A 72,089-nucleotide genomic window follows, 5' to 3' on the forward strand; every position below is an offset into this window, starting at 1 on the left:
GGTGTATGAACATAGTGAGCAAGTGGTGTGTGGTCATACCTGCTAGGATTGTCTGTTTCCAGCCGGCTTGTGTCATGCCACTTTTGTCTGTAGGAGGCGCTGCCTTTGTTGTAGTTTACAGACTCAAAATCTTGGTGTGCGGGAGGAATGTTCCTTGTGGGTTCACCTTGTGTAGAATTCTCTTGCTTGTAAATTTGCGGTTTGTTGTTCACATGTGGTTTCACTGTACAGCGTGTTAGACTTTTTTCAATGATACATTCTGTTTGCATACCTTTTGCATATTCCGATGTGCGTTGCAGTGGATCTTGGGATCCTAGCTCTGAGTCAAGTACATTGATGGTGCCTTTTATATCAGGGCGATCTGCAGTCTCCAAGAAGTCTGCTTCAGCAATGGCAGCTGCGGCTTCCTTTTCTGCAGCAAGCTTTTCCATATTTGCCTCTAAGCGTAATTTCTCTACTGTCATTTCTGCCTCCTGACGTGATTTCTCTGCCTCCAATCGTGATTTCTCTATTGTCATTTCTGCCTCCTGATGTGATTTCTCTATTTTCAATTGCATTTCTTGCTCTGCAAAGTTGGAGCGTACATTCGCGGCTACAGCTTTTGCGCGGGAAATGATGGCTGCGTTGGTGACAAATGAAGATTTTGAGGAACCACAGGTGCTAAGGGGAGAGATATACTGCACCTCTTGCTTCTAGCATGTAATATCTTAAATGGAGGCCGCAGCTACCCATGGTGCTTTGGTGAATAAACTACAGAGGCTCTGAGAGTTCAATTTAAGTTAATACCAAGCTGACCACTAGATGGAGTTTACACAAAATACATACATATATAAATACATAACTGCTGAAGGCATAACACCTGTACTCTTCCCTGTCATATGCAGGCACAAACCTCTGCCCTGCATTGACTTGAGCACCTGCATACCTGTGCCCATCCCTAACTTGTGCACTGTATTGAATAGAAAGGAATTCCAGTTATAAGAATTAACAAATAATATATTTGTGGGGAATAAGACCTAAGCATAACTGCAGTGTAAACATTGTATATCAAATGGATCCATTGAGCTATTCTGTAAACTAAGGTATAAAATGTGAAGATAGAAGAACTGATGCTTGTTTATTTGGTGGCTCTGTCCACCTGTGTGTTAAAAGATAACAACATCTCCTTTAGGGGAAGCTGAGCAGCTTCAAAGACCTCCAGGGGTGATCTTACGTCCTATTGTAGGATGGAGTTTTGACACCTGAGAAGAGTTCTAGGAACCGCTCAGCATGTTGTCTTAAACATAGGTGATGGCTTGCTATATTTTATATAGACAAATATAAGTCAGTTTCAAAATGCAACTTTTAATCAATAAAATAGCGATCATCATCACCATTAATTTATATAGCGCAACTAATTCCGCTGTACAGAGAACTCACTCACATCAGTCCCTGCCCCAATAGGGCTTTCAGTCTAAATTCCCGAACACACACACAAAGACAGACAGACAGACTACGGTCAATTTGTTAGCAGCCAATTAACCTACCAGTATGTTTTTGGAGTGTGGGAGGAAACCGGAGCACGCAGAGGAAACCCACACAAACACAGGGAGAACATACAAACTCCTCACAGATAAGGTCATGGTCTGAAAGGCAGAGGTGCTAACCACTACACCACCGATCAACTGCATATTTAGAAATCGCATGATGAAGAGTAGCACATACGTCGAATAAAGCTTTCTGTCACTCCGGGAAATCTGGGGAAATTAGTATCAGCTCACATACTACACAGGACCTATAGATGTTTGGTATCTGGAGACTTGTAAATTTATACTGGATTTATTAATATTAAAATTGGGTCTGTGTGACACTCCCCAGGAAAGTTATTTTAGCATTGGGTATGAAACAGAGATGTAAATAGTGTTTGTGTACCTGGTACCCCCGCCCTCTGATGCCCAACCCCCGGAGTAGAAGAAAGTTGGAAAAGTGTCTTTAAAACAATGAGAACACTTTCAAGAAATTGTCAGTCTTTTGAGAAATCAATCAACATTGATTATCTGTCCATCTTCCAAGCCAATTTTCCCTTGGTGCAGATTATACAACTCACATGAAAGTTTAAATTCTGAACCTTTCTCCTTTTATTTCACATGTTTTGCATATGTATGCCATGTCATCTTAATTGTTTTTATAACCTGTAATCATTGAACTTTTTTATATATTGAATCTAAAAATTCAATAAGTGCTGTCATTATTGCTATAAACGAATTCATGGCCTTTTATGAAGAAGATTGCTTGACCATGGTATCTCTTTAAATGCTTATTTGTGAATTGCTAATACATTAGTGTACCAAACCTAGTGTGTGCCTCCATGTACATTTGTGTCACAGAGCCTTGCTTGAGGTGTTAAGTATTAACCCTTTGATTGATTGTGTGTGTAGCAAGGAGCACAGTATACCATTGTGGGAAGTGTAACTCTTTTAGCTATCAAACGCAGAGTGTGCGCAATTGGGTAATTGAGTCACAAGTTTACTACAGGCCTTATACATAGCTGGTGGCAGTGCAGAGATTTGTGGAATTGTGAGCCTGTGTTGGGGAGGGACCAGCTAAATCTGTAACCTAAGAGAGAGGTGTGTGCGAGATTTAGGCTGGAATCCTCTGTGTTCTCTTACAGTAAGCTTCCAAGTCATGAGTACGCAGAGGGCGGTTTGTGACATGCAAATTTAGTCAGGAGTGGTTTACTGATGAAATTGCAGTGATTTAATCTACAACTGATTTGTTATATGATAAAATCATAAATCAGGGATTGGCTACAGACAGCTATCCTTGACATGCACAAATAAACCTATGCTCTCCCCTGAGTTGTGCACCTACACACCTCTGCACACCACTGACTTGTGCACCCACATATCTGTGCCCTAACCTGAGTTAAGCACCCACATACCTGTGCCCTTCCCTGTCTTGTGTGCCCACACATCTCTGCACTAGCCTGTATCCACACACCTATGCCCTGGCCTAAATTGTGCACACACAAACATGTTCCCTGCCCTGACTTCTGAAATCCATATACTTGTGCCCTCCCCAAACTTGTGCACCCACACACCTGTGCCCTCCCAAGAACTGTGCACCCATACATCTGTGCCCTTCCCTTATATGTGCACCCATGCAATTGTGCCTCAGTTGACTTGTGCACCAATATACCTGTGCGGTGCCATGACTTTTGCTCATATAAACCTGTGCCCTTTCCAGATTTGTGCACCCACACACCTGTCCCCACCCCTGACTTGTGCACCCTCCTACCTGTGCCATCCTCTGGCTTGTGCACACACAGATCTGTGTCCAGCCCTTGGCACCTAAACACAATGCCTTCTTCTGACTTGTGCACCTTCCCTCTTGTGCCCTCCCCTGACTTGTGCACACATACATGGGTTCACTCCCCTGACTTGTGCACACATACATTTGTGCCCTCCCAAGAACTGTGCACCCACACACCTTTGCCAACCCTGACTTGTGCAGCCACAAACTTGTGCTCTCCCCTTTCCTGAAATGCTCAGACACACACCCGTGCCCCATCTGACTTTTGCAGCCACAAACTTGTGCCCTCTCCTGTTTTGAATTGTGCACCCATGCACCTATGCCCACTCTAGATTTGTGCACACACAATCCTGTGTCCTCCCCTTTCTTGCGCACCCACATACCTGTGCCCTGTCCTGAACTGTGCACCTGCACACCAGTATCCATCTCTGACTTGCGCAGTGACACACTTGTGCCCTCCCCCAAACTTGTCCATCCACACACCTCTGCCCTACCCTGATCTTTCCACCAGGAAGCCTGTGAACTTCTCTGATTTTAGCTCACATAAACCTGTGACCTCGCCAGATTTGTGCACCCAAATACCTGTGCCATTACCTGTATTGTGCACCCACACACTGTCCTAGCCTTACTTGTCTATCTACACACATGTACACTAGCCTGAATTGTGAACTATTGAAACAAAATAATAGTTTTTTTATTTTGACAAGGGGCCTTATAAATAACTATAAGATTAATGGGGCACTATATATTATCAATATATATTACAACTATACCTACCGGGGCCACATGAATATTATTAATATCATACTTGCCAACCTTATGTTGGCCGGGTCCGGGAGTTCCTGAAGGGCAGGAGGAGTGTATGGGTGGAGGGGGCGGGATTTCACAATTTGCGTCATTTTGAACCTGCACCCGGAGATGTAATGCCTGTTTTGGGTCTTAAAGACCCCAAACAAGCATTAAATCACTGGTGGCGGGGCCAATATGACACACTTCACTAAGGCGACGCCCCATTCGCTAGTACATTTCGGCTCAAATTTTATTTAAGTGGGCAGATGGGCCAGATGCGGGAGAATCGCCAGCACTCCTGGGAATCCGTGAGACCTACCCGAAATTCAGGAGTCTCACGGACATTCCAGGAGAGTTGGCATGTATGATTAATATACCTACTATTGGCATTACATATTCTAACTTTAGCTACTAAGAGCACTCTATATTATTACTATACCTAATGGAGGCTCTGCAAATTATTACTATAGCTAACAGGGGTAATATTATTTATTTATTTAACAAGGAGTCAACTGCATGTCCTAGTGCATGCTAACATTTTTAGGGCCATATAAGCAGTCATTGCATTTCAAAATATTTGTCCTGACTAAGGGTACCAGGAGATGACAAACAAACACATGGGGGTAAATTACTAAAGTACGGTTTAATCTTATGGGTCCAAATTCATTTTTGAATAATACTATTGAATTGCGTGAAGGGGGTAACACTTATTATTTCATGATGGGGATATCATTTGCACTGCACACTTTTGGCACTACAAGTGGCAACGTGCACCTTTGCACTAATAAATACTAGCACTTGCAGTGCCACAAGTGTGCAGTATACAAGGTGCCACTCTCATCTAATGATAAGTGTTGCCCTTTCTTATAATTATATATTACTGATCCCTTAATATTTTCATAAAATAATTTTGCTCTCTTTATTTATTCATAAAACAAGTTAACCCGTGCATGATACTCATGCATTCTAGTCAAATCAAGCTACTTAAGGTGTTAAAAAGGTTCTTGTCATCTTCAACGCCACACACACACTCCGATAGGCTTTTATATATTAGATAATGCTAAGAATTTAGTAGGTCAGTGTAGTATATAACTCCGTCCAGCAGGTGGGGCTGCAGCTTGAGCACTCTGTCACCCGGTAGTTTTTTCCACACAAACACACACACACACACACACACACACACACACACACACTAACACACGCCGCTAGGCTTTTATATATTAGATAATATAGCCCCATTTATAAACTTATAATTTTACTCCCATAAGATCATTATGAATTATTTTTGTCCCTTAAATCAATAAATAATATTGGCCTCATTATTAATATGTATATTGGGCCCGCTTTTATGTCCTGAATGGCCACATAGCTCAACCGGTGACCATTCAAAATAAAATGCGGGTTAGCCAAAACCGAGTGCGGTTTTGACTAAACAGGATGAGGTTTTGGTGTTTGCAAACTGCCACGTATCGCATGAGGTTTGAGTTTTCAGCCTCCAAAATCGTTCAGAAGTAAAGTTCTCGCCTTGGAGCAGAAAACTGCAAGAGATATGTGGCGGTTTGTAAACCGCACAGAAAACAAACTTTAATAAATTTATTACCCCATGATGTCTTATCATTCTCATGATTTTTTTAGGATTTAAAAGAAGACTAAACCACAAAGTATTTTAGAATAAATACAGAAAGGTTTAAATTAATGAAAGTGGGGGTAGTAATCAGGACTTTTTAATTTTGACCTTTCGAATTGCACATCATCTGTAGTATCCTCTAGCCCACAAATATAGGGGCAGATTGATTTTCTGGGTGTTTCCAATGACGCAAAGGGGGAGATCACTTACGCAAAGGAGCATTGCTGGTTCACTTTTTTGCAGTTATGTAAAGCTACAATATCTTATGGAATTTTGGGGCATTATAGTTTTGAAGTACAGTTCCAAGTTACATTCATGTTACTCTTTATATGTTACAAAGGGTTATAGCACTTCCAATGTCTTAAACTAGTCCTGCATGTTAATCCAACAATACCAAGTTTATTCTCAGCTTTAACATTTTCAGCAGTGAAGACAGGAAACGTTGGGCACGGGCACCCAATGCTCTACCAAATCTATGATTTGAGACATGTGCATCAGCAGGAATCAAAGTTTATTCAAGAAATAATAAGGCAGAAAAAACAAAATAAAAAATAGTGACAATACAGTCCAAGAGCCAACATTATCTGTGATACACAAGCCCAATAGAGCCTGTGAATGAGACCATTCTTGGTTTCCGTGATCACATACATTTTGCAATGGTCGTAAAGTATTAGGTTACAGCACAATAACTTTTTACTGGTGGGTGCTGGAAATATCTGCTGGGGTTTAATTAAATATTATAAACATACATTACGTCACCAACAAGGTGAGAAAAAAAATACAGTGAAACAAGTGAAATTCTGTTTCCAATTGTTAGTCTTATATCAAAAATGTTTCGGAACATCCTTAAATCAAAGCATTTATAAACCCAAGATAAATCCCTTGTCAATCAAGGACAAAGTGTGTATTATAGATTGCTATAGTAGACATGTCTAAAACACCCATATGGAATCATAAAAATAATCCATCTCAATAAGGCATCCTAGGTAAAGAGCTCACATTATTCCCGTTAAATTGTTTTTGTTTTTTAACAGCATGTATTTAAACCTGGAGCATCTTTACTATGCTAGAGAGACCTAAAATACTTATTCTCTTAAAATAAAAACCAGTAGAACACATTTATCGGAATACATAACATATTGCTGGTGCTCACCCTATGACCCATTGAAATAATCACTTGCTATATACCTTAATTGTCTAAAAATAAAGAAAGGCTACAAGAAAAGTAACATATCTAAGAAAAGAAAAGTATATAATAATTCTATTGGTTCACACTTGGTCTTCTTATATCTGCAGCGTGATGTAGATAGTTATTAGCATTTGGATTCATGGGCGTGCTCAGTTGTGTGATGTATCATTTTGTGGTGAGATCCTGGTAATAAAAAATGCAAAATGAACATACAATTTACTTTTTTGTAGTAACAAGGAAAACAAAACAATATTTGTGTCTCTTGGAAATACTTCTTGATAAAATATTTTAGACTGTAAGTTCCAATAGAACAGACACTGATGTGAGTGAGTAAGCGCTGCGGAATTAGTGGCTCTATATCAATAGCTGATGATAAAAATGCATCTGATTTTATTTCACCATTTTTTACTCATATTAAGAAATAAACATGGTATATAAATATATATTTGAATTGAACTGTCACAGTCAAAGACAGAGAAATGCTACATAGGGGTAGATTCATCTAGATTTCTGAAAAATAAAAATTGTGTATATTTGAGAATATGATAGCTAGAATCTGATTGATTGTTATATAGCAACACCTATACTTTTCCTTTTAGGAAAATTTGATATATCTACCCCATAAAGAAATTAAGTGGTTAGCACTTCTGCCTTACAGCACTGGGGTCATGAGTTCAATTCCCATCCATGGCCTTAACTGTGAGGATTTGTTTGTTCTGGCTGTGTTTGCGTGGTTTTCCTCCTGGTGCTCTGGTTTTCCCCCACACTCCAAAAACATACTGGTAGGTTAATTGGCTGCTAACAAATTGACCCTAGTCTGTGTCTGTGTTTGTGTATGTATGTTAGGGAATTAAGACTGTGAGCGCTGCGGAATTAGTGGCGCTATATAAATAAATGGTGATGATGAAGGGACTGATGTGAGTGGGGGAGCTCTGCGCAATTAGTGGTGCTATATCAATAGCTGATGATGATAATGTATGTGATTTTATTTGACCATATTTTACACATAATAAGAAATAAACCTGGACTATATATTGCACTGTCACAGTCAAAGACAGAGAAATGCTACATAGGGGTAGATTCATATAAATTTCTAAAAAATAAAAATGGAGTATATTTGAGAATATGAGAGAAAGAATCTGATTGGTTGCTATGGGCAACACCTCCACATTTCCTTTTTGGAAGGTTTGATGAACCTATACAATAGCATTTTAAAGTAAAAGAAATTAGAAATTAGAAAGTCCACTTATCCACTCACCATGTTTTCCACTTGACATGTGATTGTCTGCCAAACTGCGAAACAAATCAGACCATTAGTCTATTGAAGAAATACATTATTCTATCAGTCTATTGGTTATGTAGTGCACTACATAGTGAAAAACCTTTTGTGTATATCTTAAAGTATTGTACAAGGAGACAATCAGCTGAGCGGGTAAGAGCTGTAAGTGTCCTAGTTAGTCAGCTACAGGGCACCTAAAGGAGAGGAGCCACTATCAGTGTTGTGCTACACAGAGGGGCCATAAAAGGTGAGATATAAAAACAATAACATTAACAGAAGGGACACAGAGGAGAGGAGGAGTAGAAAGGGGTAGAAGGAAAGAAATAATTAACAGAGAAAACAAGAAAACTAGACCAAAATGGGTTGAGAGAGACAGATATTAAAATAAGAGAGATCGAGGGAGAGAGAGAGAGATCAATGTAAAGATAGAAAGAGACTTTAAGAAGATAGGAGACATAAAAAGACATCACCCGAATAAAGGAAACAAAAGGAATATATCATAGAAAGATTACATTCTTACCAAATAGATAGGAGAGCAGGTTGAGAAGGTAAGAGAGGGAAAAACTGACATAATATGAAAAGAAACATGTATACCTGATAGGAGCAAAATGTAGAACAGACTGACAGGCAGTGGGAGGTAAGAGTCAGTCAGTAAATTTAGATGTCAGACTAATAACATAGAAAAGTGGTCAGAATCAGTAGACAAACTGCAACAGCAGAGCATGATGCTGCCAAGACAAATAAAAGGAATATTGCTGAAGACCAATCCAACATCTATAAAATGGGAACCTAAGCTGCCAATCCAAAAGCATACACCAACTGAATCATCTGGATCATAACACCACTTTTCCCACTGATTTGATTTAAATGGAAGTTGCATACTCCACTCCCTAAAATTGTCTCCCTTGAATCCCTCCCTATTATTTTTCTGACCACATTGAGGCTTCCTTGATGTGCTGCAGCCCTTCCTGGCACTGGCTGAGGGCTCTGAGACATGGAGGAGAAGACCCATCCAGTGGAGCACATCAGTCATCACAAGTGCCATGAAGAGATAGAGGCATGACAGCTCAGGTGTGCTGCTTGCAGGGAGTGCTACCATTTTCAGACTATACTCAGGTGCCAGTGCAGGTCAAGTATGTCCCATGTCAGGGCTACATTTCCAGCATGGGTCCTTGGCAGTAGAGACTTATGATTAAAAGACAGCAACTGAAAACACTGCGAAAGCTTGTGTCATTGAGGGGACAGGAGAATTTAAAATAATGTTCAATCCATAAATTAAACAGTTTGTCCACCCTCCCAGTATAAAGTCAGGTAGTTGTATTTAACAGTGATGGGGGATTTGTCTGGAAGGGAGTACATAATAGGCTTGCTTTGACTTCAGCTTAATCACAAGCTGCTTTCTCTAGAGATATCACACCCCCCTCCGCACCAAATTTTAAGTGACCTATTTGCTGTCAAATACAGTGATTAAGTGTACGATGAGAGGTAGAAAAAATAATTTAAGTCTTTAATTTACAACTTCCAGCAGTCACAAGTGTGTACTGATTTTCCATGCTGCCACATTAAAATTTCTACATTGATTTATTACAAGAATAGTATTATTTATCACTTTTAAGGTCATTTGTAAAGCTATATATTAAATAGGATAGATAATAAAAGAATATAGAGACTGATCTTTTATAGTCATTTATTAGGGAAGTTAACAGGAGTAATTATTAATATTTTTGACTACTTCCCTCCCTTCCAATTCCTTTACCTAAATCCAATTAACATGGGTCAAACAATTAAAAGAGTCTAATTCATTGGGCTCTGGAACTTGTTGGGGTCTTGACTCTCTTAGCATAACAATGACATTCTCTCTCAGAAGCTAGGGAAAATATAATCGCCATTTATGACCACTGAACAGACCAGCACAGTTACGTTAGTTAACTAGTCGTTTAGAATTTCTAAACCGAGGATAAATCAATTTGTTGTACATTTCATATTCTAAACTCCAATATCTTTTTACACCTGATATGTAAAAGCTGTAAAAGTTTCCTCTAACAATTATATGGTCATCATAATTCTTAAGTGAAGGAAGCCTTAATTTAGCTATTCAGTGAGCGTTTATTAAGCTTACTACAAAACTGAGAAGTGTCAATTTAATGTAAATTTTAAGCCAGCATTACTGAACTGAATGGCAGCTGTATAATACATTGCTGAACTTACTGGATGTCATGTCCATCCAAGAGGCGTTTGTAGGTGGCGATCTCCATCTCCAGGTGGGTCTTCTGATCCATCAGGATCTTGTACTCATAGTTCTGACGTTCCAGATCAGATCTGATTTGAGCCAGCTGAGACTCCACATTATCGATCATAGCTTGTAACTGGGCGATTTGGGAACCATAAGTAGCTTGTGTCTCTGCCAAAGTGCATTCCAGGGCTGAAGTCTATATTTGAGAATTTGACAATAGCATAAAATAATGCACACAGAGAGCATGCAATGGACAATGGGTAATTTTTTTGCATCATTAAATGTTATTATCTATGGAGTTATTTGAGATAGGCCAACTGAACTATATCCACCAAATTGTGGTTTTCAAGCTCACTTTTTAAATGTTAGCCGCAACAGACATTTGTTACATGCCACCGCATCAGTATGTAATAGAAGACAAGGGAAAACTACTAATTATTAGAATTCCAACTATTTTTACATACCATGCTCAACTGGCTCTGCAGTTCAATTTCCAGGGTCTGGACACAGCGCTTCAGCTCAATGACCTCGGTTTGCACAGACTGGAGTTGCTGTGAGCCTGAAGCCACCTGACAATTTAGCTCTTCACTCTGCCAATACAATTAAAAGTGTTACAAAGGCAATGGATGGATGCTGCTAATAGAATGACCAATTTTCTTAGTGGTGCTTTAACAAAAGTAAAACCTGCTTTTTGTTTGTCTGAATATGCTGAAGAAACTGACTACTTAAATTTCCCAATGGAGCCAAGTATTGTTTTGTCATATGTACCAGGCATATATTTATGCTCACAATAGTGGATAATGGCATCAGGAACAGAATCTAGAATCATATCAAAGAAAGTGGAGCATGTATGACCTCTTCAATCAGTAATGTTAGTCTGGTGCGGGCGACTTACTCTTTGTTTCAATGAACTCAGGGCGATGTTCTCTAGAATTCCTGAAGCTTGATTAATGTTTGAATATCTACAAGTCAAGTGAGGGGCTCTTTGCATATTTTAATGAAGATGTAGCCTCAGAAAAACTGATTGGAGCCGGGCAATAAGCTGGGGGTATTGTTTGCATACCACTCACAGATCTTATTCTCCATCTGGGCATATTAGAAAATCATGAGTGTTTTTGTTGTGATATGGCATGAAAAAATGTGTGGACTGGTGGGTACCCATTATTGTTTGGTTGATACAATATGTTTAGTGTTTCACCTATAAGTTAATAAAAGCATTAGATATGAGAAATGCAATGCATGTTCAAGGAGTTAGGGCAGAGGTTCCCAAACTGTGCGCCTAGGCTCCATGGGGTGCCTCAGCGATCTCACAGGGGTGCCTCGGTCAGGGCCAGTGGTAAACAAGGCGGGGGACTACTTGGTAATTATTTTGGATTAGGGTGCCTTGAAAAAAATTAGGGTATATAATTCTAAGTATTTTTTACAACTAACAATTTTTCTTCCCTTCCTGTATTTTATTTGTTTAATCAACCATAGGATTTTCAATTGAATAAAAAAAAAGTGACAGGCAGTTTATGTGTCTTGGGTGTTTATTACTTTGCAATGGGTTATTATTATTCATTTAAAACAAAAATATAATTAATTATATTGAAACCAATAGTATTCTACCCTTTGTCTGAAAATATCATCAGCGTCTCTCAGGTTCCTCTCCATCAGGTTTTCATATTCATCCCGGATTTCAGACAGGGCTCTATTGAGGTCAATGGATGGGGCAGCATTCATTTCCACGTTGATTCTAGCCCCAAGCTGGGCACGAAGGCTGTTTACTTCCTAAAGAGATGAGAAATGTATACACAATAATACATAACAATGAGAGTAATGTAACACACAGATTATTTTTACTACAATAAATGTCTGGATCCAAGAAAATCTATTTTTTGCTCTCTTACCCTTCCTGAGGTTTATTTTTACATTTCTCTAGGTTTTATAACTGAACATTACCTCTTCATGATTTCTTTTCATCTCCTGCAATTCTTCCTGGAGGCTCTGAACTTGCATCTCCAGGTCACATGTCTCCTGGTTCAGTCCATCTAGCACTCTGCGCAGAGCGTTTCCATCAGATTCAGCACTATTACTCATACGCCGTTCAATCTCATACCTGGAGAGTACAAAGCAGCCTTATTAATTTACTAGCTTAATAGGCAAACCCGGCACAAGTGTAGGAAAGCATTATTTAGGGTGAAGCATTGAATGTAATATTTTTTATTTTATTAGCTTTTTTGCTTTTTAGTGCAACTTGGTTTTTACCATACACAAAAGAACGGCATCATCATTTTCAATCCACAATTGCACATTTAGGGTGTTATCTACCAGATCCTCTTCATTTCATAGTCAGTGTGTAAATTACTGCAAATTCTTCATCTAACATATCCTACCCCTAGTCATAACAGGGTCATCTTCCCTCTTGTAGTAAAATCAGTTTGCCTTTATAATACCTTTCTAGCAAATACTGTGTACATAGCAGACATGATATAGTGAAACATGTAATAATAAAATATATACTTGTCACGGAAGTCATCAGCAGCCAGTCTGGCATTGTCAATCTGTAGAACAATCCTGGCATTGTCTGTTGTAGCTGCAGAAATCTGTAAAAGATATTAACCCATGACGCTCAATGACATGATGTAGTTGCTTTGCTGAATTAGGCCCTCATTTAGAGATGAATGTCCTTTTTCTTGTATAAAATACACTTTTTTGTACTTCTATACTGCACACAAAAAATGCATCCGTAAATGTCTGCATGCAGATTCAGCAATCTTATATTTACGACTTCTTATATTTAGAGAGGAGGAATGGAGGAGGGATGGGGGTCAAACATAAGCTAAGGTGGAAGATACGCTTTTCAGCGGGCATATATCTTGTGGGTGTTTCATCTCTGCTGCAAAGATGTGTTGATGATGATCATCATCAAAACAGACCTTTGCATTGATGAATTAATTAAAAATAATTAATTAAACAGATGATTTAATTACATGAATTAAAAAAACTGTGCTTCCTCTTTGCCAACAAAAATGATCCATGCACCATCGTTCATATCCTGGGTTGGTTGCCACTAATGCGGGGAGAATGAACAGTATGAGCTACCCCTGCAGAAGTCGAAATCAGCACCAGGCTATGACATGCTGGGCTGGTCCCACTATAACAGGGAAACCCACAGTGTGGGGTCCCCCTATTATAGTTGGACACAGCTGCAGCCTGTTCAGCACAGAGATGAATTCCCAATAGAATCAGGCTGGCAACCAAAATACACTTTAATCCTAGCAAAAAAACCAACCCCTTGCTGAATGCACAGGAGCTCCTACCAAAACCCCTGTGCAGTGGGTATTAATAAGCTGTTAAACTTGAAAACAAAACATTTTTGTAGGTGGTATTACTGGTCCCAGAAAATAAAAATTTATTTATTTAATTGAACATTAAATCACCAGTGATCATCAAGCTGATGAAAATGACTAGCCTCTCTACAGCATCATGATAAGCTTACAGTATCTTGATACACTTTAAACATATCTTCATTCAGATGCATTTAACATACTATGTTGAGTTGCATGTACCTTAAGATATGTACATCCCAGAATGAACACATAAGTGTGTGATTTTTTTTCCTGCATGCATTTTGCATCTACATTTTGGATGCAAATGAGTCTAACACTACATGAGGTCCATAGTTTTTAATTTTAGATGAGCAAGGATATGATTAGTTTTATACTGTTGTACATATTTTTGAGAAGCAAATAAATACAGTGAATGCATATGTACTAGTTTGTTATATTGCTGCTAATCCTATAGCTGAAATTAAAGGTTACATACGATTTTGTATCTTTATCATCATCATCATCATCATCTATATATCTTTAGTAAAATGTCATAAGATGCAAATTGATTACTTATCGTTGCTAATCATATTGATTTTCTTTTACCTGAAAAATACTTTTCTGATAGTTTACCTGGTTCTGGAGGTCTGAAATAATTCTGAAGTACTGACTGGAGTCGGGCAATGAGCTGGTGGCATTGTTTGCATACCACTCACAGATCTTCTTCTCCAGTTGGGCATTTTCCTCTTCTAGAGCACTGACTTTATCCAGGTAGGATGATAAGCGATCATTCAATATCTGCATGGTTTGCTTCTCATTGATATTGAGCAGGCTATCATTCATCCAACCACCATGGCCTCCAGAGCTGTAATGTGTAGCATGACTATGGCCTCCATGATGATTGATAGATGGGTGCTTGGAGACTGCTTTACAACTTGATCCACCATAGCCACTGAAAGCTTTGTGGTGGCCTTGATGATGGGACATATTGGATCCTCCATAATGGACTTTATGGGAGCCTCCATTATGTGACAAATTAGAGCCTCCATGATGGGAAATGTGAGAACCTCCATGATGGGAATTTCCAAGATGAGATGAGCCAACATGAGATTTATGGAAGCCGCCATGATGAGAAAGATGTGATTTATTATGATGGATCAAATGAGATACTCCTCCGGCATGTGACAAATGGGAGCCTCCATGATGGGAATTTTGAGAACCTCCATGACACAAGTTGTTGGAACTTCCATGATGGGACATATGTGATCCCTTTCCATAATGGGATCCTCCATGATGAGCTGTTGAAAAATGACTGAACACTTTGGGACAATGCCCTCCTGTGTGGTAGCCTCCTTTTAGGGCTCCAATTAAAGAATAGCTGTGCTTGGTGTTATGTCTCATGGTGATGGTGGAGAGCAATGAAGTTGGAAACACAAATTACAGGATCTTAGTCTATGAATGAAGTGCTGTGTTGCCTGCTTTGGCTTTCTATTTATAGATAGAGAAAGAGGCGTTGAAGAAATCTGGACAATCTTTATGTGCTTTTGCTAGCGTCATGTATGGGTTCTGCATTATTGACCAATCAATTTTAGGTTGAACAACTGGGGTTTGTTTTTTATAAGGAATAGTGCTTACGTAAGGTGGAGAGGGTCCTTGTACATTTATTATTATGCAGCACATCAGACATTTCCACACCCTGATAAACTACATAAACTCTGAGTTTATTTCAAGATGAAAAGTAATGAAATTATTGTTAACCTATGACAAATTTTAATACCTGAGTAATACATTTATAGGGCATGCTTTACATTCTCTTTTACGACCAGTGATTAAGGTGATGTTTTAATGAATGACTAAGGAAAACTAAAGACGAACTATATCTATCTATCTATCTATCTATCTATCTATCTATCTTTCTCTTTGCCTATCTACATGAGTAAATGTTGTGTTGAAAGCTGTGTTTCTTAGGAGCTGGTTGCACTCACAAGCCTGTGACATTCCCTGGCTTGTGCATTAACAAACGTGCTCTCCTCTGAATTGTGCACCCACACACCTGTGCCCTTCACTGTTTTGTGCACCCACACATCTGTGCCCTGCCCTGACATTTGCTCACATAAACCTGTGCTCTTTCCTCAACTGAGCACCTACACACCTGTGTGCACCCCTTACCATTACAACCAGACATGTGCCCTTCACTTACTTGTAAGCCAACAAAGATGTGCTATCCCCTGAATTGTGCACCAACACACATAGCTGTTGTTCTCTCTTCACTATAATATTCTCTTTAGCCTGAATATAATCAGACAGACAGCATAACCTTTCCTACTTCAATGTTGTTTATTCAAGTAGTTAAGAATGTTATAATTCAAGTGGTAAAACTGTAATACAGAAATAAGGAAATACATTTACAACATGAACAAATGTATTGTAATGCAAACATGAAAACACATGACAAGAGTGCATAACTAGGGAGCAATCTTACCATTGATGCTGTGCTTAGGGGAGAGATATACTGCACCTCTTGCTTCTAGCATGTAATATCTAAAATGGAGGCCGTAGCTACCCATGGTGCTTTGGTGAATAAACTACAGAGGCTCTGAGAGTTCAATTTAAGTTAATATCAGATGGAGTTTACCAGATGGAGTTTACACAGAATACATACATATATAAATACATAACTGCTGAAGGCATAACACTCCCCACCTGGTATCAATTGATGCCACCACTTAAGTCCTCTGAAGGTAACAACAAGATTAGCTCAGAAACTGGTCTAAGAAATAACTTAGTCTCTCCGTGCTTGCAAATCTTGACTTTGACCTTACGGACCTTCCCATCTTTGCTTGGGAATGTTTTGGTGACAAGACTTAAAGGCCACTCATTGCGCTGTGATTGACAATCTCTGGCGAGCACAATGTCACCAGGTTTTAAGTTAGGTTTGGCAACTTGCCACTTGTCCCTTGATTGCAGCGTAGAGATGTACTGTCTCTTCCATCTGTCCCAGAAGGTGTTTGCAAGACTTTGTACTTGCCTCCATTGACGTTTATATAAGTCTTTGGTGTTGAACTCTCCAGGAGGAGCATGGAGAGTCCCAATTTTCTGGGTAAGAAGAGTGGCAGGTGTAAGCAGGAATGGGTCTTCTGGGTCATTAGAAACTGAAGTCAGAGGTCTAGCATTGACAATAGCTGAGACTTCAGCCATGAAGGATTGTTAAACACTCGTGAGTGAGTCTTGCAGTTCCTACTTGTAAGAAGATGGAATCAAGGATTCTGCGAATTATACCGATCATTCTTTCCCAGGTCCCTCCCATATGAGAAGAATGAGGTGGGCTGAAGGTCCATGCACAACCCTGTTCACTAAGGTATCTCTGCACACCTTTCGTGTCGATGTTCGAGCAAATTTGTAGTTCTTTGGCTGCTCCAACGAAGTTAGTGCCTCTGTCGGAGCGGATGTGTTTTATAGGACCACGGATGGCAATAAGACGTCTGAGAGCATTAATGAAGCTTGAAGTGTCCATTGATTCTATGACTTCATTATTGAACAGCTCTGATAGCCATACAGGTGAATACAACTGCCCAGCGCTTACTGCTCACATTCGCCCCTCTTGTATGTCGGGTGATGACAGTCCAGGGACCAAATACATCAAGACCAACGCTAGAAAAGGGAGGTTCTGTACTAAGCCTGTCTGCTGGAAGATTGGCCATTTTCTGAGTTTGAGAAGTACCACGAAGTCTGCGACAAGTGATACATTTGAAGATTATGTTACTTACACGTCGATTTGCTCCAATAATCCAGAACCCAGCTGATCATAGAGCCCCTTCGGTAAATAATCGTCCCTGATCTTTGACTTCATTGTGATAGTGTTGCACAATTAAAGAAGTAACGTGGTGACTTCCAGGAATGATTAATAGATGTTTCTCATTGGATTCTAAGTTTGCTTATTCAAGGCGACCTCCTACTCTCTGCAAATTATGCTTGTCGTGGAATGGGTCTAGCTTCTTCAGGGCGCTGTCTCTAAGAATAGGTTTTCCACTGGTAATACAGTCAATATCTCTAGTATAGGCTTGACGTTGCACAACACGGATAATGAGGTTCTTGGATTGTTGTGTCTCTGTTACTATGTAAGTATTTTGACAGTGATGCCAACCCTTACATCCATTTGCATTTACATGTGTGGTGTTTTTAAATGGCCGAGCTATGTGGGTTAGGCAAGTTAAAGCTCTGACAAGCGATTTCCAAGTTGAGAACCTTTGAAATCTGTGAGGCTCCAATTGACAATCTGAAATTGTGGTATGGATTGTAGTCACTTGTGTACGGATTTCAACATCTGAGTCTGCGTCTACTAACTCAAATGTGTGGCTTTCTGGATTGCTCCAATCTGCTTTGTACAAGAATTCAGGTCCTGTGAGCCATGAAGTGTCTTTAAGGAGATTGGCTGTGACAGCTCTTGTAGCGTGGTCTGCAGCATTGTGAACAGTATATACATAATGCCACTGTTTTGGATTGGTAGATCTCCTAATCCGTAGCACTCGATTGCTGACATAAACATGAAATCGTCTGGTCTCATTGTTAATGTAGCCTAACACTACTTTACTGTCTGTGTAGAATTCTGCTTCTGCAAGCTTAATAGGCAACTCTGATGCGATGTGTTCAGCTAACTCAACGGCTAGTATTGGAGCACAAATTTCCAGTCTGGGTACGGTGTGCTCTGGTTGTGGTGCTAACTTTGCTTTGCCCATAACAAACCCGATATGACATTGTCCTTTTATGTCCACAGTTTTAAGATATTCAACAGCTGCTACTGCTTTAACTGAAGCATCAGAGAATACACAGAGTCTCTGGTTCTGTACCTCTGTATATTTTAGGATGGGAGCTATCTCAGCATGGCCATTCTCAAATATTTTGTCCATGAAAGGGAAGAAGTGATTTGTTATCTCTGGCCTCAAGTGAAAGTTACTTTTAAGTGAAGAGATGCGTTTAAGTACTTGTTCACTGTTGTTAGGTAGGCAAGATCTGTGGGTTCTAAAGGGTAGAGGTGCAACACAGCTGCTTGCCTCATCTTTGACTAGTTCATTCTGCATTATTCCTAAGAATTGTTTGTCCTCAATTGACATTGCCACCTGATCATCCTTCTGTGTTCTTTGGAAGACTGTGCACCCTAGATGATCTTGGTAGTTGTCACAGATGTGATTTGTCACTAGAGGAGTCTATGACAGGACAGTGTGGCAATTCTTTTATGAGAAAGCGATTGTGACATGGTTGGAAAATAGAAGGATGTCCTTTTCCCAAGGTATGGGTAAGCATGCTGTTAACAGAAGATGGTCTGTGTACGTTTCCCAGACATACATCTCCTATGAGCATAAGGTGCATTGTGTGGACCGTTGATCTGGCTTCTGACTTTGTGGACCCCTAAGATATCTCTCCCTATGAGTAGAATTATCTGTGCTTGAGGGTCCATTTCTGGTAACAGGTGTGCTATACGTTTCAAGTGTGCATGATGAATAGCTGCATCGGGTGTAGGAATTTCAGACCTGTTATCTGGGATCTGGTTGCACTCAGTGATAGTTGGTAAGGGAAGACAAATCTTTCCATCCATGGACTCAACTTGATAGCCAGTAGCTCTCCACCCTGTTGTCTCAAAACTCCCTGCACAAGTCTTTAAGGAGTAAGGAGTGTTGGGGCCTTTGATACTAAAGATTTCAAAGAAGGTTGATCTGGCTAAAGACTTGTTACTTTGATCGTCTAGGATTGCGTAGAGTTTGACAGCTTTGTCTGGCTGGCCCTCTTGGTAGACTCTTACTAAACAGATTTTGGAACAAGATCTGCCGCTTATGGCTTCTTTGCAGACTTCAGTACATTGTGAAGTGATCTCTGGTGTGACTGTAGTAGTGTTCCTTCCCTCTCCACTGTGCTCCCCGCCATGCTCGGTGTCACCTTGACTGTGTAATAAAGTCCATGGGGGAGGCCCAGGGTGTAGAGCTGTGTTGTGATCTGTGCTGTTGCACTCTGTGCAGTTGACACTGACCTTACAGTCCTTGGCGAAGTGAGATGTTGAAGAGCAGCACTTGTAGCAGATGTCGTTTTCTGGAAGGAAGGCTTTGCGGTTCTCCAGGGACTTCTCTCTGAAGGTTCTGCATTTCAGGAGAGGATGTGGTCTCCGATGTAGAGGGCACTGTTTGCTAGGATCCTTGTCTTTAGTCTCTTGACTGATATATCTGGAAGACCTGTGGAAGGAATCTGGAGGATACACATTAGTCTTGTGAACTGCAACTGATGTTTTGCGTGGGCTAGGTAGTATTGGGGTAGCACCTGATAGGGTAAAGGCAAAACTAGGATCGTTTCTGACCTTAGCTAGCTGGTGTACAAAGTCCACAAAAACAGAGAATGGGGGAAATGGCACATTGTTCCGCTGTTTGTATTTGGAGCCATAAGTGACCCATTGTTCCTGCAGATTGTAAGGTAGCTTTTGAACTATGAGGTTAATGCCTCTGGCTGTGTCAAGGTAGGCAAGTCCTGGTAAGTCTCCTTCAGACTTGGCTACTTGAAGCTCCATTAATAAGTCACTCAGTTCTCTAAGTCTCTAGTAGCCCTTGTTAGGTAATATAGGGAAATCATCAATTCTTTTGAATAGTGCACCTTCTATTGCTTCTGGTGAGCCATAACATTCCTCAAGTCTATCCCAGATCATTTTAAGGCCAGACTCTGGGTAGTTTATATTAATTGCTCTGATCCTTTTAGCATGTTCAACAGACTCATTTCCAAGCCATTTAATTAAGAGGTCTATCTCCTCGCTATATGAAAGGTCTAAGCCTCTGATTGCATTTAGGAAGGAGGATCGCCAAGCTCTGAAGCTCTCAGGTCGATCATTAAACTTTGAAAGTCCTTGTGTTACTAGCTCTCTTCTTGCAAGAAACTTGGCAAAGTCTAGTGTGTCCTGGTTGGCTCTAGGATGTGCTGTCGGTGTATGAACATAGTGAGCAAGTGGTGTGTGGTCATACCTGCTAGGATTGTCTGTTTCCAGCCGGCTTGTGTCATGCCACTTTTGTCTGTAGGAGGCGCTGCCTTTGTTGTAGTTTACAGACTCAAACTCTTGGTGTGCGGGAGGAATGTTCCTCGTGGGTTCACCTTGTGTAGAATTCTCTTGCTTGTAAATTTGCGGTTTGTTGTTCACATGTGGTTTCACTGTACAGCGTGTTAGACTTTTTTCAATGATAAATTCTGTTTGCATACCTTTTGCTTCTGGAGAATTGCTACTCATTTTGGAGACTTGATGGACATATTCTGATGTGCGTTGCAGTGGATCTTGGGATCCTAGCTCTGAGTCAAGTACATTGATGGTGCCTTTTATATCAGGGCGATCTGCAGTCTCCAAGAAGTCTGCTTCAGCAATGGCAGCTGCGGCTTCCTTTTCTGCAGCAAGATTTTCCATAATTGCCTCTAAGCGTAATTTCTCTACTGTCATTTCTGCCTACTGACGTGATTTCTCTGCCTCCAATCGTGATTTCTCTATTGTCATTTCTGCCTCCTGATGTGATTTCTCTATTTTCAATTGCATTTCTTGCTCTGCAAAGTTGGAGCGTACATTCGCGGCTACAGCTTTTGCGCGGGAAATGATGGCTGCGTTGGTGACAAATGAAGATTTTGAGGAACCACAGGTGCTAAGGGGAGAGATATACTGCACCTCTTGCTTCTAGCATGTAATATCTTAAATGGAGGCCGTAGCTACCCATGGTGCTTTGGTGAATAAACTACAGAGGCTCTGAGAGTTCAATTTAAGTTAATACCAAGCTGACCACTAGATGGAGTTTACACAAAATACATACATATATAAATACATAACTGCTGAAGGCATAACACCTGTACTCTTCCCTGTCATATGCAGGCACAAACCTCTGCCCTGCATTGACTTGAGCACCTGCATACCTGTGCCCATACCTAGCTTGTGCACTGTATTGAATAGAAAGGAATTCCAGTTATAAGAATTAACAAATAATATATTTGTGGGGAATAAGGCCTAAGCATAACTGCAGTGTAAACATTGTATATCAAATGGATCCATTGAGCTATTCTGTAAACTAAGGTATAAAATGTGAAGATAGAAGAACTGATGCTTGTTTACATAGTTTACATAGCTGGTGGCAGTGCAGAGATTTGTGGAATTGTGAGCCTGTGTTGGGGAGGGACCAGCTAAATCTGTAACCTAAGAGAGAGGTGTGTGCGAGATTTAGGCTGGAATCCTCTGTGTTCTCTTACAGTAAGCTTCCAAGTCATGAGTACGCAGAGGGCGGTTTGTGACATGCAAATTTAGTCAGGAGTGGTTTACTGATGAAATTGCAGTGATTTAATCTACAACTGATTTGTTATATGATAAAATCATAAATCAGGGATTGGCTACAGACAGCTATCCTTGACATGCACAAATAAACCTATGCTCTCCCCTGAGTTGTGCACCTACACACCTCTGCACACCACTGACTTGTGCACCCACATATCTGTGCCCTAACCTGAGTTAAGCACCCACATACCTGTGCCCTTCCCTGTCTTGTGTGCCCACACATCTCTGCACTAGCCTGTATCCACACACCTATGCCCTGGCCTAAATTGTGCACACACAAACATGTTCCCTGCCCTGACTTCTGAAATCCATATACTTGTGCCCTCCCCAAACTTGTGCACCCACACACCTGTGCCCTCCCAAGAACTGTGCACCCATACATCTGTGCCCTTCCCTTATATGTGCACCCATGCAATTGTGCCTCAGTTGACTTGTGCACCAATATACCTGTGCGGTGCCATGACTTTTGCTCATATAAACCTGTGCCCTTTCCAGATTTGTGCACCCACACACCTGTCCCCACCCCTGACTTGTGCACCCTCCTACCTGTGCCATCCTCTGGCTTGTGCACACACAGATCTGTGTCCAGCCCTTGGCACCTAAACACAATGCCTTCTTCTGACTTGTGCACCTTCCCTCTTGTGCCCTCCCCTGACTTGTGCACACATACATGGGTTCACTCCCCTGACTTGTGCACACATACATTTGTGCCCTCCCAAGAACTATGCACCCACACACCTTTGCCAACCCTGACTTGTGCAGCCACAAACTTGTGCTCTCCCCTTTCCTGAAATGCTCAGACACACACCCGTGCCCCATCTGACTTTTGCAGCCACAAACTTGTGCCCTCTCCTGTTTTGAATTGTGCACCCACGCACCTATGCCCACTCTAGATTTGTGCACACACAATCCTGTGTCCTCCCCTTTCTTGCGCACCCACATACCTGTGCCCTGTCCTGAACTGTGCACCTGCACACCAGTATCCATCTCTGACTTGCGCAGTGACACACTTGTGCCCTCCCCCAAACTTGTCCATCCACACACCTCTGCCCTACCCTGATCTTTCCACCAGGAAGCCTGTGACCTTCTCTGATTTTAGCTCACATAAACCTGTGACCTCGCCAGATTTGTGCACCCAAATACCTGTGCCATTACCTGTATTGTGCACCCACACACTGTCCTAGCCTTACTTGTCTATCTACACACATGTACACTAGCCTGAATTGTGAACTATTGAAACAAAATAATAGTTTTTTTATTTTGACAAGGGGCCTTATAAATAACTATAAGATTAATGGGGCACTATATATTATCAATATATATTACAACTATACCTACTGGGGCCACATGAATATTATTAATATCATACTTGCCAACCTTATGTTGGCCGGGTCCGGGAGTTCCTGAAGGGCAGGAGGAGTGTATGGGTGGAGGGGGCGGGATTTCACAATTTGCGTCATTTTGAACCTGCACCCGAAGATGTAATGCCTGTTTTGGGTCTTAAAGACCCCAAACAAGCATTAAATCACTGGTGGCGGGGCCAATATGACACACTTCACTAAGGCGACGCCCCATTCGCTAGTACATTTCGGCTCAAATTTTATTTAAGTGGGCAGATGGGCCAGATGCGGGAGAATCGCCAGCACTCCTGGGAATCCGTGAGACCTACCCGAAATTCAGGAGTCTCACGGACATTCCAGGAGAGTTGGCATGTATGATTAATATACCTACTATTGGCATTACATATTCTAACTTTAGCTACTAAGAGCACTCTATATTATTACTATACCTAATGGAGGCTCTGCAAGTTATTACTATAGCTAACAGGGGTAATATTATTTATTTATTTAACAAGGAGTCAACTGCATGTCCTAGTGCATGCTAACATTTTTAGGGCCATATAAGCAGTCATTGCATTTCAAAATATTTGTCCTGACTAAGGGTACCAGGAGATGACAAACAAATACATGGGGGTAAATTACTAAAGTACGGTTTAATCTTATGGGTCCAAATTCATTTTTGAATAATACTATTGAATTGCGTGAAGGGGGTAACACTTATTATTTCATGATGGGGATATCATTTGCACTGCACACTTTTGGCACTACAAGTGGCAACGTGCACCTTTGCACTAATAAATACTAGCACTTGCAGTGCCACAAGTGTGCAGTATACAAGGTGCCACTCTCATCTAATGATAAGTGTTGCCCTTTCTTATAATTATATATTACTGATCCCTTAATATTTTCATAAAATAATTTTGCTCTCTTTATTTATTCATAAAACAAGTTAACCCGTGCATGATACTCATGCATTCTAGTCAAATCAAGCTACTTAAGGTGTTAAAAAGGTTCTTGTCATCTTCAACGCCACACACACACTCCGATAGGCTTTTATATATTAGATAATGCTAAGAATTTAGTAGGTCAGTGTAGTATATAACTCCGTCCAGCAGGTGGGGCTGCAGCTTGAGCACTCTGTCACCCGGTAGTTTTTTCCTCACAAACACACACACAGACACTAACACACGCCGCTAGGCTTTTATATATTAGATAATATAGCCCCATTTATAAACTTATAATTTTACTACCATAAGATCATTATGAATTATTTTTGTCACTTAAATCAATAAATAATATTGGCCTCATTATTAATATGTATATTGGGCCCGCTTTTATGTCCTGAATGGCCACATAGCTCAACCGGTGACCATTCAAAATAAAATGCGGGTTAGCCAAAACCGAGTGCGGTTTTGACTAAACAGGATGAGGTTTTGGTGTTTGCAAACTGCCACGTATCGCATGAGGTTTGAGTTTTCAGCCTCCAAAATCGTTCAGAAGTAAAGTTCTCGCCTTGGAGCAGAAAACTGCAAGAGATATGTGGCGGTTTGTAAACCGCACAGAAAACAAACTTTAATAAATTTATTACCCCATGATGTCTTATCATTCTCATGATTTATTTAGGATTTAAAAGAAGACTAAACCACAAAGTATTTTAGAATAAATACAGAAAGGTTTAAATTAATGAAAGTGGGGGTAGTAATCAGGACTTTTTAATTTTGACCTTTCGAATTGCACATCATCTGTAGTATCCTCTAGCCCACAAATATAGGGGCAGATTGATTTTCTGGGTGTTTCCAATGACGCAAAGGGGGAGATCACTTACGCAAAGGAGCATTGCTGGTTCTCTTTTTTGCAGTTATGTAAAGCTACAATATCTTATGGAATTTTGGGACATTATAGTTTTGAAGTACAGTTCCAAGTTACATTCATGTTACTCTTTATATGTTACAAAGGGTTATAGCACTTCCAATGTCTTAAACTAGTCCTGCATGTTAATCCAACAATACCAAGTTTATTCTCAGCTTTAACATTTTCAGCAGTGAAGACAGGAAACGTTGGGCACGGGTACCCAATGCTCTACCAAATCTATGATTTGAGACATGTGCATCAGCAGGAATCAAAGTTTATTCAAGAAATAATAAGGCAGAAAAAACAAAATAAAAAATAGTGACAATACAGTCCAAGAGCCAACATTATCTGTGATACACAAGCCCAATAGAGCCTGTGAATGAGACCATTCTTGGTTTCCGTGATCACATACATTTTGCAATGGTCGTAAAGTATTAGGTTACAGCACAATAACTTTTTACTGGTGGGTGCTGGAAATATCTGCTGGGGTTTAATTAAATATTGTAAACATACATTACGTCACCAACAAGGTGAGAAAAAAAATACAGTGAAACAAGTGAAATTCTGTTTCCAATTGTTAGTCTTATATCAAAAATCTTTCGGAACATCCTTAAATCAAAGCATTTATAAACCCAAGATAAATCCCTTGTCAATCAAGGACAAAGTGTGTATTATAGATTGCTATAGTAGACATGTCTAAAACACCCATATGGAATCATGAAAATAATCCATCTCAATAAGGCATCCTAGGTAATGAGCTCACATTATTCCCGTAAAATTGTTTTTGTTTTTTAACAGCATGTATTTAAACCTGGAGCATCTTTACTATGCTAGAGAGACCTAAAATACTTATTCTCTTAAAATAAAAACCAGTAGAACACATTTATAGGAATACATAACATATTGCTGGTGCTCACCCTATGACCCATTGAAATAATCACTTGCTATATACCTCCATTGTCTAAAAATAAAGAAAGGCTACAAGAAAAGTAACATATCTAAGAAAAGAAAAGTATATAATAATTCTATTGGTTCACACTTGGTCTTCTTATATCTGCAGCGTGATGTAGATAGTTATTAGCATTTGGATTCATGGGCGTTCTCAGTTGTGTGATGTATCATTTTGTGGTGAGATCCTGGTAATAAAAAATGCAAAATGAACTTACAATTTACTTTTTTGTATCGCAAAAGCAACATAATAATTACAAATTCATCTTACACTAAATGGCAAATCAGTGACAATTCATCAGTCCAAACATGAGTTATGATTGGACGAATGATGATTCTAAATGTAAAAGATATGGCATAGAATGAAAAACAATGTATGAGTAATCATATGTGTTTCATAGGCTCAATTACACCTTTATGTTTTATGTTTAGTCAAATAAAATATGCAGCATAATATACAAACAATATACAAACAAGTGGAAAAAAAGTGCAATTTGAATAATTTTTTTAAAAAAAGTAACAAGGAAAACAAAACAATATTTGTGTCTCTTGGAAATACTTCTTGATAGAATATTTTAGACTGTAAGTTCCAATAGGACAGAGACTGATGTGAGTGAGTAAGCGCTGCGGAATTAGTGGCTCTATATCAATAGCTGATGATAAAAATGCATCTGATTTTATTTCACCATTTTTTACTCATATTAAGAAATAAACATGGTATATAAATATATATTTGAATTGAACTGTCACAGTCAAAGACAGAGAAATGCTACATAGGGGTAGATTCATCTAGATTTCTGAAAAATAATAATTGTGTATATTTGAGAATATGATAGCTAGAATCTGATTGATTGTTATATAGCAACACCTATACTTTTCCTTTTAGGAAAATTTGATAAATCTACCCCATAAAGAAATTAAGTGGTTAGCACTTCTGCCTTACAGCACTGGGGTCATGAGTTCAATTCCCATCCATGGCCTTAACTGTGAGGATTTGTTTGTTCTGGCTGTGTTTGCGTGGTTTTCCTCCTGGTGCTCTGGTTTTCCCCCACACTCCAAAAACATACTGGTAGGTTAATTGGCTGCTAACAAATTGACCCTAGTCTGTGTCTGTGTTTGTGTATGTATGTTAGGGAATTAAGACTGTGAGCGCTGCGAAATTAGTGGCGCTATATAAATAAATGGTGATGATGAAGGGACTGATGTGAGTGGGGGAGCTCTGCGCAATTAGTGGTGCTATATCAATAGCTGATGATGATAATGTATGTGATTTTATTTGACCATATTTTACACATAATAAGAAATAAACCTGGTCTATATATTGCACTGTCACAGTCAAAGACAGAGAAATGCTACATAGGGGTAGATTCATATAAATTTCTAAAAAATAAAAATGGAGTATATTTGAGAATATGAGAGAAAGAATCTGATTGGTTGCTATGGGCAACACCTCCACATTTCCTTTTTGGAAGGTTTGATGAACCTATACAATAGCATTTTAAAGTAAAAGAAATTAGAAATTAGAAAGTCCACTTATCCACTCACCATGTTTTCCACTTGACATGTGATTGTCTGCCAAACTGCGAAACAAATCAGACCATTAGTCTATTGAAGAAATACATTATTCTATCAGTCCATTGGTTATGTGGTGCCCTACATAGTGAAAAACCTTTTGTGTATATCTTAAAGTATTGTACAAGGAGACAATCAGCTGAGCGGGTAAGAGCTGTAAGTGTCCTTGTTAGTCAGCTACAGGGCACCTAAAGGAGAGGAGCCACTATCAGTGTTGTGCTACACAGAGGGGCCATAAAAGGTGAGATATAAAAACAATAACATTAACAGAAGGGACACAGAGGAGAGGAGGAGTAGAAAGGGGTAGAAGGACAGAAATAATTAACAGAGAAAACAAGAAAACTAGACCAAAATGGGTAGAGAGAGACAGATATTAAAATAAGAGAGATCGAGGGAGAGAGAGAGAGATCAATGTAAAGATAGAAAGAGACTTTAAGAAGATAGGAGACATAAAAAGACATCACCCGAATAAAGGAAACAAAAGGAATATATCATAGAAAGATTAAATTCTTACTAAATAGATAGGAGAGCAGGTTGAGAAGGTAAGAGAGGAAAAAACTGACATAATATGAAAAGAAACATGTATACCTGATAGGAGCAAAATGTAGAAGAGACTGACAGGCAGTGGGAGGTAAGAGTCAGTCAGTAAATTTAGATGTCAGACTAATAACATAGAAAAGTGGTCAGAATCAGTAGACAAACTGCAACAGCAGAGCATGATGCTGCCAAGACAAATAAAAGGAATATTGCTGAAGACCAATCCAACATCTATAAAATGGGAACCTAAGCTGCCAATCCAAAAGCATACACCAACTGAATCATCTGGATCATAACACCACTTTTCCCACTGTTTTGATTTAAATGGAAGTTGCATACTCCACTCCCTAAAATTGTCTCCCTTGAATCCCTCCCTATTATTTTCTGACCACATTGAGACTTCCTTGATGTGCTGCAGCCCTTCCTGGCACTGGCTGAGGGCTCTGAGACATGGAGGAGAAGACCCATCCAGTGGAGCACATCAGTCATCACAAGTGCCATGAAGAGATAGAGGCATGACAGCTCAGGTGTGCTGCTTGCAGGGAGTGCTACCATTTTCAGACTATACTCAGGTGCCAGTGCAGGTCAAGTATGACCCATGTCAGGGCTACATTTCCAGCATGGGTCCTTGGCAGTAGAGACTTTTGATTAAAAGACAGCAACTGAAAACACTGCGAAAGCTTGTGTCATTGAGGGAACAGGAGAATTTAAAATAATGTTCAACCCATAAATTAAACAGTTTGTCCACCCTCCCAGTATAAAGTCAGGTAGTTGTATTTAACAGTGATGGGGGATTTGTCTGGAAGGGAGTACATAATAGGCTTGCTTTGACTTCAGCTTAATCACAAGCTGCTTTCTCTAGAGATATCACACCCCCCTCCCCACCAAATTTTAAGTGACCTATTTGCTGTCAAATACAGTGATTAAGTGTACGATGAGAGGTAGAAAAAATAATTTAAGTCTTTAATTTACAACTTCCAGCAGTCACAAGTGTGTACTGATTTTCCATGCTGCCACATTAAAATTTCTACTTTGATTTATTACAAGAATAGTATTATTTATCACTTTTAAGGTCATTTGTAAAGCTATATATTAAATAGGATAGATAATAAAAGAATATAGAGACTGATCTTTTATAGTCATTTATTAGGGAAGTTAACAGGAGTAATTATTAATATTTTTGACTACTTCCCTCCCTTCCAATTCCTTTACCTAAATCCAATTAACATAGGTCAAACAATTAAAATAGTCTAATTCATTGGGCTCTGGAACTTGTTGGGGTCTTGACTCTCTTAGCATAACAATGACATTCTCTCTCAGAAGCTAGGGAAAAAATAATCGCCATTTATGACCACTGACCAGACCAGCACAGTTACGTTAGTTAACTAGTCATTTAGAATTTCTAAACCGAGGATAAATCAATTTGTTGTACATTTCATATTCTAAACTCCAATATCTTTTTATCCATAACACATGACATTTAAAAACTATAAAAGTTTCCTCTAACAATTTTATGGTCATCATCATTTTTAAGTGAAGGAAGCCTTAATTTAGCTATTCAGTGAGCGTTTATTAAACTTACTACAAAACTGAGAAGTGTCAATTTAATGTAAATTTTAAGCCAGCATTACTGAACTGAATGGCAGCTGTATAATACATTGCTGAACTTACTGGATGTTATGTCCATCCAAGAGGCGTTTGTAGGTGGCGATCTCCATCTCCAGGTGGGTCTTCTGATCCATCAGGATCTTGTACTCATAGTTCTGACGTTCCAGATCAGATCTGATTTGAGCCAGCTGAGACTCCACATTATCGATCATAGCTTGTAACTGGGCGATTTGGGAACCATAAGTAGCTTGTGTCTCTGCCAAAGTGCATTCCAGGGCTGAAGTCTATATTTGAGAATTTGACAATAGCATAAAATAATGCACACAGAGAGCATGCAATGGACAATGGGTAATTTTTTTGCATCATTAAATGTTATTATCTATGGAGTTATTTGAGATAGGCCAACTGAACTATATCCACCAAATTGTGGTTTTCAAGCTCACTTTTTAAATGTTAGCCGCAACAGACATTTGTTACATGCCACCGCATCAGTATGTAATAGAAGACAAGGGAAAACTACTAATTATTAGAATTCCAACTATTTTTACATACCATGCTCAACTGGCTCTGCAGTTCAATTTCCAGGGTCTGGACACAGCGCTTCAGCTCAATGACCTCGGTTTGCACAGACTGGAGTTGCTGTGAGCCTGAAGCCACCTGACAATTTAGCTCTTCACTCTGCCAATACAATTAAAAGTGTTACAAAGGCAATGGATGGATGCTGCTAATAGAATGACCAATTTTCTTAGTGGTGCTTTAACAAAAGTAAAACCTGCTTTTTGTTTGTCTGAATATGCTGAAGAAACTGACTACTTAAATTTCCCAATGGAGCCAAGTATTGTTTTGTCATATGTACCAGGCATATATTTATGCTCACAATAGTGGATAATGGCATCAGGAACAGAATCTAGAATCATATCAAAGAAAGTGGAGCATGTATGACCTCTTCAATCAGTAATGTTAGTCTGGTGCGGGCGACTTACTCTTTGTTTCAATGAACTCAGGGCGATGTTCTCTAGAATTCCTGAAGCTTGATTAATGTTTGAATATCTACAAGTCAAGTGAGGGGCTCTTTGCATATTTTAATGAAGATGTAGCCTCAGAAAAACTGATTGGAGCCGGGCAATAAGCTGGGGGCATTGTTTGCATACCACTCACAGATCTTATTCTCCATCTGGGCATATTAGAAAATCATGAGTGTTTTTGTTGTGATATGGCATGAAAAAATGTGTGGACTGGTGGGTACCCATCATTGTTTGGTTGATACAATATGTTTAGTGTTTCACCTATAAGTTAATAAAAGCATTAGATATGAGAAATGCAATGCATGTTCAAGGAGTTAGGCAGAGGTTCCCAAACTGTGTGCCTAGGCTCCATGGGGTGCCTCAGCGATCTCACAGGGGTGCCTAGGTCAGGGCCAGTGGTAAACAAGGCGGGGGACTACTTGGTAATTATTTTGGCTGAGGGTGCCTTGAAAAAAATTAGGGTATATAATTCTAAGTATTTTTTACAACTAACAATTTTTCTTCCCTTCCTGTATTTTATTTGTTTAATCAACCATAGGATTTTCAATTGAATAAAAAAAAGTGACAGGCAGTTTATGTGACTTGGGTGTTTATTACTTTGCAATGGGTTATTATTATTAATTTAAAACAAAAATATAATTAATTATATTGAAACCAATAGTATTCTACCCTTTGTCTGAAAATATCATCAGCGTCTCTCAGGTTCCTCTCCATCAGGTTTTCATATTCATCCCGGATTTCAGACAGGGCTCTATTGAGGTCAATGGATGGGGCAGCATTCATTTCCACGTTGATTCTAGCCCCAAGCTGGGCATGAAGGCTGTTTACTTCCTAAAGAGATGAGAAATGTATACACAATAATACATAACAATGAGAGTAATGTAACACACAGATTATTTTTACTACAATAAATGTCTGGATCCAAGAAAATCTATTTTTTGCTCTCTTACCCTTCCTGAGGTTTATTTTTACATTTCTCTAGGTTTTATAACTGAAGATTACCTCTTCATGATTTCTTTTCATCTCCTGCAATTCTTCCTGGAGGCTCTGAACTTGCATCTCCAGGTCACATGTCTCCTGGTTCAGTCCATCTAGCACTCTGCGCAGAGCGTTTCCATCAGATTCAGCACTATTACTCATACGCCGTTCAATCTCATACCTGGAGAGTACAAAGCAGCCTTATTAATTTACTAGCTTAATAGGCAAACCCGGCACAAGTGTAGGAAAGCATTATTTAGGGTGAAGCATTGAATGTAATATTTTTTATTTTATTTGCTTTTTTGCTTTTTAGTGCAACTTGGTTTTTACCATACACAAAAGAGCGGCATCATCATTTTCAATCCACAATTGCACATTTAGGGTGTTATCTACCAGATCCTTTTCATTTCATAGTCAGTGTGTAAATTACTGCAAATTCTTCATCTAACATATCCTACCCCTAGTCATAACAGGGTCATCTTCCCTCTTGTAGTAAAATCAGTTTGCCTTTATAATACCTTTCTAGTAAATACTGTGTACATAGCAGACATGATATAGAGAAACATGTAATAATAAAATATATACTTGTCACGGAAGTCATCAGCAGCCAGTCTGGCATTGTCAATCTGTAGAACAATCCTGGCATTGTCTGTTGTAGCTGCAGAAATCTGTAAAAGATATTAACCCATGACGCTCAATGACATGATGTAGTTGCTTTGCTGAATTAGGCCCTCATTTAGAGATGAATGTCCTTTTTCTTGTATAAAATACACTTTTTTGTACTTCTATACTGCACACAAAAAATGCATCCGTAAATGTCTGCATGCAGATTCAGCAATCTTATATTTACGACTTCTTATATTTAGAGAGGAGGAATGGAGGAGGGATGGGGGTCAAACATAAGCTAAGGTGGAAGATACGCTTTTCAGCGGGCATATATCTTGTGGGTGTTTCATCTCTGCTGCAAAGATGTGTTGATGATGATCATCATCAAAACAGACCTTTGCATTGATGAATTAATTAAAAATAATTAATTAAACAGATGATTTAATTACATGAATTAAAAAAACTGTGCTTCCTCTTTGCCAACAAAAATGATCCATGCACCATCGTTCATATCCTGGGTTGGTTGCCACTAATGCGGGGAGAATGAACAGTATGAGCTACCCCTGCAGAAGTCGAAATCAGCACCAGGCTATGACATGCTGGGCTGGTCCCACTATAACAGGGAAACCCACAGTGTGGGGTCCCCCTATTATAGTTGGACACAGCTGCAGCCTGTTCAGCACAGAGATGAATTCCCAATAGAATCAGGCTGGCAACCAAAATACACTTTAATCCTAGCAAAAAAACCAACCCCTTGCTGAATGCACAGGAGCTTCTACCAAAACCCCTGTGCAGTGGGTATTAATAAGCTGTTAAACTTGAAAACAAAACATTTTTGTAGGTGGTATTACTGGTCCCAGAAAATAAAAATTTATTTATTTAATTGAACATTAAATCACCAGTGATCATCAAGCTGATGAAAATGACTAGCCTCTCTACAGCATCATGATAAGCTTACAGTATCTTGATACACTTTAAACATATCTTCATTCAGATGCATTTAACATACTATGTTGAGTTGCATGTACCTTAAGATATGTACATCCCAGAATGAACACATAAGTGTGTGATTTTTTTTCCTGCATGCATTTTGCATCTACATTTTGGATGCAAATGAGTCTAACACTACATGAGGTCCATAGTTTTTAATTTTAGATGAGCAAGGATATGATTAGTTTTATACTGTTGTACATATTTTTGAGAAGCAAATAAATACAGTGAATGCATATGTACTAGTTTGTTATATTGCTGCTAATCCTATAGCTGAAATTAAAGGTTACATACGATTTTGTATCTTTATCATCATCATCATCATCATCTATATATCTTTAGTAAAATGTCATAAGATGCAAATTGATTACTTATCGTTGCTAATCATATTGATTTTCTTTTACCTGAAAAATACTTTTCTGATAGTTTACCTGGTTCTGGAGGTCTGAAATAATTCTGAAGTACTGACTGGAGTCGGGCAATGAGCTGGTGGCATTGTTTGCATACCACTCACAGATCTTCTTCTCCAGTTGGGCATTTTCCTCTTCTAGAGCACTGACTTTATCCAGGTAGGATGATAAGCGATCATTCAATATCTGCATGGTTTGCTTCTCATTGATATTGAGCAGGCTATCATTCATCCAACCACCATGGCCTCCAGAGCTGTAATGTGTAGCATGACTATGGCCTCCATGATGATTGATAGATGGGTGCTTGGAGACTGCTTTACAACTTGATCCACCATAGCCACTGAAAGCTTTGTGGTGGCCTTGATGATGGGACATATTGGATCCTCCATAATGGACTTTATGGGAGCCTCCATTATGTGACAAATTAGAGCCTCCATGATGGGAAATGTGAGAACCTCCATGATGGGAATTTCCAAGATGAGATGAGCCAACATGAGATTTATGGAAGCCGCCATGATGAGAAAGATGTGATTTATTATGATGGATCAAATGAGATACTCCTCCGGCATGTGACAAATGGGAGCCTCCATGATGGGAATTTTGAGAACCTCCATGACACAAGTTGTTGGAACTTCCATGATGGGACATATGTGATCCCTTTCCATAATGGGATCCTCCATGATGAGCTGTTGAAAAATGACTGAACACTTTGGGACAATGCCCTCCTGTGTGGTAGCCTCCTTTTAGGGCTCCAATTAAAGAATAGCTGTGCTTGGTGTTATGTCTCATGGTGATGGTGGAGAGCAATGAAGTTGGAAACACAAATTACAGGATCTTAGTCTATGAATGAAGTGCTGTGTTGCCTGCTTTGGCTTTCTATTTATAGATAGAGAAAGAGGCGTTGAAGAAATCTGGACAATCTTCATGTGCTTTTGCTAGCGTCATGTATGGGTTCTGCATTATTGACCAATCAATTTTAGGTTGAACAACTGGGGTTTGTTTTTTATAAGGAATAGTGCTTACGTAAGGTGGAGAGGGTCCTTGTACATTTATTATTATGCAGCACATCAGACATTTCCACACCCTGATAAACTACATAAACTCTGAGTTTATTTCAAGATGAAAAGTAATGAAATTATTGTTAACCTATGACAAATTTTAATACCTGAGTAATACATTTATAGGGCATGCTTTACATTCTCTTTTACGACCAGTGATTAAGGTGATGTTTTAATGAATGACTAAGGAAAACTAAAGACGAAATATATCTATCTATCTATCTATCTATCTATCTATCTATCTATCTATCTATCTATCTATCTATCTATCTCTTTGCCTATCTACATGAGTAAATGTTGTGTTGAAAGCTGTGTTTGTTAGGAGCTAGTTGCACTCACAAGCCTGTGACATTCCCTGGCTTGTGCATTAACAAACGTGCTCTCCTCTGAATTGTGCACCCACACACCTGTGCCCTTCACTGTTTTGTGCACCCACACATCTGTGCCCTGCCCTGACATTTGCTCACATAAACCTGTGCTCTTTCCTGAACTGAGCACCTACACACCTGTGTGCACCCCTTACCATTACAACCAGACATGTGCCCTTCACTTACTTGTAAGCCAACAAAGATGTGCTATCCCCTGAATTGTGCACCAACACACATAGCTGTTGTTCTCTCTTCACTATAATCTTCTCTTTAGCCTGAATATAATCAGACAGACAGCATAACCTTTCCTACTTCAATGTTGTTTATTCAAGTAGTTAAGAATGTTATAATTCAAGTGGTAAAACTGTAATACAGAAATAAGGAAATACATTTACAACATGAACAAATGTATTGTAATGCAAACATGAAAACACATGACAAGAGTGCATAACTAGGGAGCAATCTTACCATTGATGCTGTGCTTAGGGGAGAGATATACTGCACCTCTTGCTTCTAGCATGTAATATCTAAAATGGAGGCCGTAGCTACCCATGGTGCTTTGGTGAATAAACTACAGAGGCTCTGAGAGTTCAATTTAAGTTAATATCAGATGGAGTTTACCAGATGGAGTTTACACAGAATACATACATATATAAATACATAACTGCTGAAGGCATAACACTCCCCACCTGGTATCAATTGATGCCACCACTTAAGTCCTCTGAAGGTAACAACAAGATTAGCTCAGAAACTGGTCTAAGAAATAACTTAGTCTCTCCGTGCTTGCAAATCTTGACTTTGACCTTACGGACCTTCCCATCTTTGCTTGGGAATGTTTTGGTGACAAGACTTAAAGGCCACTCATTGCGCTGTGATTGACAATCTCTGGCGAGCACAATGTCACCAGGTTTTAAGTTAGGTTTGGCAACTTGCCACTTGTCCCTTGATTGCAGCGTAGAGATGTACTGTCTCTTCCACCTGTCCCAGAAGGTGTTTGCAAGACTTTGTACTTGCCTCCATTGACGTTTATATAAGTCTTTGGTGTTGAACTCTCCAGGAGGGGCATGGAGAGTCCCAATTTTCTGGGTAAGAAGAGTGGCAGGTGTAAGCAGGAATGGGTCTTCTGGGTCATTAGAAACTGAAGTCAGAGGTCTAGCATTGACAATAGCTGAGACTTCAGCCATGAAGGATTGTTAAACACTCGTGAGTGAGTCTTGCAGTTCCTACTTGTAAGAAGATGGAATCAAGGATTCTGCGAATTATACCGATCATTCTTTCCCAGGTCCCTCCCATATGAGAAGAATGAGGTGGGCTGAAGGTCCATGCACAACCCTGTTCACTAAGGTATCTCTGCACACCTTTCGTGTCGATGTTCGAGCAAATTTGTAGTTCTTTGGCTGCTCCAACGAAGTTAGTGCCTCTGTCGGAGCGGATGTGTTTTATAGGACCACGGATGGCAATAAGACGTCTGAGAGCATTAATGAAGCTTGAAGTGTCCATTGATTCTATGACTTCATTATTGAACAGCTCTGATAGCCATACAGGTGAATACAACTGCCCAGCGCTTACTGCTCACATTCGCCCCTCTTGTATGTCGGGTGATGACAGTCCAGGGACCAAATACATCAAGACCAACGCTAGAAAAGGGAGGTTCTGTACTAAGCCTGTCTGCTGGAAGATTGGCCATTTTCTGAGTTTGAGAAGTACCACGAAGTCTGCGACAAGTGATACATTTGAAGATTATGTTACTTACACGTCGATTTGCTCCAATAATCCAGAACCCAGCTGATCGTAGAGCCCCTTCGGTAAATAATCGTCCCTGATCTTTGACTTCATTGTGATAGTGTTGCACAATTAAAGAAGTAACGTGGTGACTTCCAGGAATGATTAATAGATGTTTCTCATTGGATTCTAAGTTTGCTTATTCAAGGCGACCTCCTACTCTCTGCAAATTATGCTTGTCGTGGAATGGGTCTAGCTTCTTCAGGGCGCTGTCTCTAAGAATAGGTTTTCCACTGGTAATACAGTCAATATCTCTAGTATAGGCTTGACGTTGCACAACACGGATAATGAGGTTCTTGGATTGTTGTGTCTCTGTTACTATGTAAGTATTTTGACAGTGATGCCAACCCTTACATCCATTTGCATTTACATGTGTTGTGTTTTTAAATGGCCGAGCTATGTGGGTTAGGCAAGTTAAAGCTCTGACAAGCGATTTCCAAGTTGAGAACCTTTGAAATCTGTGAGGCTCCAATTGACAATCTGAAATTGTGGTATGGATTGTAGTCACTTGTGTACGGATTTCAACATCTGAGTCTGCGTCTACTAACTCAAATGTGTGGCTTTCTGGATTGCTCCAATCTGCTTTGTACAAGAATTCAGGTCCTGTGAGCCATGAAGTGTCTTTAAGGAGATTGGCTGTGACAGCTCTTGTAGCGTGGTCTGCAGCATTGTGAACAGTATATACATAATGCCACTGTTTTGGATTGGTAGATCTCCTAATCCGTAGCACTCGATTGCTGACATAAACATGAAATCGTCTGGTCTCATTGTTAATGTAGCCTAACACTACTTTACTGTCTGTGTAGAATTTTGCTTCTGCAAGCTTAATAGGCAACTCTGATGCGATGTGTTCAGCTAACTCAACGGCTAGTATTGGAGCACAAATTTCCAGTCTGGGTACGGTGTGCTCTGGTTGTGGTGCTAACTTTGCTTTGCCCATAACAAACCCGATATGACATTGTCCTTTTATGTCCACAGTTTTAAGATATTCAACAGCTGCTACTGCTTTAACTGAAGCATCAGAGAATACACAGAGTCTCTGGTTCTGTACCTCTGTATATTTTAGGATGGGAGCTATCTCAGCATGGCCATTCTCAAATATTTTGTCCATGAAAGGGAAGAAGTGATTTGTTATCTCTGGCCTCAAGTGAAAGTTACTTTTAAGTGAAGAGAAGCGTTTAAGTACTTGTTCACTGTTGTTAGGTAGGCAAGATCTGTGGGTTCTAAAGGGTAGAGGTGCAACACAGCTGCTTGCCTCATCTTTGACTAGTTCATTCTGCATTATTCCTAAGAATTGTTTGTCCTCAATTGACATTGCCACCTGATCATCCTTCTGTGTTCTTTGGAAGACTGTGCACCCTAGATGATCTTGGTAGTTGTCACAGATGTGATTTGTCACTAGAGGAGTCTATGACAGGACAGTGTGGCAATTCTTTTATGAGAAAGCGATTGTGACATGGTTGGAAAATAGAAGGATGTCCTTTTCCCAAGGTATGGGTAAGCATGCTGTTAACAGAAGATGGTCTGTGTACGTTTCCCAGACATACATCTCCTATGAGCATAAGGTGCATTGTGTGGACCGTTGATCTGGCTTCTGACTTTGTGGACCCCTAAGATATCTCTCCCTATGAGTAGAATTATCTGTGCTTGAGGGTCCATTTCTGGTAACAGGTGTGCTATACGTTTCAAGTGTGCATGATGAATAGCTGCATCGGGTGTAGGAATTTCAGACCTGTTATCTGGGATCTGGTTGCACTCAGTGATAGTTGGTAAGGGAAGACAAGTCTTTCCATCCATGGACTCGACTTGATAGCCAGTAGCTCTCCTCCCTGTTGTCTCAAAACTCCCTGCACAAGTCTTTAAGGAGTAAGGAGTGTTGGGGCCTTTGATACTAAAGATTTCAAAGAAGGTTGATCTGGCTAAAGACTTGTTACTTTGATCGTCTAGGATTGCATAGAGTTTGACAGCTTTGTCTGGCTGGCCCTCTGGGTAGACTCTTACTAAACAGATTTTGGAACAAGATCTGCCGCTTATGGCTTCTTTGCAGACTTCAGTACATTGTGAAGTGATCTCTGGTGTGACTGTAGTAGTGTTCCTTCCCTCTCCACTGTGCTCCCCGCCATGCTCGGTGTCACCTTGACTGTGTAATAAAGTCCATGGGGGAGGCCCAGGGTGTAGAGCTGTGTTGTGATCTGTGCTGTTGCACTCTGTGCAGTTGACACTGACCTTACAGTCCTTGGCGAAGTGAGATGTTGAAGAGCAGCACTTGTAGCAGATGTCGTTTTCTGGAAGGAAGGCTTTGCGGTTCTCCAGGGACTTCTCTCTGAAGGTTCTGCATTTCAGGAGAGGATGTGGTCTCCGATGTAGAGGGCACTGTTTGCTAGGATCCTTGTCTTTAGTCTCTTGACTGATATATCTGGAAGACCTGTGGAAGGAATCTGGAGGATACACATTAGTCTTGTGAACTGCAACTGATGTTTTGCGTGGGCTAGGTAGTATTGGGGTAGCACCTGATAGGGTAAAGGCAAAACTAGGATCGTTTCTGACCTTAGCTAGCTGGTGTACAAAGTCCACAAAAACAGAGAATGGGGGAAATGGCACATTGTTCCGCTGTTTGTATTTGGAGCCATAGGTGACCCATTGTTCCTGCAGATTGTAAGGTAGCTTTTGAACTATGAGGTTAATGCCTCTGGCTGTGTCAAGGTAGGCAAGTCCTGGTACGTCTCCTTCAGACTTGGCTACTTGAAGCTCCATTAATAAGTCACTCAGTTCTCTAAGTCTCTAGTAGCCCTTGTTAGGTAATATAGGGAAATCATCAATTCTTTTGAATAGTGCACCTTCTATTGCTTCTGGTGAGCCATAACATTCCTCAAGTCTATCCCAGATCATTTTAAGGCCAGACTCTGGGTAGTTTATATTAATTGCTCTGATCCTTTTAGCATGTTCAACAGACTCATTTCCAAGCCATTTAATTAAGAGGTCTATCTCCTCGCTATATGAAAGGTCTAAGCCTCTGATTGCATTTAGGAAGGAGGATCGCCAAGCTCTGTAGCTCTCAGGTCGATCATTAAACTTTGAAAGTCCTTGTGTTACTAGCTCTCTTCTTGCAAGAAACTTGGCAAAGTCTAGTGTGTCCTGGTTGGCTCTAGGATGTGCTGTCGGTGTATGAACATAGTGAGCAAGTGGTGTGTGGTCATACCTGCTAGGATTGTCTGTTTCCAGCCGGCTTGTGTCATGCCACTTTTGTCTGTAGGAGGCGCTGCCTTTGTTGTAGTTTACAGACTCAAACTCTTGGTGTGCGGGAGGAATGTTCCTCGTGGGTTCACCTTGTGTAGAATTCTCTTGCTTGTAAATTTGCGGTTTGTTGTTCACATGTGGTTTCACTGTACAGCGTGTTAGACTTTTTTCAATGATAAATTCTGTTTGCATACCTTTTGCTTCTGGAGAATTGCTACTCATTTTGGAGACTTGATGGACATATTCCGATGTGCGTTGCAGTGGATCTTGGGATCCTAGCTCTGAGTCAAGTACATTGATGGTGCCTTTTATATCAGGGCGATCTGCAGTCTCCAAGAAGTCTGCTTCAGCAATGGCAGCTGCGGCTTCCTTTTCTGCAGCAAGCTTTTCCATAATTGCCTCTAAGCGTAATTTCTCTACTGTCATTTCTGCCTCCTGACGTGATTTCTCTGCCTCCAATCGTGATTTCTCTATTGTCATTTCTGCCTCCTGATGTGATTTCTCTATTTTCAATTGCATTTCTTGCTCTGCAAAGTTGGAGCGTACATTCGCGGCTACAGCTTTTGCGCGGGAAATGATGGCTGCGTTGGTGACAAATGAAGATTTTGAGGAACCACAGGTGCTAAGGGGAGAGATATACTGCACCTCTTGCTTCTAGCATGTAATATCTTAAATGGAGGCCGTAGCTACCCATGGTGCTTTGGTGAATAAACTACAGAGGCTCTGAGAGTTCAATTTAAGTTAATACCAAGCTGACCACTAGATGGAGTTTACACAAAATACATACATATATAAATACATAACTGCTGAAGGCATAACACCTGTACTCTTCCCTGTCATATGCAGGCACAAAACTCTGCCCTGCATTGACTTGAGCACCTGCATACCTGTGCCCATACCTAGCTTGTGCACTGTATTGAATAGAAAGGAATTCCAGTTATAAGAATTAACAAATAATATATTTGTGGGGAATAAGGCCTAAGCATAACTGCAGTGTAAACATTGTATATCAAATGGATCCATTGAGCTATTCTGTAAACTAAGGTATAAAATGTGAAGATAGAAGAACTGATGCTTGTTTACATAGTTTACATAGCTGGTGGCAGTGCAGAGATTTGTGGAATTGTGAGCCTGTGTTGGGGAGGGACCAGCTAAATCTGTAACCTAAGAGAGAGGTGTGTGCGAGATTTAGGCTGGAATCCTCTGTGTTCTCTTACAGTAAGCTTCCAAGTCATGAGTACGCAGAGGGCGGTTTGTGACATGCAAATTTAGTCAGGAGTGGTTTACTGATGAAATTGCAGTGATTTAATCTACAACTGATTTGTTATATGATAAAATCATAAATCAGGGATTGGCTACAGACAGCTATCCTTGACATGCACAAATAAACCTATGCTCTCCCCTGAGTTGTGCACCTACACACCTCTGCACACCACTGACTTGTGCACCCACATATCTGTGCCCTAACCTGAGTTAAGCACCCACATACCTGTGCCCTTCCCTGTCTTGTGTGCCCACACATCTCTGCACTAGCCTGTATCCACACACCTATGCCCTGGCCTAAATTGTGCACACACAAACATGTTCCCTGCCCTGACTTCTGAAATCCATATACTTGTGCCCTCCCCAAACTTGTGCACCCACACACCTGTGCCCTCCCAAGAACTGTGCACCCATACATCTGTGCCCTTCCCTTATATGTGCACCCATGCAATTGTGCCTCAGTTGACTTGTGCACCAATATACCTGTGCGGTGCCATGACTTTTGCTCATATAAACCTGTGCCCTTTCCAGATTTGTGCACCCACACACCTGTCCCCACCCCTGACTTGTGCACCCTCCTACCTGTGCCATCCTCTGGCTTGTGCACACACAGATCTGTGTCCAGCCCTTGGCACCTAAACACAATGCCTTCTTCTGACTTGTGCACCTTCCCTCTTGTGCCCTCCCCTGACTTGTGCACACATACATGGGTTCACTCCCCTGACTTGTGCACACATACATTTGTGCCCTCCCAAGAACTGTGCACCCACACACCTTTGCCAACCCTGACTTGTGCAGCCACAAACTTGTGCTCTCCCCTTTCCTGAAATGCTCAGACACACACCCGTGCCCCATCTGACTTTTGCAGCCACAAACTTGTGCCCTCTCCTGTTTTGAATTGTGCACCCACGCACCTATGCCCACTCTAGATTTGTGCACACACAATCCTGTGTCCTCCCCTTTCTTGCGCACCCACATACCTGTGCCCTGTCCTGAACTGTGCACCTGCACACCAGTATCCATCTCTGACTTGCGCAGTGACACACTTGTGCCCTCCCCCAAACTTGTCCATCCACACACCTCTGCCCTACCCTGATCTTTCCACCAGGAAGCCTGTGACCTTCTCTGATTTTAGCTCACATAAACCTGTGACCTCGCCAGATTTGTGCACCCAAATACCTGTGCCATTACCTGTATTGTGCACCCACACACTGTCCTAGCCTTACTTGTCTATCTACACACATGTACACTAGCCTGAATTGTGAACTATTGAAACAAAATAATAGTTTTTTTATTTTGACAAGGGGCCTTATAAATAACTATAAGATTAATGGGGCACTATATATTATCAATATATATTACAACTATACCTACTGGGGCCACATGAATATTATTAATATCATACTTGCAAACCTTATGTTGGCCGGGTCCGGGAGTTCCTGAAGGGCAGGAGGAGTGTATGGGTGGAGGGGGCGGGATTTCACAATTTGCGTCATTTTGAACCTGCACCCGGAGATGTAATGCCTGTTTTGGGTCTTAAAGACCCCAAACAAGCATTAAATCACTGGTGGCGGGGCCAATATGACACACTTCACTAAGGCGACGCCCCATTCGCTAGTACATTTCGGCTCAAATTTTATTTAAGTGTGCAGATGGGCCAGATGCGGGAGAATCGCCAGCACTCCTGGGAATCCGTGAGACCTACCCGAAATTCAGGAGTCTCACGGACATTCCAGGAGAGTTGGCATGTATGATTAATATACCTACTATTGGCATTACATATTCTAACTTTAGCTACTAAGAGCACTCTATATTATTACTATACCTAATGGAGGCTCTGCAAATTATTACTATAGCTAACAGGGGTAATATTATTTATTTATTTAACAAGGAGTCAACTGCATGTCCTAGTGCATGCTAACATTTTTAGGGCCATATAAGCAGTCATTGCATTTCAAAATATTTGTCCTGACTAAGGGTACCAGGAGATGACAAACAAATACATGGGGGTAAATTACTAAAGTACGGTTTAATCTTATGGGTCCAAATTCATTTTTGAATAATACTATTGAATTGCGTGAAGGGGGTAACACTTATTATTTCATGATGGGGATATCATTTGCACTGCACACTTTTGGCACTACAAGTGCAACGTGCACCTTTGCACTAATAAATACTAGCACTTGCAGTGCCACAAGTGTGCAGTATACAAGGTGCCACTCTCATCTAATGATAAGTGTTGCCCTTTCTTATAATTATATATTACTGATCCCTTAATATTTTCATAAAATAATTTTGCTCTCTTTATTTATTCATAAAACAAGTTAACCCGTGCATGATACTCATGCATTCTAGTCAAATCAAGCTACTTAAGGTGTTAAAAAGGTTCTTGTCATCTTCAACGCCACACACACACTCCGATAGGCTTTTATATATTAGATAATGCTAAGAATTTAGTAGGTCAGTGTAGTATATAACTCCGTCCAGCAGGTGGGGCTGCAGCTTGAGCACTCTGTCACCCGGTAGTTTTTTCCACACAAACACACACACACACACACACACACTAACACACGCCGCTAGGCTTTTATATATTAGATAATATAGCCCCATTTATAAACTTATAATTTTACTCCCATAAGATCATTATGAATTATTTTTGTCCCTTAAATCAATAAATAATATTGGCCTCATTATTAATATGTATATTGGGCCCGCTTTTATGTCCTGAATGGCCACATAGCTCAACCGGTGACCATTCAAAATAAAATGCGGGTTAGCCAAAGCCGAGTGCGGTTTTGAATAAACAGGATGAGGTTTTGGTGTTTGCAAACTGCCACGTATCGCATGAGGTTTGAGTTTTCAGCCTCCAAAATCGTTCAGAAGTAAAGTTCTCGCCTTGGAGCAGAAAACTGCAAGAGATATGTGGCGGTTTGTAAACCGCACAGAAAACAAACTTTAATAAATTTATTACCCCATGATGTCTTATCATTCTCATGATTTATTTAGGATTTAAAAGAAGACTAAACCACAAAGTATTTTAGAATAAATACAGAAAGGTTTAAATTAATGAAAGTGGGGGTAGTAATCAGGACTTTTTAATTTTGACCTTTCGAATTGCACATCATCTGTAGTATCCTCTAGCCCACAAATATAGGGGCAGATTGATTTTCTGGGTGTTTCCAATGACGCAAAGGGGGAGATCACTTACGCAAAGGAGCATTGCTGGTTCTCTTTTTTGCAGTTATGTAAAGCTACAATATCTTATGGAATTTTGGGACATTATAGTTTTGAAGTACAGTTCCAAGTTACATTCATGTTACTCTTTATATGTTACAAAGGGTTATAGCACTTCCAATGTCTTAAACTAGTCCTGCATGTTAATCCAACAATACCAAGTTTATTCTCAGCTTTAACATTTTCAGCAGTGAAGACAGGAAACGTTGGGCACGGGCACCCAATGCTCTACCAAATCTATGATTTGAGACATGTGCATCAGCAGGAATCAAAGTTTATTCAAGAAATAATAAGGCAGAAAAAACAAAATAAAAAATAGTGACAATACAGTCCAAGAGCCAACATTATCTGTGATACACAAGCCCAATAGAGCCTGTGAATGAGACCATTCTTGGTTTCCGTGATCACATACATTTTGCAATGGTCGTAAAGTATTAGGTTACAGCACAATAACTTTTTACTGGTGGGTGCTGGAAATATCTGCTGGGGTTTAATTAAATATTGTAAACATACATTACGTCACCAACAAGGTGAGAAAAAAAATACAGTGAAACAAGTGAAATTCTGTTTCCAATTGTTAGTCTTATATCAAAAATGTTTCGGAACATACTTAAATCAAAGCATTTATAAACCCAAGATAAATCCCTTGTCAATCAAGGACAAAGTGTGTATTATAGATTGCTATAGTAGACATGTCTAAAACACCCATATGGAATCATGAAAATAATCCATCTCAATAAGGCATCCTAGGTAATGAGCTCACATTATTCCCGTTAAATTGTTTTTGTTTTTTAACAGCATGTATTTAAACCTGGAGCATTTTTACTATGCTAGAGAGACCTAAAATACTTATTCTCTTAAAATAAAAACCAGTAGAACACATTTATAGGAATACATAACATATTGCTGGTGCTCACCCTATGACCCATTGAAATAATCACTTGCTATATACCTCCATTGTCTAAAAATAAAGAAAGGCTACAAGAAAAGTAACATATCTAAGAAAAGAAAAATATATAATAATTCTATTGGTTCACACTTGGTCTTCTTATATCTGCAGCGTGATGTAGATAGTTATTAGCATTTGGATTCATGGGCGTGCTCAGTTGTGTGATGTATCATTTTGTGGTGAGATCCTGGTAATAAAAAATGCAAAATGAACTTACAATTTACTTTTTTGTATCGCAAAAGCAACATAATAATTACAAATTCATCTTACACTAAATGGCAAATCAGTGACAATTCATCAGTCCAAACATGAGTTATGATTGGACGAATGATGATTCTAAATGTAAAAGATATGGCATAGAATGAAAAACAATGTATGAGTAATCATATGTGTTTCATAGGCTCAATTACACCTTTATGTTTTATGTTTAGTCAAATAAAATATGCAGCATAATATACAAACAATATACAAACAAGTGGAAAAAAAGTGCAATTTGAATAATTTTTTTAAAAAAAGTAACAAGGAAAACAAAACAATATTTGTGTCTCTTGGAAATACTTCTTGATAAAATATTTTAGACTGTAAGTTCCAATAGGACAGAGACTGATGTTTGTGAGTAAGCGCTGCGGAATTAGTGGCTCTATATCAATAGCTGATGATAAAAATGCATCTGATTTTATTTCACCATTTTTTACTCATATTAAGAAATAAACATGGTATATAAATATATATTTGAATTGAACTGTCACAGTCAAAGACAGAGAAATGCTACATAGGGGTAGATTCATCTAGATTTCTGAAAAATAATAATTGTGTATATTTGAGAATATGATAGCTAGAATCTGATTGATTGTTATATAGCAACACCTATACTTTTCCTTTTAGGAAAATTTGATAAATCTACCCCATAAAGAAATTAAGTGGTTAGCACTTCTGCCTTACAGCACTGGGGTCATGAGTTCAATTCCCATCCATGGCCTTAACTGTGAGGATTTGTTTGTTCTGGCTGTGTTTGCGTGGTTTTCCTCCTGGTGCTCTGGTTTTCCCCCACACTCCAAAAACATACTGGTAGGTTAATTGGCTGCTAACAAATTGACCCTAGTCTGTGTCTGTGTTTGTGTATGTATGTTAGGGAATTAAGACTGTGAGCGCTGCGGAATTAGTGGCGCTATATAAATAAATGGTGATGATGAAGGGCCTGATGTGAGTGGGGGAGCTCTGCGCAATTAGTGGTGCTATATCAATAGCTGATGATGATAATGTATGTGATTTTATTTGACCATATTTTACACATAATAAGAAATAAACCTGGTCTATATATTGCACTGTCACAGTCAAAGACAGAGAAATGCTACATAGGGGTAGATTCATATAAATTTCTAAAAAATAAAAATGGAGTATATTTGAGAATATGAGAGAAAGAATCTGATTGGTTGCTATGGGCAACACCTCCACATTTCCTTTTTGGAAGGTTTGATGAACCTATACAATAGCATTTTAAAGTAAAAGAAATTAGAAATTAGAAAGTCCACTTATCCACTCACCATGTTTTCCACTTGACATGTGATTGTCTGCCAAACTGCGAAACAAATCAGACCATTAGTCTATTGAAGAAATACATTATTCTATCAGTCCATTGGTTATGTGGTGCCCTACATAGTGAAAAACCTTTTGTGTATATCTTAAAGTATTGTACAAGGAGACAATCAGCTGAGTGGGTAAGAGCTGTAAGTGTCCTTGTTAGTCAGCTACAGGGCACCTAAAGGAGAGGAGCCACTATCAGTGTTGTGCTACACAGAGGGGCCATAAAAGGTGAGATATAAAAACAATAACATTAACAGAAGGGACACAGAGGAGAGGAGGAGTAGAAAGGGGTAGAAGGACAGAAATAATTAACAGAGAAAACAAGAAAACTAGACCAAAATGGGTAGAGAGAGACAGATATTAAAATAAGAGAGATCGAGGGAGAGAGAGAGAGATCAATGTAAAGATAGAAAGAGACTTTAAGAAGATAGGAGACATAAAAAGACATCACCCGAATAAAGGAAACAAAAGGAATATATCATAGAAAGATTAAATTCTTACTAAATAGATAGGAGAGCAGGTTGAGAAGGTAAGAGAGGGAAAAACTGACATAATATGAAAAGAAACATGTATACCTGATAGGAGCAAAATGTAGAACAGACTGACAGGCAGTGGGAGGTAAGAGTCAGTCAGTAAATTTAGATGTCAGACTAATAACATAGAAAAGTGGTCAGAATCAGTAGACAAACTGCAACAGCAGAGCATGATGCTGCCAAGACAAATAAAAGGAATATTGCTGAAGACCAATCCAACATCTATAAAATGGGAACCTAAGCTGCCAATCCAAAAGCATACACCAACTGAATCATCTGGATCATAACACCACTTTTCCCACTGATTTGATTTAAATGGAAGTTGCATACTCCACTCCCTAAAATTGTCTCCCTTGAATCCCTCCCTATTATTTTCTGACCACATTGAGGCTTCCTTGATGTGCTGCAGCCCTTCCTGGCACTGGCTGAGGGCTCTGAGACATGGAGGAGAAGACCCATCCAGTGGAGCACATCAGTCATCACAAGTGCCATGAAGAGATAGAGGCATGACAGCTCAGGTGTGCTGCTTGCAGGGAGTGCTACCATTTTCAGACTATACTCAGGTGCCAGTGCAGGTCAAGTATGTCCCATGTCAGGGCTACATTTCCAGCATGGGTCCTTGGCAGTAGAGACTTTTGATTAAAAGACAGCAACTGAAAACACTGCGAAAGCTTGTGTCATTGAGGGAACAGGAGAATTTAAAATAATGTTCAACCCATAAATTAAACAGTTTGTCCACCCTCCCAGTATAAAGTCAGGTAGTTGTATTTAACAGTGATGGGGGATTTGTCTGGAAGGGAGTACATAATAGGCTTGCTTTGACTTCAGCTTAATCACAAGCTGCTTTCTCTAGAGATATCACACCCCCCTCCCCACCAAATTTTAAGTGACCTATTTGCTGTCAAATACAGTGATTAAGTGTACGATGAGAGGTAGAAAAAATAATTTAAGTCTTTAATTTACAACTTCCAGCAGTCACAAGTGTGTACTGATTTTCCATGCTGCCACATTAAAATTTCTACTTTGATTTATTACAAGAATAGTATTATTTATCACTTTTAAGGTCATTTGTAAAGCTATATATTAAATAGGATAGATAATAAAAGAATATAGAGACTGATCTTTTATAGTCATTTATTAGGGAAGTTAACAGGAGTAATTATTAATATTTTTGACTACTTCCCTCCCTTCCAATTCCTTTACCTAAATCCAATTAACATAGGTCAAACAATTAAAATAGTCTAATTCATTGGGCTCTGGAACTTGTTGGGGTCTTGACTCTCCTAGCATAACAATGACATTCTCTCTCAGAAGCTAGGGAAAAAATAATCGCCATTTATGACCACTGACCAGACCAGCACAGTTACGTTAGTTAACTAGTCATTTAGAATTTCTAAACCGAGGATAAATCAATTTGTTGTACATTTCATATTCTAAACTCCAATATCTTTTTATCCATAACACATGACATTTAAAAACTATAAAAGTTTCCTCTAACAATTTTATGGTCATCATCATTTTTAAGTGAAGGAAGCCTTAATTTAGCTATTCAGTGAGCGTTTATTAAGCTTACTACAAAACTGAGAAGTGTCAATTTAATGTAAATTTTAAGCCAGCATTACTGAACTGAATGGCAGCTGTATAATACATTGCTGAACTTACTGGATGTCATGTCCATCCAAGAGGCGTTTGTAGGTGGCGATCTCCATCTCCAGGTGGGTCTTCTGATCCATCAGGATCTTGTACTCATAGTTCTGACGTTCCAGATCAGATATGATTTGAGCCAGCTGAGACTCCACATTATCGATCATAGCTTGTAACTGGGCGATTTGGGAACCATAAGTAGCTTGTGTCTCTGCCAAAGTGCATTCCAGGGCTGAAGTCTATATTTGAGAATTTGACAATAGCATAAAATAATGCACACAGAGAGCATGCAATGGACAATGGGTAATTTTTTTGCATCATTAAATGTTATTATCTATGGAGTTATTTGAGATAGGCCAACTGAACTATATCCACCAAATTGTGGTTTTCAAGCTCACTTTTTAAATGTTAGCCGCAACAGACATTTGTTACATGCCACCGCATCAGTATGTAATAGAAGACAAGGGAAAACTACTAATTATTAGAATTCCAACTATTTTTACATACCATGCTCAACTGGCTCTGCAGTTCAATTTCCAGGGTCTGGACACAGCGCTTCAGCTCAATGACCTCGGTTTGCACAGACTGGAGTTGCTGTGAGCCTGAAGCCACCTGACAATTTAGCTCTTCACTCTGCCAATACAATTAAAAGTGTTACAAAGGCAATGGATGGATGCTGCTAATAGAATGACCAATTTTCTTAGTGGTGCTTTAACAAAAGTAAAACCTGCTTTTTGTTTGTCTGAATATGCTGAAGAAACTGACTACTTAAATTTCCCAATGGAGCCAAGTATTGTTTTGTCATATGTACCAGGCATATATTTATGCTCACAATAGTGGATAATGGCCTCAGGAACAGAATCTAGAATCATATCAAAGAAAGTGGAGCATGTATGACCTCTTCAATCAGTAATGTTAGTCTGGTGCGGGCGACTTACTCTTTGTTTCAATGAACTCAGGTCGATGTTCTCTAGAATTCCTGAAGCTTGATTAATGTTTGAATATCTACAAGTCAAGTGAGGGGCTCTTTGCATATTTTAATGAAGATGTAGCCTCAGAAAAACTGATTGGAGCCGGGCAATAAGCTGGGGGCATTGTTTGCATACCACTCACAGATCTTATTCTCCATCTGGGCATATTAGAAAATCATGAGTGTTTTTGTTGTGATATGGCATGAAAAAATGTGTGGACTGGTGGGTACCCATTATTGTTTGGTTGATACAATATGTTTAGTGTTTCCCCTATAAGTTAATAAAAGCATTAGATATGACAAATGCAATGCATGTTCAAGGAGTTAGGCAGAGGTTCCCAAACTGTGTGCCTAGGCTCCATGGGGTGCCTCAGTGATCTCACAGGGGTGCCTCGGTCAGGGCCAGTGGTAAACAAGGCTGGGGACTACTTGGTAATTATTTTGGATTAGGGTGCCTTGAAAAAAATTAGGGTATATAATTCTAAGTATTTTTTACAACTAACAATTTTTCTTCCCTTCCTGTATTTTATTTGTTTAATCAACCATAGGATTTTCAATTGAATAAAAAAAAGTGACAGGCAGTTTATGTGACTTGGGTGTTTATTACTTTGCAATGGGTTATTATTATTCATTTAAAACAAAAATATAATTAATTATATTGAAACCAATAGTATTCTACCCTTTGTCTGAAAATATCATCAGCGTCTCTCAGGTTCCTCTCCATCAGGTTTTCATATTCATCCCGGATTTCAGACAGGGCTCTATTGAGGTCAATGGATGGGGCAGCATTCATTTCCACGTTGATTCTAGCCCCAAGCTGGGCACGAAGGCTGTTTACTTCCTAAAGAGATGAGAAATGTATACACAATAATACATAACAATGAGAGTAATGTAACACACAGATTACTTTTACTACAATAAATGTCTGGATCCAAGAAAATCTATTTTTTGCTCTCTTACCCTTCCTGAGGTTTATTTTTACATTTCTCTAGGTTTTATAACTGAAGATTACCTCTTCATGATTTCTTTTCATCTCCTGCAATTCTTCCTGGAGGCTCTGAACTTGCATCTCCAGGTCACATGTCTCCTGGTTCAGTCCATCTAGCACTCTGCGCAGAGCGTTTCCATCAGATTCAGCACTATTACTCATACGCCGTTCAATCTCATACCTGGAGAGTACAAAGCAGCCTTATTAATTTACTAGCTTAATAGGCAAACCCGGCACAAGTGTAGGAAAGCATTATTTAGGGTGAAGCTTTGAATGTAATATTTTTTATTTTATTTGCTTTTTTGCTTTTTAGTGCAACTTGTTTTTACCATACACAAAAGAGCGGCATCATCATTTTCAATCCACAATTGCACATTTAGGGTGTTATCTACCAGATCCTTTTCATTTCATAGTCAGTGTGTAAATTACTGCAAATTCTTCATCTAACATATCCTACCCCTAGTCATAACAGGGTCATCTTCCCTCTTGTAGTAAAATCAGTTTGCCTTTATAATACCTTTCTAGTAAATACTGTGTACATAGCAGACATGATATAGAGAAACATGTAATAATAAAATATATACTTGTCACGGAAGTCATCAGCAGCCAGTCTGGCATTGTCAATCTGTAGAACAATCCTGGCATTGTCTGTTGTAGCTGCAGAAATCTGTAAAAGATATTAACCCATGACGCTCAATGACATGATGTAGTTGCTTTGCTGAATTAGGCCCTCATTTAGAGATGAATGTCCTTTTTCTTGTATAAAATACGCTTTTTTATACTTCTATACTGCACACAAAAATGCATCCGTAAATGTCTGCATGCAGATTCAGCCATCTTACATTTACGACTTCTTATATTTAGAGAGGAGGAATGGAGGAGGGATGGGGGTCAAACATAAGCTAAGGTGGAAGATACGCTTTTCAGCTGGCATATATCTTGTGGGTGTTTCATCTCTGCTGCAAAGATGTGTTGATGATGATCATCATCAAAACAGACCTTTGCATTGATGAATTAATTAAAAATAATTAATTAAACAGATGATTTAATTACATGAATTAAAAAAACTGTGCTTCCTCTTTGCCAACAAAAATGATCCATGCACCATCATTCATATCCTGGGTTGGTTGCCACTAATGCGGGGAGAACAGGGCCGCCGAGAGGGGGGGGGAGCGGGTACTAATTACCCGGGCCCGGCATGTCAGGGGGCCCGGCCCGGGCCCTTGCGCTGCTGATTTTTTTTAATTTTTTAATTTTTTTTTTGAAAACGTTTTTTTTCCTTTCCTTTTTTTTTTTTTTTTTTGGCGGGGGGGGGGGGGGGGGGGGGGGTGGGGGGGGGGCTAGGTCGTTGGTGGGGGGAGCAGGCTAGTTTAAAAAAAAAAAAAAACATACTCACCTGATCGCGGAGCCGGCATCCCTCCTCTCTGCTGCTCTGTGCTCTATTCAGACTGTCTGAATGCTGGGTGTGATGTCATCATGTCATGCCCAGCATTCAGTCAGTCTGGAGCACAGAGCAGCAGAGAAGACCAAGAGAGGAGAAAAGGTAAGTGAAGGGAGGAAAACGAGGGGGGTACAGAGGGGTTAAAAAACGGGGGGGGGGCAGCATGACAGAGGGGTTAAAAAATGAGGGGGAGCACAAAGGGGTTAAAAAACGGGGGGGCAGCATGACAGAGGGGTTAAAAAATGAGGGGGCACAAAGGGGTTAAAAAACGGGGGGGCAGCATGACAGAGGGGTTAAAAAATAAGGGGGGGCACAGAGGGGTTAAAAAACGGGGAAGCAGCATGTCAGAGGAGTTAAAAACGGGGAAGCAGCATGTCAGAGGGGTTAAAAAATTAGGGGGAGCACAGAGGGGTTAAAAAACGGGAAAGCAGCATGTCAAAGGGGTTAAAAACGGGGAAGCAGCATGTCAGAGGGGTTAAAAAATGAGGGGGAGCACAGAGGGGTTAAAAAATGGGAAAGCAGCATGTCAGAGGGGTTAAAAAATGAGTGGGGGCACAGAGGGGTTAAAAAATGGGAAAGCAGCATGTCAGAGGGGTTAAAAATTGAGGGGGGAGCACAGAGGGGTTAAAAAACGGGAAAGCAGCATGTCAAAGGGGTTAAAAACGGGGAAGCAGCATGTCAGAGGGGTTAAAAAATTAGGGGGAGCACAGAGGGGTTAAAAAACGGGAAAGCAGCATGTCAAAGGGGTTAAAAACGGGGAAGCAGCATGTCAGAGGGGTTAAAAAATGAGGGGGAGCACAGAGGGGTTAAAAAATGGGAAAGCAGCATGTCAGAGGGGTTAAAAAATGAGTGGGGGCACAGAGGGGTTAAAAAATGGGAAAGCAGCATGTCAGAGGGGTTAAAAATTGAGGGGGGAGCACAGAGGGGTTAAAAAACGGGAAAGCAGCATGTCAGAGGGGTTAAAAAATGAGAGGGGCACAGATGGGTTAAAAAATGGGAAAGCAGCATGTCAGAGGGGTTAAAAATTGAGGGGGGAGCACAGAGGGGTTAAAAAATGGGAAAGCAGCATGACAGAGGGGGTGAAAAAATGAGAGGGGCACAGATGGGTTAAAAAACGGGGCAGTATGGCACAGTGGGGTTAATAAACAGGGGTCAGCATGGCACAGTGGGGTTAAAAAATGGTGGGCAGCATGACACAGTGGGGTTACAAAGGGGGGGGGGAGGCATGGCACAGTGGGATTGAAAAAGGGGGGGAGCAGCATAGTATAGTCTGATGAAGGGGAGCCAGATGAAGGGGGCAAAAACAGCATGGAGGGCACAGTGTGATCATAAGGCATGGCGATGATGAAGGGGCACATTATTGTAATATTGGAGCTGGAGGAAGGCCTAATTATTAATCGTGGGTGCTATTGATTTAACGCTGGGGCTGGCTGTAATTTTCTAAATGTAGCCATTTTTTTTTCAAAATAGGTCCTTCAACATTTCTGGATCCGGACAAGCCACAACTAAAGAAAGCAGCAGCCACAGGTGGAGAAAGTGAGAAGAACAGGTAGGAGAGAGCAGCACAGTGTGTGAAATGTTGTGATTCTAGTAGGGACAATACCAATTTTTGGTGAATGTTGTGTCCAATGTAAGGTGTAGGCCAAGACTGAACTGTTTGTGTACACACTGCATTGTTTGTATACTACCCTGTGGTGGTAGATGTCCTGAAAGTCAGGAGTGCTTAAACATATGTGACGCTCCGGCGAATTGAGAGCCTAGTGGTTTTTATGTTAGCCACGCCCCAATGGCACGTTTGCCACGCCCCCAAATGCATGACCGCACCTCCCAAAATTTTTGCACTGCCGTTTGGCTAGCCACGCCCCTGAATATATGACCATATACCTGATCTTTTTTGCGCCGCCGTAAGGCGGCGCAAAAAAATTTTGGGGCTTACTTCACTATGAGGGGGGCCCCATGAATTTGTTGTACCCGGGCCCTGAATTCTTCTTGGCAGCCCTGGGGGAGAATGAACAGTATGAGCTACCCCTGCAGAAGTCGAAATCAGCACCAGGCTATGACATGCTGGGCTGGTCCCACTATAACAGGGAAACCCACAGTGTGGGGTCCTCCTATTATAGTTGGACACAGCTGCAGCCTGTTCAGCACAGAGATGAATTCCCAATAGAATCAGGCTGGCAACCAAAATACACTTTAATCCTAGCAAAAAAACCAACCCCTTGCTGAATGCACAGGAGCTCCTACCAAAACCCCTGTGCAGTGGGTATTAATAAGCTGTTAAACTTGAAAACAAAACATTTTTGTAGGTGGTATTACTGGTCCCAGAAAATAAAAATTTATTTATTTAATTGAACATTAAATCACCAGTGATCATCAAGCTGATGAAAATGACTAGCCTCTCTACAGCATCATGATAAGCTTACAGTATCTTGATACACTTTAAACATATCTTCATTCAGATGCATTTAACATACTATGTTGAGTTGCATGTACCTTAAGATATGTACATCCCAGAATGAACACATAAGTGTGTGATTTTTTTTCCTGCATGCATTTTGCATCTACATTTTGGATGCAAATGAGTCTAACACTACATGAGGTCCATAGTTTTTAATTTTAGATGAGCAAGGATATGATTAGTTTTATACTGTTGTACATATTTTTGAGAAGCAAATAAATACAGTGAATGCATATGTACTAGTTTGTTATATTGCTGCTAATCCTATAGCTGAAATTAAAGGTTACATACGATTTTGTATCTTTATCATCATCATCATCATCATCTATATATCTTTAGTAAAATGTCATAAGATGCAAATTGATTACTTATCGTTGCTAATCATATTGATTTTCTTTTACCTGAAAAATACTTTTCTGATAGTTTACCTGGTTCTGGAGGTCTGAAATAATTCTGAAGTACTGACTGGAGTCGGGCAATGAGCTGGTGGCATTGTTTGCATACCACTCACAGATCTTCTTCTCCAGTTGGGCATTTTCCTCTTCTAGAGCACTGACTTTATCCAGGTAGGATGATAAGCGATCATTCAATATCTGCATGGTTTGCTTCTCATTGATATTGAGCAGGCTATCATTCATCCAACCACCATGGCCTCCAGAGCTGTAATGTGTAGCATGACTATGGCCTCCATGATGATTGATAGATGGGTGCTTGGAGACTGCTTTACAACTTGATCCACCATAGCCACTGAAAGCTTTGTGGTGGCCTTGATGATGGGACATATTGGATCCTCCATAATGGACTTTATGGGAGCCTCCATTATGTGACAAATTAGAGCCTCCATGATGGGAAATGTGAGAACCTCCATGATGGGAATTTCCAAGATGAGATGAGCCAACATGAGATTTATGGAAGCCGCCATGATGAGAAAGATGTGATTTATTATGATGGATCAAATGAGATACTCCTCCGGCATGTGACAAATGGGAGCCTCCATGATGGGAATTTTGAGAACCTCCATGACACAAGTTGTTGGAACTTCCATGATGGGACATATGTGATCCCTTTCCATAATGTGATCCTCCATGATGAGCTGTTGAAAAATGACTGAACACTTTGGGACAATGCCCTCCTGTGTGGTAGCCTCCTTTTAGGGCTCCAATTAAAGAATAGCTGTGCTTGGTGTTATGTCTCATGGTGATGGTGGAGAGCAATGAAGTTGGAAACACAAATTACAGGATCTTAGTCTATGAATGAAGTGCTGTGTTGCCTGCTTTGGCTTTCTATTTATAGATAGAGAAAGAGGCGTTGAAGAAATCTGGACAATCTTTATGTGCTTTTGCTAGCATCATGTATGGGTTCTGCATTATTGACCAATCAATTTTAGGTTGAACAACTGGGGTTTGTTTTTTATAAGGAATAGTGCTTACGTAAGGTGGAGAGGGTCCTTGTACATTTATTATTATACAGCACATCAGACATTTCCACACCCTGATAAACTACATAAACTCTGAGTTTATTTCAAGATGAAAAGTAATGAAATTATTGTTAACCTATGACAAATTTTAATACCTGAGTAATACATTTATAGGGCATGCTTTACATTCTCTTTTACGACCAGTGATTAAGGTGATGTTTTAATGAATGACTAAGGAAAACTAAAGACGAACTATATCTATCTATCTATCTATCTATCTATCTATCTCTTTGCCTATCTACATGAGTAAATGTTGTGTTGAAAGCTGTGTTTGTTAGGAGCTGGTTGCACTCACAAGTCTGTGACATTCCCTGGCTTGTGCATTAACAAACGTGCTCTCCTCTGAATTGTGCACCCACACACCTGTGCCCTTCACTGTTTTGTGCACCCACACATCTGTGCCCTGCCCTGACATTTACTCACATAAACCTGTGCTCTTTCCTGAACTGAGCACCTACACACCTGTGTGCATCCCTTACCATTACAACCAGACATGTGCCCTTCACTTACTTGTAAGCCAACAAAGATGTGCTATCCCCTGAATTGTGCACCAACACACATAGCTGTTGTTCTCTCTTCACTATAATCTTCTCTTTAGCCTGAATATAATCAGACAGACAGCATAACCTTTCCTACTTCAATGTTGTTTATTCAAGTAGTTAAGAATGTTATAATTCAAGTGGTAAAACTGTAATACAGAAATAAGGAAATACATTTACAACATGAACAAATGTATTCTAATGCAAACATGAAAACACATGACAAAAGTGCATAACTAGGGAGCAATCTTACCATTGATGCTGTGCTTAGGGGAGAGATATACTGCACCTCTTGCTTCTAGCATGTAATATCTAAAATGGAGGCCGTAGCTACCCATGGTGCTTTGGTGAATAAACTACAGAGGCTCTGAGAGTTCAATTTAAGTTAATATCAGATGGAGTTTACCAGATGGAGTTTACACAGAATACATACATATATAAATACATAACTGCTGAAGGCATAACACTCCCCACCTGGTATCAATTGATGCCACCACTTAAGTCCTCTGAAGGTAACAACAAGATTAGCTCAGAAACTGGTCTAAGAAATAACTTAGTCTCTCCGTGCTTGCAAATCTTGACTTTGACCTTACGGACCTTCCCATCTTTGCTTGGGAATGTTTTGGTGACAAGACTTAAAGGCCACTCATTGCGCTGTGATTGACAATCTCTGGCGAGCACAATGTCACCAGGTTTTAAGTTAGGTTTGGCAACTTGCCACTTGTCCCTTGATTGCAGCGTAGAGATGTACTGTCTCTTCCACCTGTCCCAGAAGGTGTTTGCAAGACTTTGTACTTGCCTCCATTGATGTTTATATAAGTCTTTGGTGTTGAACTCTCCAGGAGGAGCATGGAGAGTCCCAATTTTCTGGGTAAGAAGAGTGGCAGGTGTAAGCAGGAATGGGTCTTCTGGGTCATTAGAAACTGAAGTCAGAGGTCTAGCATTGACAATAGCTGAGACTTTAGCCATGAAGGATTGTTAAACACTCGTGAGTGAGTCTTGCAGTTCCTACTTGTAAGAAGATGGAATCAAGGATTCTGCGAATTATACCGAAGGCTGAAGGTCCATGCACAACCCTGTTCACTAAGGTATCTCTGCACACCTTTCGTGTCGATGTTCGAGCAAATTTGTAGTTCTTTGGCTGCTCCAACGAAGTTAGTGCCTCTGTCGGAGCGGATGTGTTTTATAGGACCACGGATGGCAATAAGACGTCTGAGAGCATTAATGAAGCTTGAAGTGTCCATTGATTCTATGACTTCATTATTGAACAGCTCTGATAGCCATACAGGTGAATACAACTGCCCAGCGCTTACTGCTCACATTCGCCCCTCTTGTATGTCGGGTGATGACAGTCCAGGGACCAAATACATCAAGACCAACGCTAGAAAAGGGAGGTTCTGTACTAAGCCTGTCTGCTGGAAGATTGGCCATTTTCTGAGTTTGAGAAGTACCACGAAGTCTGCGACAAGTGATACATTTGAAGATTATGTTACTTACACGTCGATATGCTCCAATAATCCAGAACCCAGCTGATCGTAGAGCCCCTTCGGTAAATAATCGTCCCTGATCTTTGACTTCATTGTGATAGTGTTGCACAATTAAAGAAGTAACGTGGTGACTTCCAGGAATGATTAATAGATGTTTCTCATTGGATTCTAAGTTTGCTTATTCAAGGCGACCTCCTACTCTCTGCAAATTATGCTTGTCGTGGAATGGGTCTAGCTTCTTCAGGACGCTGTCTCTAAGAATAGGTTTTCCACTGGTAATACAGTCAATATCTCTAGTGTAGGCTTGACGTTGCACAACACGGATAATGAGGTTCTTGGATTGTTGTGTCTCTGTTACTATGTAAGTATTTTGACAGTGATGCCAACCCTTACATCCATTTGCATTTACATGTGTGGTGTTTTTAAATGGCCGAGCTATGTGGGTTAGGCAAGTTAAAGCTCTGACAAGCGATTTCCAAGTTGAGAACCTTTGAAATCTGTGAGGCTTCAATTGACAATCTGAAATTGTGGTATGGATTGTAGTCACTTGTGTACGGATTTCAACATCTGAGTCTGCGTCTACTAACTCAAATGTGTGGCTTTCTGGATTGCTCCAATCTGCTTTGTACAAGAATTCAGGTCCTGTGAGCCATGAAGTGTCTTTAAGGAGATTGGCTATGACAGCTCTTGTAGCGTGGTCTGCAGCATTGTGAACAGTATATACATAATGCCACTGTTTTGGATTGGTAGATCTCCTAATCCGTAGCACTCAATTGCTGACATAAACATGAAATCGTCTGGTCTCATTGTTAATGTAGCCTAACACTACTTTACTGTCTGTGTAGAATTCTGCTTCTGCAAGCTTAATAGGCAACTCTGATGCGATGTGTTCAGCTAACTCAACGGCTAGTATTGGAGCACAAATTTCCAGTCTGGGTACGGTGTGCTCTGGTTGTGGTGCTAACTTTGCTTTGCCCATAACAAACCTGATATGACATTGTCCTTTTATGTCCACAGTTTTAAGATATTCAATCGCTGCTACTGCTTTAACTGAAGCATCAGAGAATACACAGAGTCTCTGGTTCTGTACCTCTGTATATTTTAGGATGGGAGCTATCTCAGCATGGCCATTCTCAAATATTTTGTCCATGAAAGGGAAGAAGTGATTTGTTATCTCTGGCCTCAAGTGAAAGTTACTTTTAAGTGAAGAGAAGCGTTTAAGTACTTGTTCACTGTTGTTAGGTAGGCAAGATCTGTGGGTTCTAAAGGGTAGAGGTGCAACACAGCTGCTTGCCTCATCTTTGACTAGTTCATTCTGCATTATTCCTAAGAATTGTTTGTCCTCAATTGACATTGCCACCTGATCATCCTTCTGTGTTCTTTGGAAGACTGTGCACCCTAGATGATCTTGGTAGTTGTCACAGATGTGATTTGTCACTAGAGGAGTCTATGACAGGACAGTGTGGCAATTCTTTTATGAGAAAGCGATTGTGACATGGTTGGAAAATAGAAGGATGTCCTTTTCCCAAGGTATGGGTAAGCATGCTGTTAACAGAAGATGGTCTGTGTACGTTTCCCAGACATACATCTCCTATGAGCATAAGGTGCATTGTGTGGACCGTTGATCTGGCTTCTGACTTTGTGGACCCCTAAGATATCTCTCCCTATGAGTAGAATTATCTGTGCTTGAGGGTCCATTTCTGGTAACAGGTGTGCTATACGTTTCAAGTGTGCATGATGAATAGCTGCATCGGGTGTAGGAATTTCAGACCTGTTATCTGGGATCTGGTTGCACTCAGTGATAGTTGGTAAGGGAAGACAAGTCTTTCCATCCATGGACTCGACTTGATAGCCAGTAGCTCTCCTCCCTATTGTCTCAAAACTCCCTGCACAAGTCTTTAAGGAGTAAGGAGTGTTGGGGCCTTTGATACTAAAGATTTCAAAGAAGGTTGATCTGGCTAGAGACTTGTTACTTTGATCGTCTAGGATTGCATAGAGTTTGACAGCTTTGTCTGGCTGGCCCTCTGGGTAGACTCTTACTAAACAGATTTTGGAACAAGATCTGCCGCTTATGGCTTCTTTGCAGACTTCAGTACATTGTGAAGTGATCTCTGGTGTGACTGTAGTAGTGTTCCTTCCCTCTCCACTGTGCTCCCCGCCATGCTCGGTGTCACCTTGACTGTGTAATAAAGTCCATGGGGGAGGCCCAGGGTGTAGAGCTGTGTTGTGATCTGTGCTGTTGCACTCTGTGCAGTTGACACTGACCTTACAGTCCTTGGCGAAGTGGGATGTTGAAGAGCAGCACTTGTAGCAGATGTCGTTTTCTTGAAGGAAGGCTTTGCGGTTCTCCAGGGACTTCTCTCTGAAGGTTCTGCATTTCAGGAGAGGATGTGGTCTCTGATGTAGAGGGCACTGTTTGCTAGGATCCTTGTCTTTAGTCTCTTGACTGATATATCTGGAAGACCTGTGGAAGGAATCTGGAGGATACACATTAGTCTTGTGAACTGCAACTGATGTTTTGCGTGGGCTAGGTAGTATTGGGGTAGCACCTGATAGGGTAAAGGCAAAACTAGGATCGTTTCTGACCTTAGCTAGCTGGTGTACAAAGTCCACAAAAACAGAGAATGGGGGAAATGGCACATTGTTCCGCTGTTTGTATTTGGAGCCATAGGTGACCCATTGTTCCTGCAGATTGTAAGGTAGCTTTTGAACTATGAGGTTAATGCCTCTGGCTGTGTCAAGGTAGGCAAGTCCTGGTAAGTCTCCTTCAGACTTGGCTACTTGAAGCTCCATTAATAAGTCACTCAGTTCTCTAAGTCTCTAGTAGCCCTTGTTAGGTAATATAGGGAAATCATCAATTCTTTTGAATAGTGCACCTTCTATTGCTTCTGGTGAGCCATAACATTCCTCAAGTCTATCCCAGATCATTTTAAGGCCAGACTCTGGGTAGTTTATATTAATTGCTCTGATCCTTTTAGCATGTTCAACAGACTCATTTCCAAGCCATTTAATTAAGAGGTCTATCTCCTCGCTATATGAAAGGTCTAAGCCTCTGATTGCATTTAGGAAGGAGGATCGCCAAGCTCTGAAGCTCTCAGGTCGATCATTAAACTTTGAAAGTCCTTTTGTTACTAGCTCTCTTCTTGCAAGAAACTTGGCAAAGTCTAGTGTGTCCTGGTTGGCTCTAGGATGTGCTGTCGGTGTATGAACATAGTGAGCAAGTGGTGTGTGGTCATACCTGCTAGGATTGTCTGTTTCCAGCCGGCTTGTGTCATGCCACTTTTGTCTGTAGGAGGCGCTGCCTTTGTTGTAGTTTACAGACTCAAACTCTTGGTGTGCGGGAGGAATGTTCCTCGTGGGTTCACCTTGTGTAGAATTCTCTTGCTTGTAAATTTGCGGTTTGTTGTTCACATGTGGTTTCACTGTACAGCGTGTTAGACTTTTTTCAATGATAAATTCTGTTTGCATACCTTTTGCTTCTGGAGAATTGCTACTCATTTTGGAGACTTGATGGACATATTCCGATGTGCGTTGCAGTGGATCTTGGGATCCTAGCTCTGAGTCAAGTACATTGATGGTGCCTTTTATATCAGGGCGATCTGCAGTCTCCAAGAATTCTGCTTCAGCAATGGCAGCTGCGGCTTCCTTTTCTGCAGCAAGCTTTTCCATAATTGCCTCTAAGCGTAATTTCTCTACTGTCATTTCTGCCTCCTGACGTGATTTCTCTGCCTCCAATCGTGATTTCTCTATTGTCATTTCTGCCTCCTGATGTGATTTCTCTATTTTCAATTGCATTTCTTGCTCTGCAAAGTTGGAGCGTACATTCGCGGCTACAGCTTTTGCGCGGGAAATGATGGCTGCGTTGGTGACAAATGAAGATTTTGAGGAACCACAGGTTTGAGACCTTGTTTTGTATGAAGGTGTCGTTTTCTGTGACATGATGTTGAGAGGTAGGTGTTTGACTGTATAGAGATCACTATATTGCAGTATACAGGTAACTGCATATACTGAGTGCCAGTTTCTGAGAAGTCAGAGTGTTGGCTCCTTTAAGGAGGTGCTTGACTATGCAGGAACTGCTTTATTGCTGAATCAGGATGGCTGCACTGACAATTTTTAGGTTTCTGTGAAGTCAAGGGGCTGCACTCCTCTTGCTGAGTGGCCACTGTGTTGCAGACTGTGTGGAAAACTGCTGAGTTTGTCATATGCAGATAACTGAGCTGGCAGTGTAGCAGGTCTGTTAATCTGAATATATGTGTTCCACTTGCTGACAGCCAATGTTTTACTGTTCTGTCTTCACTATAATCTTCTCTTTAGCCTGAATATAATCAGACAGACAGCATAACCACTCCTACTTCAATGTTGTTTATTCAAGTAGTTAAGAATGTTATAATTCAAGTGGTAAAACTGTAATACAGAAATAAGGAAATACATTTACAACATGAACAGATGTAATGTAATGCAAACATGAAAACACATGACAAAAGTGCATAACTAGGGAGCAATCTTACCATTGATGCTGTGCTAAGGGGAGAGATATACTGCATCTCTTGCTTCTAGCATGTAATATCTTAAATGGAGGCCGTAGCTACCCATGGTGCTTTGGTGAATAAACTACAGAGGCTCTGAGAGTTCAATTTAAGTTAATACCAAGCTGACCACTAGATGGAGTTTACACAAAATACATACATATATAAATACATAACTGCTGAAGGCATAACACCTGTACTCTTCCCTGTCATATGCAGTCACAAACCTCTGCCCTGCATTGACTTGAGCACCTGCATACCTGTGCCCATCCCTAACTTGTGCACTGTATTGAATAGAAAGGAATTCCAGTTATAAGAATTAACAAATAATATATTTGTGGGGAATAAGACCTAAGCATAACTGCAGTGTAAACATTGTATATCAAATGGATCCATTGAGCTATTCTGTAAACTAAGGTATAAAATGTGAAGATAGAAGAACTGATGCTTGTTTATTTGGTGGCTCTGTCCACCTGTGTGTTAAAAGATAACAACATCTCCTTTAGGGGAAGCTGAGCAGCTTCAAAGACCTCCAGGGGTGATCTTACGTCCTATTGTAGGATGGAGTTTTGACACCTGAGAAGAGTTCTAGGAACCGCTCAGCATGTTGTCTTAAACATAGGTGATGGCTTGCTATATTTTATATAGTCAAATATAAGTCAGTTTCAAAATGCAACTTTTAATCAATAAAATAGCGATCATCATCACCATTAATTTATATAGCGCAACTAATTCCGCTGTACAGAAAACTCACTCACATCAGTCCCTGCCCCAATAGGGCTTTCAGTCTAAATTCCCGAACACACACACAAAGACAGACAGACAGACTAGGGTCAATTTGTTAGCAGCCAATTAACCTACCAGTATGTTTTTGGAGTGTGGGAGGAAACCTGAGCACGCAGAGGAAACCCACACAAACACAGGGAGAACATACAAACTCCTCACAGATAAGGTCATGGTCTGAAAGGCAGAGGTGCTAACCACTACACCACCGATCAACTGCATATTTAGAAATCGCATGATGAAGAGTAGCACATACGTCGAATAAAGCTTTCTGTCACTCCGGGAAATCTGGGGAAATTAGTATCAGCTCACATACTACACAGGACCTATAGATGTTTGGTATCTGGAGACTTGTAAATTTATACTGGATTTATTAATATTAAAATTGGGTCTGTGTGACACTCCCCAGGAAAGTTATTTTAGCATTGGGTATGAAACAGAGATGTAAATAGTGTTTGTGTACCTGGTACCCCCGCCCTCTGATGCCCAACCCCCGGAGTAGAAGAAAGTTGGAAAAGTGTCTTTAAAACAATGAGAACACTTTCAAGAAATTGTCAGTCTTTTGAGAAATCAATCAACATTGATTATCTGTCCATCTTCCAAGCCAATTTTCCCTTGGTGCAGATTATACAACTCACATGAAAGTTTAAATTCTGAACCTTTCTCCTTTTATTTCACATGTTTTGCATATGTATGCCATGTCATCTTAATTGTTTTTATAACCTGTAATCATTGAACTTTTTTATATATTGAATCTAAAAATTCAATAAGTGCTGTCATTATTGCTATAAACGAATTCATGGCCTTTTATGAAGAAGATTGCTTGACCATGGTATCTCTTTAAATGCTTATTTGTGAATTGCTAATACATTAGTGTACCAAACCTAGTGTGTGCCTCCATGTACATTTCTGTCACAGAGCCTTGCTTGAGGTGTTAAGTATTAACCCTTTGATTGATGGTGTGTGTAGCAAGGAGCACAGTATACCATTGTGGGAAGTGTAACTCTTTTAGCTATCAAACGCAGAGTGTGCGCAATTGGGTAATTGAGTCACAAGTTTACTACAGGCCTTATACATAGCTGGTGGCAGTGCAGAGATTTGTGGAATTGTGAGCCTGTGTTGGGGAGGGACCAGCTAAATCTGTAACCTAAGAGAGAGGTGTGTGCGAGATTTAGGCTGGAATCCTCTGTGTTCTCTTACAGTAAGCTTCCAAGTCATGAGTACGCAGAGGGCGGTTTGTGACATGCAAATTTAGTCAGGAGTGGTTTACTGATGAAATTGCAGTGATTTAATCTACAACTGATTTGTTATATGATAAAATCATAAATCAGGGATTGGCTACAGACAGCTATCCTTGACATGCACAAATAAACCTATGCTCTCCCCTGAATTGTGCACCTACACACCTCTGCACACCACTGACTTGTGCACCCACATATCTGTGCCCTAACCTGAGTTAAGCACCCACATACCTGTGCCCTTCCCTGTCTTGTGTGCCCACACATCTCTGCACTAGCCTGTATCCACACACCTATGCCCTGGTCTAAATTGTGCACACACAAACATGTTCCCTGCCCTGACTTCTGAAATCCATATACTTGTGCCCTCCCCAAACTTGTGCACCCACACACCTGTGCCCTCCCAAGAACTGTGCACCCATACATCTGTGCCCTTCCGTTATATGTGCACCCATGCAATTGTGCCTCAGTTGACTTGTGCACCAATATACCTGTGCGGTGCCATGACTTTTGCTCATATAAACCTGTGCCCTTTCCAGATTTGTGCACCCACACACCTGTCCCCACCCCTGACTTGTGCACCCTCCTACCTGTGCCATCCTCTGGCTTGTGCACACACAGATCTGTGTCCAGCCCTTGGCACTTAAACACAATGCCTTCTTCTGACTTGTGCACCTTCCCTCTTGTGCCCTCCCCTGACTTGTGCACACATACATGGGTTCACTCCCTGACTTGTGAACACATACATTTGTGCCCTCCCAAGAACTGTGCACCCACACACCTTTGACAACCCTGACTTGTGCAGCCACAAACTTGTGCTCTCCCCTTTCCTGAAATGCTCAGACACACACCCGTGTCCCATCTGACTTTTGCAGCCACAAACTTGTGCCCTCTCCTGTTTTGAATTGTGCACCCACGCACCTATGCCCACTCTAGATTTGTGCACACACAATCCTGTGTCCTCCCCTTTCTTGCGCACCCACATACCTGTGCCCTGTCCTGAACTGTGCACCTGCACACCAGTATCCATCTCTGACTTGCGCAGTGACACACTTGTGCCCTCCCCCAAATTTGTCCATCCACACACCTCTGCCCTACCCTGATCTTTCCACCAGGAAGCCTGTGACCTTCTCTGATTTTAGCTCACATAAACCTGTGACCTCGCCAGATTTGTGCACCCAAATACCTGTGCCATTACCTGTATTGTGCACCCACACACTGTCCTAGCCTTACTTGTCTATCTACACACATGTACACTAGCCTGAATTGTGAACTATTGAAACAAAATAATAGTTTTTTTATTTTGACAAGGGGCCTTATAAATAACTATAAGATTAATGGGGCACTATATATTATCAATATATATTACAACTATACCTACTGGGGCCACATGAATATTATTAATATCATACTTGCCAACCTTATGTTGGCCGGGTCCGGGAGTTCCTGAAGGGCAGGAGGAGTGTATGGGTGGAGGGGGCGGGATTTCACAATTTGCGTCATTTTGAAACTGCACCCGGAGATGTAATGCCTGTTTTGGGTCTTAAAGACCCCAAACAAGCATTAAATCACTGGTGGCGGGGCCAATATGACTCACTTCACTAAGGCGACGCCCCATTCGCTAGTACATTTCGGCTCAAATTTTATTTAAGTGGGCAGATGGGCCAGATGCGGGAGAATCGCCAGCACTCCTGGGAATCCGTGAGACCTACCCGAAATTCAGGAGTCTCACGGACATTCCAGGAGAGTTGGCATGTATGATTAATATACCTACTATTGGCATTACATATTCTAACTTTAGCTACTAAGAGCACTCTATATTATTACTATACCTAATGGAGGCTCTGCAAATTATTACTATAGCTAACAGGGGTAATATTATTTATTTATTTAACAAGGAGTCAACTGCATGTCCTAGTGCATGCTAACATTTTTAGGGCCATATAAACAGTCATTGCATTTCAAAATATTTGTCCTGACTAAGGGTACCAGGAGATGACAAACAAATACATGGGGGTAAATTACTAAAGTACGGTTTAATCTTATGGGTCCAAATTCATTTTTGAATAATACTATTGAATTGCGTGAAGGGGGTAACACTTATTTTTTCATGATGGGGATATTATTTGCACTGCACACTTTTGGCACTACAAGTGGCAACGTGCACCTTTGCACTAATAAATACTAGCACTTGCAGTGCCACAAGTGTGCGGTATACAAGGTGCCACTCTCATCTAATGATAAGTGTTGCCCTTTCTTATAATTATATATTACTGATCCCTTAATATTTTCATAAAATAATTTTGCTCTCTTTATTTATTCATAAAACAAGTTAACCCGTGCATGATACTCATGCATTCTAGTCAAATCAAGCTACTTAAGGTGTTAAAAAGGTTCTTGTCATCTTCAACGCCACACACACACTCCGATAGGCTTTTATATATTAGATAATGCTAAGAATTTAGTAGGTCAGTGTAGTATATAACTCCGTCCAGCAGGTGGGGCTGCAGCTTGAGCACTCTGTCACCCGGTAGTTTTTTCCACACACACACACACACACACACACTAACACACGCCGCTAGGCTTTTATATATTAGATAATATAGCCCCATTTATAAACTTATAATTTTACTCCCATAAGATCATTAAGAATTATTTTTGTCCCTTTAATCAATAAATAATATTGCATTCATTATTAATATGTATATTGTGCCCGCTTTTATGTCCTGAATGGCCACATAGCTCAACCGGTGACCATTCAAAATAAAATGCGGGTTAGCCAAAACCGAGTGCGGTTTTGACTAAACAGGATGAGGTTTTGGTGTTTGCAAACTGCCACGTATCGCATGAGGTTTGAGTTTTCAGCCTCCAAAATCGTTCAGAAGTAAAGTTCTCGCCTTGGAGCAGAAAACTGCAAGAGATATGTGGCGGTTTGTAAACCGCACAGAAAACAAACTTTAATAAATTTATTACCCCATGATGTCTTATCATTCTCATGATTCATTTAGGATTTAAAAGAAGACTAAACCACAAAGTATTTTAGAATAAATACAGAAAGGTTTAAATTAATGAAAGTGGGGGTAGTAATCAGGACTTTTTAATTTTCACCTTTCGAATTGCACATCATCTGTAGTATCCTCTAGCCCACAAATATAGGGGCAGATTGATTTTCTGGGTGTTTCCAATGACGCAAAGGGGGAGATCACTTAAGCAAAGGAGCATTGCTGGTTCTCTTTTTTGCAGTTATGTAAAGCTACAATATCTTATGGAATTTTGGGACATTATAGTTTTGAAGTACAGTTCCAAGTTACATTCATGTTACTCTTTATATGTTACAAAGGGTTATAGCACTTCCAATGTCTTAAACTAGTCCTGCATGTTAATCCAACAATACCAAGTTTATTCTCAGCTTTAACATTTTCAGCAGTGAAGACAGGAAACGTTGGGCACGGGCACCCAATGCTCTACCAAATAATCATAGATTTGAGACATGTGCATCAGCAGGAATCAAAGTTTATTCAAGAAATAATAAGGCAGAAAAAACAAAATAAAAAATAGTGACAATACAGTCCAAGAGCCAACATTATCTGTGATACACAAGCCCAATAGAGCCTGTGAATGAGACCATTCTTGGTTTCCGTGATCACATACATTTTGCAATGGTCGTAAAGTATTAGGTTACAGCACAATAACTTTTTACTGGTGAGTGCTGGAAATATCTGCTGGGGTTTAATTAAATATTATAAACATACATTACGTCACCAACAAGGTGAGAAAAAAAATACAGTGAAACAAGTGAAATTCTGTTTCCAATTGTTAGTCTTATATCAAAAATGTTTCGGAACATCCTTAAATCAAAGCATTTATAAACCCAAGATAAATCCCTTGTCAATCAAGGACAAAGTGTGTATTATAGATTGCTATAGTAGACATGTCTAAAACACCCATATGGAATCATGAAAATAATCCATCTCAATAAGGTAGGTAATGAGCTCACATTATTCCCGTTAAATTGTTTTTGTTTTTTAACAGCATGTATTTAAACCTGGAGCATCTTTACTATGCTAGAGAGACCTAAAATACTTATTCTCTTAAAATAAAAACCAGTAGAACACATTTATAGGAATACATAACATATTGCTGGTGCTCACACTATGACCCATTGAAATAATCACTTGCTATATACCTCCATTGTCTAAAAATAAAGAAAGGCTACAAGAAAAGTAACATATCTAAGAAAAGAAAAATATATAATAATTCTATTGGTTCACACTTGGTCTTCCTATATCTGCAGCGTGATGTAGATAGTTATTAGCATTTGGATTCATGGGCGTGCTCAGTTGTGTGATGTATTATTTTGTGGTGAGATCCTGGTAATAAAAAATGCAAAATGAACTTACAATTTACTTTTTTGTATCGCAAAAGCAACATAATAATTACAAATTCATCTTACACTAAATGGCAAATCAGTGACAATACATCAGTCCAAACATGAGTTATGATTGGACGAATGATGATTCTAAATGTAAAAGATATGGCATAGAATGAAAAACAATGTATGAGTAATCATATGTGTTTCATAGGCTCAATTACACCTTTATGTTTTATGTTTAGTCAAATAAAATATGCAGCATAATATACAAACAATATACAAACAAGTGAAAAAAAAGTGCAATTTGAATAAAAAAAAATTAAAAAAGTAAAAAGGAAAACAAAACAATATTTTTATCTCTTGGAAATACTTCTTGACAAAATATTTTAGACTGTAAGTTCCAATTGGACAGAGACTGATGTGAGTGAGTAAGCGCTGCGGAATTAGTGGCTCTATATCAATAACTGATGATGACAATGCATCTGATTTTATTTCACCATTTTTTACTCATATTAAGAAAAAAACATGGTCTATAAATATATATTTGAATTGAACTGTCACAGTCAAAGACAGAGAAATGCTACATAGGGATAGATTCATCTAGATTTCTGAAAAATAAAAATTTAGTATATTCGAGAATATGATAACTAGAATCTGATTGATTGCTATATAGCAACACCTACACTTTTACTTTTAGGAAAATTTGATAAATCTACCCCATAAAGAAATTAAGTGGTTAGCACTTCTGCCTTACAGCACTGGGGTCATGAGTTCAATTCCCATCCATGGCCTTAACTGTGAGGATTTCTATGTTCTGGCCGTGTTTGCATGGGTTTCCTCCTGGTGCTCTGGTTTTCCCCCACATTTCAAAAACATACTGGTAGGTTAATTGGCTGCTAACAAATTGACCCTAGTCTGTGTCTGTGTTTGTGTATGTATGTTAGGGAATTAAGACTGTGAGCGCTGCGGTATTAGTGGCGCTATATAAATAAATTATGATGATAAAGGGACTGATGTGAGTGGGGGAGCTCTGCGCAATTAGTGGTGCTATATCAATAGCTGATGATGATAATGTATGTGATTTTATTTGACCATATTTTACACATAATAAGAAATAAACCTGGTCTATATATTGCACTGTCACAGTCAAAGACAGAGAAATGCTACATAGGGGTAGATTCATATAAATTTCTGAAAAATAAAAATGGAGTATATTTGCGAATATGAGAGAAAGAATCTGATTGGTTGCTATGGGCAACACCTCCACATTTCCTTTTTGGAAGGTTTGATAAACCTAAACAATAGCATTTTAAAGTAATAGAAATTAGAAAGTCCACTTATCCACTCACCATGTTTTCCACTTGACATGTGATTGTCTGCCAAACTGCGAAACAAATCAGACCATTAGTCTATTGAAGAAATACATTATTCTATAAGTCCATTGGTTATGTAGTGCCCTACATAGTGAAAAACCTTTTGTGTATATCTTAAAGTATTGTACAAGGAGACAATCAGCTGAGCGGGTAAGAGCTGTAAGTGTCTTAGTTAGTCAGCTACAGGGCACCTAAAGGAGAGGAGCCACTAACAGTGTTGTGCTACACTGAGGGGCCATAAAAGGTGAGATATAAAAACAATAACATTAACAGAAGGGACACAGAGGAGAGGAGGAGTAGAAAGGGGAAGAAGGACAGAAATAATTAACAGAGAAAACAAGAGGGAAAACAAGAACACTAGACCATATGGGTAGAGAGATAGAGATTAAAATAAGAAAGAGTTAAAGAGAGATCAAAGTACAGATAGAAAAAGACTTTAAGAAGATAAGAGACATAAAAAGACATCACACGAATAAAGGAAAAAAAAGGAATATATCATAGAAAGATTAAATTCTTACCAAATAGATAGGAGAGCAGGTTGAGAAGGTAAGAGAGGGAAAAACTGACATAATATGAAAAGAAACATGTATACCTGATAGGAGCAAAATATTGAACAGACTGACAGGAAGTGGGAGGTAGGAGTCAGTCAGTAAATTTAGATGTCAGACTAATAACATAGAAAAGTGGTCAGAATCGGTAGACAAACTGCAACAGCAGAACATGATGCTGCCAAGACAAATAGAAGGAATATTGCTGAAGACCAATCCAACATCTATAAAATGGGAACCTAAGCTGCCTATCCAAAAGCATACACCAACTGAATCATCTGGATCATAACACTACTTTTTCCACTGATTTGATTTAAATGG

The 72,089-nt window shown here is 40.0% G+C and overlaps 4 protein-coding genes across 4 annotated transcripts in view; all 4 read right to left on the reverse strand.

Moving 5' to 3' along the window:
- Window positions 1-6,927: 6,927 nt before the first annotated feature.
- Window positions 6,928-14,577, reverse strand: LOC142160477 (keratin, type I cytoskeletal 42-like). Its single transcript, XM_075215358.1, has 8 exons — window positions 14,353-14,577; window positions 12,911-12,993; window positions 12,350-12,506; window positions 12,017-12,178; window positions 10,873-10,998; window positions 10,384-10,604; window positions 8,155-8,189; window positions 6,928-7,079 (listed from the first exon to the last, which is right to left on the reverse strand). Exons 1-8 carry the CDS (start codon window positions 14,560-14,562, stop codon window positions 7,021-7,023), a joined length of 1,053 nt encoding a protein of 350 aa, XP_075071459.1. The 5' UTR covers window positions 14,563-14,577; the 3' UTR covers window positions 6,928-7,020.
- A 15,389-nt stretch (window positions 14,578-29,966) lies between these two features.
- On the reverse strand, window positions 29,967-34,159 carry LOC142095390 (keratin, type I cytoskeletal 42-like). The gene is made up of 6 exons (XM_075178341.1): window positions 33,938-34,159; window positions 32,496-32,578; window positions 31,935-32,091; window positions 31,602-31,763; window positions 30,460-30,585; window positions 29,967-30,191 (listed from the first exon to the last, which is right to left on the reverse strand). The coding sequence occupies exons 1-6, from the start codon at window positions 34,145-34,147 to the stop codon at window positions 29,967-29,969; spliced, it is 963 nt and encodes a 320-aa protein (XP_075034442.1). The 5' UTR covers window positions 34,148-34,159.
- Window positions 34,160-49,582: 15,423 nt separating this feature from the next.
- LOC142095392 (keratin, type I cytoskeletal 42-like) lies at window positions 49,583-56,078 on the reverse strand. The gene is made up of 6 exons (XM_075178342.1): window positions 55,854-56,078; window positions 52,111-52,193; window positions 51,551-51,707; window positions 51,218-51,379; window positions 50,076-50,201; window positions 49,583-49,807 (listed from the first exon to the last, which is right to left on the reverse strand). The coding sequence occupies exons 1-6, from the start codon at window positions 56,061-56,063 to the stop codon at window positions 49,583-49,585; spliced, it is 963 nt and encodes a 320-aa protein (XP_075034443.1). The 5' UTR covers window positions 56,064-56,078.
- Window positions 56,079-69,532: 13,454 nt separating this feature from the next.
- LOC142160478 (keratin, type I cytoskeletal 42-like) overlaps window positions 69,533-72,089 on the reverse strand; it is an 8,976-nt gene continuing 6,419 nt past the window's right edge. The window contains exons 7-8 of the mRNA XM_075215359.1: window positions 71,197-71,231; window positions 69,533-69,845 (exon numbers count right to left, since the gene is read on the reverse strand). Coding sequence (XP_075071460.1) covers window positions 69,787-69,845; window positions 71,197-71,231 — 94 coding nt within the window. The 3' untranslated portion in view covers window positions 69,533-69,786. The remainder of the gene's footprint in view (window positions 69,846-71,196; window positions 71,232-72,089) is intronic.

The sequence above is a fragment of the Mixophyes fleayi genome, chromosome 6 (assembly GCF_038048845.1).
Source record: "Mixophyes fleayi isolate aMixFle1 chromosome 6, aMixFle1.hap1, whole genome shotgun sequence".
Taxonomy (NCBI): domain Eukaryota; kingdom Metazoa; phylum Chordata; class Amphibia; order Anura; family Limnodynastidae; genus Mixophyes; species Mixophyes fleayi.

Bases quoted from the DNA above. Each gene is read 5' to 3' on its own strand.
- LOC142160477 (XM_075215358.1), bottom strand. From the start codon at position 14,562: ATGAATGATAGCCTGCTCAATATCAATGAGAAGCAAACCATGCAGATA. The intron at 10,605-10,872 runs GTATGTAAAAAT...TCTCAAATATAG, and splicing joins TGCAGAGCCAGTTGAGCATG to ACTTCAGCCCTGGAATGCAC. The intron at 7,080-8,154 runs GTGAGTGGATAA...TTTTATTACCAG, and splicing joins CATGTCAAGTGGAAAACATG to GATCTCACCACAAAATGATA.
- LOC142095390 (XM_075178341.1), bottom strand. From the start codon at position 34,147: ATGAATGATAGCCTGCTCAATATCAATGAGAAGCAAACCATGCAGATA. The intron at 32,579-33,937 runs GTAAACTATCAG...TATCTTTTACAG, and splicing joins TTTCAGACCTCCAGAACCAG to ATTTCTGCAGCTACAACAGA. The intron at 32,092-32,495 runs GTATATATTTTA...TGTACTCTCCAG, and splicing joins GCTGATGACTTCCGTGACAA to GTATGAGATTGAACGGCGTA.
- LOC142095392 (XM_075178342.1), bottom strand. From the start codon at position 56,063: ATGAATGATAGCCTGCTCAATATCAATGAGAAGCAAACCATGCAGATA. The intron at 52,194-55,853 runs GTAAACTATCAG...TATCTTTTACAG, and splicing joins TTTCAGACCTCCAGAACCAG to ATTTCTGCAGCTACAACAGA. The intron at 51,380-51,550 runs GTAATCTTCAGT...TCATCTCTTTAG, and splicing joins TGAAAAGAAATCATGAAGAG to GAAGTAAACAGCCTTCGTGC.